The 72089-nt window shown below is 44.7% G+C and overlaps 1 protein-coding gene across 1 annotated transcript; it reads left to right on the plus strand.

Moving 5' to 3' along the window:
• Positions 1-3829: 3829 nt before the first annotated feature.
• Positions 3830-48281, plus strand: SAC3D1 (SAC3 domain containing 1). The gene is made up of 3 exons (XM_069207100.1): positions 3830-3909; positions 38344-38981; positions 47202-48281. The coding sequence occupies exons 2-3, from the start codon at positions 38396-38398 to the stop codon at positions 47669-47671; spliced, it is 1056 nt and encodes a 351-aa protein (XP_069063201.1). The 5' UTR covers positions 3830-3909; positions 38344-38395; the 3' UTR covers positions 47672-48281.
• Positions 48282-72089: the final 23808 nt, after the last annotated feature.

Raw genomic sequence — 72089 nt, forward strand, 5'->3', positions numbered from 1 at the left:
TGCAAGAGGGTGTCAATGGGTCTGTGAATGGGTGCGTGAGTGGGCATATGAGTGGGTGGGTGAGTGTCTTAGTGGGTCTGTGAGTGGGTGCGTAAGTGTCTGAGTGGTTGTGTGAGTGGGAGTAATTGATTGAGACACAGTAAGAGAGAAAGAAAGTGAGAGAGAAAGAAAGTGAGAGAGAATGAAAGAGACAGTTTTTTAGGATTTAATATCTCATATACTTAGAGTGAGATATTTGTGTTCAATTTAAAATAAAAAATGTTTTTATTATTATAAGAAAACTATAATTTAAAAAAAAAAAAAGAGGGAAAGTAGTCCAGCTGGACTCGAACCCCAAAAGCTCAGTGTGAAGGGCTCTATTTTTTTTTTTTTTTTTTTAAGTATTATCTTTTTTGCCCTTTATGTGCTTTCTGGGACCACAAGGGAGCCCTCAAGGGATCCCCTGCGGTCCTTATTTATTTATTTATCGCATTTTTTTCTTTTAAAATGTGCTTTAAAAAAAATAAAAAGCCCTTACAGGCAATGTAAAGAGTGCAAGAGCAATGGCATAGTAAAGGATTTTGAGGTGCCAGGAAAGCGAGAGAGGAAACCCATTACTAAATTGCAACTTGAGTCACGTAATGTATTGTCTGCTGTGTCCCTGCCAGAGGAACTATGTGGGCAGCACTATACATGCAGCAAAAAAGAGGATATTGGAGCACAAGGATACCATCAATAGGGCTGACGTGACACATCCAGTGGCTAGACACTTTCAAACAGACCATGACTGTAACAGCGGTCTACTGCAGTTCTTTTGTATTGATCAGGTCTCTATGGATGACAGAGTGGGGAACCTGAGATGATTAGAGTCACGATACATTATTGAACTACAGACCAAGGTGCCTGGAGGCTTGAATAGTTATGAGAAACTGTGGACACACATCGGTTAACAATGTCTGGTGGGGTGTTGTGTTAGGAAACTGGCTGTGTTAGAGGGCATTGGAATATGATGTATTGGATGATCCATGTTTTTTTGGGGGGGGGATCTGTTCATCCAGGGCGGGAGTAGAGTGGTTTCGCAGATGAGAGACTTTGCACTGTCGCCCATTCAAGGCATTATAATATGGTCCCAAATAGGTTTGATATACGTACTAAAACGCATGGGATTGTTTGCATTGGCAAACTGGATTAACGCAAACAATATTATTCACCAGAAAGTAGACTCCTCAGGAGGACCATGGGTAGCTTTGACACACATTATGGGGAACACAGCATTGTGTATAGCATGAAGCTGGAGCATAATGCACACGTTGTAAAGATGAGGAGATTTGAATGAAGGGATTGCTCATTGATTTATTTATTGTTGTTTTATGTGATTGGTTTGATCAATATTGGTTATGATAGTAACATTGTGTTTTCTAATGAATTGGTTAAATTGCGATTAGAGAGAGAAAGCTTGTATCACAGGCAAACAAGTGGTGCACTTTAAAGATGTCCACCACACTCCCAGGAGGAGCTGTTAAGGACTATGTACGAAGAGTGGTTTATTTATGATGATTATTTTTGCTGTTGCCCATTGAAATGTCATCATGTGGATTACAATGGTGAATTGCAGCCGATCTTAACATTGACGAAGGTGCTTTGCCGAAATGCTTGTCAAGACCTTGTTATTTGAGTTGGCTATTGAATAATAAAAAAATTAATTTCAGTCTCTGAGAGTGCACGAGTCTTTGGTGAGTCTGTAATATATATATATATATATATATATATACACATATATATATATATATATATATATCTCTCCAAAACAGAGCAAAATGGTGAAGCCCAGTTCCAAACAATATCGTGTTTATTTCGTTCATAGTAAGGTGGCAACCTATATGTCATGCGACATTAGTGTCTCAGTACTTGAGTTCCCATACTGCACCTATATTATCACCATTTTCTATGTTCTGTGGTTTAAATCAAATATTGCTCAAATGTCATCATTTCACCACAATAAAATCTACTGTTCATATAGAATTAAGGTGCATAGAATCTGGAATAAAGTGATCAGATGCAAAAATAATGAGTAATTTCAAAGTCTGGCAACCCTCATTTCATCACTGCTGCTGCCACCAGAATATATTTAACGTCTCTGACACTTGGAAATCCGGAAAAGTGAAGAAGAAAATCCCTCTATCTTCTCCTTTTTTCACCTTTGTGTACATAAATCACAGGTTAAATCCTTTATCTGGTACGAAGGCAAGTGGGTCATGCTCCCCCATTAATATCCATACTGCAACAACCTCCATCGATGGGGGCGCCCAACCCTGCAGGGCAGCTTCACAACAGGTACGGAGAATCCTGTTACTTAAATCCAAAACAGAGCCAAATTATCAAGCCCAGTTACAAACAACCTTGTGTTTATTTATTTCATAGAAGGTGGCACCAGAATTATGATTGTCCTGCCTGGCGTGTTTCGCCAACAAATGCCTTGTTCACAGAAGAGCAGTTGCAAACAGTCACAGGTGCTTTTATTCTCTATATGTCACGTGACTTAGTGTCTCAGTACTTCAGTTCCCATACTGCACCAATATCATCACTATTTTCTTCGTTCTGTTGTTTAAATCAAATATTGCTTAAATGGCATCATTTCACCACAATAAAATCTACTGTCGATATAGAATTAAGGTGCATAGAATCTGGAATAAAGTGATTCCGTGCAAAAATAATGAGTAATTTCAAAGTCGAGCAACCCTCACATCACGGCTGGCTGCGGTCCCGTCGGCATCCCCTTTCCCGTCGAAGCGGACGGTGTTTCTTGGTGGAGACGGCGGTTCGAATGCAGTCTTTCGTATGTGGGACTGCCAACATATAATTAAGGCAGATGGACTGTCACAGCAGCACATGGGTTTACAGTTAAAAAGTCGAAGGTGGGACTGTTACCGCCAACATCTAAATCAGGCCCTATGTTTTTTTCCCAGTCTTTTATTATCTATTTCTAATGTTGCTAAAATAAAGTTTGTTTGGGTAGCTATACATTCCTATTAGTTAAGCCAGCCTTTACCAGTGCTTTAAAACAAATTAAATGTTGTGGGAGAAGGGCTGTGGAGAGATGAGGGGCACTTTTGCCCGGTGGTAGTGAGGGAATCTGTGGAGGAGCTCAAGAAGGGGTGGGTGCCACAATGATTGTTGCATCGGGCGCTACACCAGCGATTAAGCCACCCCAGTCTGCATTTTAAAATTCTGAGAAGTAGAGTCCTTCCCCTTCCTTCAAGCTGGAAGCACAGCAGGGTAGCAAAATATACAGCTCATTGGCTAGTAGTTATTGTGGTAAAATGTCAAAAGTGGACTCAATTCAGCAGCTACAGTATCAGATGTCTGAATTACTTTGATGTTTGACCACTGCCCATTCATCTTCACAGTAGTGTAGCAGCCAAGGAAATGGATCCTTTGACTGCTGTTTTAGGTAATAAAATACAGTCATTACTAGGGTTCTAGAAGGCCTTTTAGCCTCTGGATCCTGGTGCCACTGCTGCATCAATGGCGGCCACGCTCCTGCATCTTCGTGGCCCAACCAGCCCTGTTTATGCAGCTCCCTTAGCACAAATCCTAGAGCGCACCTGTTGCCAATGCTTGTTCGTCTTTGTCTTTCCACTTGTTTCCCGTTTGTGAGTTTCTCCCTCTCCCTTTCTTAATCTCTGTCAATAGCCGATGCAGAAAAATAAGTGCCGGTGGTCCCCACCAGTAACCATCAGCTCAAATTAAGCATTGCTCCTGTGTTCATTGCAGTACCTCTGGCGCTGTAACACGGGCCACGTTGTGCACGATGGATTTGACTTAAAAACTACAGAAAAGTGCATTGTGGGATACGTAACAGGAAGTTCTTACCAGGAAGTTTCAATCTGTGCTGAGCAACCGGGTCGCGCAGAAGGTAGCAGGCTGCTGGTGAGTACAGCAGAGATGCTGGCCGTAAGGAAGGAGCGTGTGGACAACTGAAGTCGGGTGGGCGGTAACTAAAGGAAAGGAAGTTCATTTGTACGCTTGCTTAAGCGGAAAGGTTTTCTGTACTCCTTTCCATTCAAAACACGCTCTAGGTCAGCAGTCTGTTAACAGCAAAGTGTGAGCGGAAGCGTTTGGAGCATTCGTATCGCCTCATAATTGCCGTACCGACATCGTCACCAAAATAACAAAAAGAAAGCCCTGTTCCCATTGAGGTGATTTTGTTGAGGAAAACATTATTATGGCGCTTGGTAAGATAACACAATTCACCACAGAAGGATAGTAAAAGAAGTAATTAAAGCCTTGCGCTGGAAAGGGTACTGTAGTAGGTGTTCAGCTACTAAGCTATATCACCAGAAAACGTAGGTGAATCTGAAGGAAAACATTGTTCCCGTGTCCCTTTCTCCCTTCCCCATTGCACCTTCAGCAGACCCTCCCTCCCAGTCATACTTTTATTGCATCCTCGTTTGCACTTTCACGAAGTGGTAGTATAGAGTTCGTCTCTTACTAGAATATTATAAGGAGCTGCTAGATATGGGTAATGCTTATTTGTAGTGCAGTGAATGAAGGATTTTCTCAGTACTTGAACCAGCGTTTGTGCTTCTGGCAGCAATTGAGGCTGATAGCTTAGAGTCACAGGGCAGAAGGGTCGGACTTGCCTACAGGGCAATCGGTCAGAAACCGATGGGCTTGTCTGACAAGTCAGTATGTGGGTCGGTTTGGTTGTTTGACAGCCGATTTTATGGTCTGCTGGGCTGGTTTGGTACTCTTGATTTCTGTGATATTAGAACAAACATTGCCTCCTGCCAGCTGAAATCCATGCAGTCTTCCACACCTTGCAAAACACTAAAACAGCGTGTCTTTACAAGTTCAAAACTGCCCCAGTTTGAAAACCTGGGCCTCTGTTTTAGCGTTGGAGTTCACCAATGAGGGCTACTTTTATTTTTGTCTGGACCTGTTTTCTGTCCCAGTCCTACCCTACTTGACTGAAGCACATTTGTACAACTGTCTGTTACGTCATGGAATAGGGCTGTACGCTGCAGGGTAGGATTTATATGCGTTGTGTTTTGGTGCCGAGCCTGAATGCAACATGTATAACAGATCAACATTGAGGTGCACTGACAGAATTATGTGCATCTATTTCTTGTAATAAAATGGGAAATCAAGGTGTGCCATTGATTAGGACAGCTGTATAGTGCCAATACTGTGTGTATGACCATAAATAGCAATAAAGTAAGCGTGCGCCTGTGTGTGGGGTGGGGTGATGTGCTGAAAATAATGATCTAGGTGCATCGCCACATATGCTTTTGAGCCTCATTGCTGGAATATCCAAATATGCATCGTGCCAGAGACGTTTAAGGCATGGCCAAAATGGGCAATTTCCTCGGGCCCCATCTTTATAGGGATCTCGGAAACAGGATCTCTCTCTCTACACCACTTTAGTATATTTCTTCATCTTAATCTCTTCCCCTCTGTAGTGTAATCATAGGTATTTTTGGGACTCTGACAAAAAATAAGTTGTTTTTGTGCCATTCCTTTTCTGAAAGTTTAACATGCTTTAATATTGTTGGACATTACACTAACATCAGTTACCACAACAGTAGTAATACTGACAATTATTCAAAACAGGGGGCCTCAAAATATGACTTGCCCAGGGCCCCGAAAATACTTAAGATTGAGGTGCCCTTCAGAGCCTTTTAGGGCTCAATGGAAACAATGAATGGTGTAGGATGTGATCTAGGGGCACTGGCAGAGCTGGTGTATACTCCATTGCGGGGATAGCAAGTGGTGCCGCAGTCTAGGATTGTCTTCAACAATGCTGCAGTTATTCCTTTTTCGGAAACAGCTGTCTGTGGATTCAGTACTGCAATGGTGGCGCTACACATCTGTAACAAGGTGTACTGACATAACTGAATGTGTGCTGTTGCCGTTATAACGGCAGCAATGGGTTGCCGTGGGAGACCATAATGCAGGTATCAAGTATTGCAGGAGGTTCTGCAGTGTAGACTGAGGTTTCTTTACAGACTTGTGTAGGAGTCGTCAGGCTGTAATGCCAGTGAATGCAATAGTATTGGGCATGGTGTATCGTTGAAGAATTGGGACACGTTGTGAGTCAGGCTAGAGGAGCACTAACAGCTCTGTGTCTTGGGTTTGTGTGCTGAAATAACGGGGGATGTGGCAGTATAGGGCTTTGGAAGAGCTGTCACAGTGTCCCTGTACGCCAGCATTTTTTTTGACCTTCCTCATTAAAGTGTACTTATGGTGATGGGGTGCGTGTGTATGTGTCACTGCTAAATATCAGGTGTTCCTGAATAACAGGGTAAAAGTGCATTGGCAGAACTGTGTTTGTCTTAGTTAAACAATGGGGAAAGCTGCATGCAAGGCGTGAGATGCCCTAGCAGAGGTGTGTGTGCGCGTGCGCGCCTCAGTATTTTAATAGTCCTTTATTCTATAAGTTGGAATTGAGGTGCATTGGCTGAGGTACTGCAAGTCCAGTACTGGAATAGCAAGAAGTGTTGATAGGATCAAGGTTCATGTCCAGAGCTGGATTTGGGGCCCGGGCTAATGTAGCAGAGCATGTTGCACAGCAGTATTTAAGTGTATTGCATTTACAGAGCTAAGTCTGCAGCATCTTTCTGGGATATCTGGGGTGCTGCAGACCAAGAGGTAGAATGCAAATCAAGATTGCGATGCCTGGGCAGAGCTCTCATGGTTTTACTCCTAGCAGCCATCTGTGTTTTGTGGGTAAAGGTTCGAGTGAATTGACTGAGTTGTTTGTCGGTTCTGGAATTGCGGTGGTGTTGCAAATCAGAATTGAGAGGAATTGCCAGAGCGTGTCATCACCGGAGTTGCATGGGCATTGTCACAGAGGGGGAGATTATTCCAAATGCTGGCAAATTAACGCCACTGTCATATTGCTTTGCTGCGCTTTTCCACATGCCTTTGGTTTTCGCCTTGGAAAACAAGAGGTACAAGGCTTACCATTTGGTGGCACCTACCTTTTCAGCCCAGATGCACAATAGGTTTTAGAACAAGTAAAAAACAACTCACATTGCTAAATGTATGGGTGGTCCACAGTTACCCTGGTTATTCCCAGGCAGCTAACAACCTTAGTCAGGCACCCCTTCCAACAGGCAGGTTTAGCATCCAACACATCCCTTTCCCCAACAAGGTCAGCAACAGCACAGTACGCAACATCAGTCCTTTCAAAGAGGTAGGTTTAATGGACGCAATAAGGGGAGTGGCAGAGACTTCAACTCCAGATGAGATTTCACTCCTGCCAAAAAGAATGCTGTGTACCTTCTACCCAATCACGAAACGCATGTAATGGGAAGGCTGTGGGGTTTCCACTAGGTTTGGAGGAAAGTAAGAGTACACAAATGGCTGTCGTCAACAATGCTGAAGTTATTCCTTTGAGTTCACATTCTTTCCTTCAAATATACATCCACGTGGGGCGTGGCCAATGTTAGCGCTTCATAACTTAATAGGTAAACTTACAAGGGGGCGCAAATAGGTCGATGAACCTTTTGACTTATTTAGGAAGTTCTTACCATAGCTCCAGTACATACTCAATAATCAATTTACAATAATCAACAATCATTATTATTCAGTATAATGAATGGAGTCATTAAATGTCATGCACCATGACCTCTCAGTCATGAATAACCACATCTTAGTAAAGTTTAGTACTTTTTATTTCCCTTATATTAACAAATCTAAAGTCATGTAGATGAATCTCAATATCAAATGAAACGCATATATGAACAATACTGGTTGTCCGAAGTGGCGAAAGAAACACAATCAAATCAAAGCTTGAATCACAACACATTCTAGTGCCACAATGTAAATCAATAGCAGAATCAGTTGCAATAAAGAAATGACATACATAGAATTCAGCAAGATAACTCCTCAAACATTTGTCCCCGAAATTCGATTCACTTAATTGAATACCCTCAACTAACGTCAGATTAGCATCAGTATGTTGGGCTTCATGCAAAACAATTCAGAACACAAATTTAGAAAAACATCTAGCTATGGATCTAACAAAACAGCGCAGTTGGTACCTAGAAAGAAAAGGCATAAAATGCATAACAGTCACATTTCGTCATATCTACCTACCCACGGTATGGGTCAGCAAGCAGAATCAGTCTTCATCCTCAGGTCATCAATCGATCAGCAAAACATCAGGCTCTCAGACAGTATGAGCCCAATGACAGAATCTCGAATCACTTCTAAAGTCTTTTCTTTTCTCTCTATCACATCTCAAATTGGCATAAAGTCTGAGGTCTTTACCCTCTGTCGCGTTGTTATATCAAAGTCACCTTAACTATCCCCTAGCTCCCTATTGGTCAGTTAATCGTACGTTTATACTCTACCCAATAATATTTCTATACCAAATCTATGAATTCTAATATTTCACTCTTCTGATGAAGTTGATTGGTTCACTTTACGATGTCCTCATCATTCGGCTCTTCAGGTAACAATATCGTTGCATCTTCAGCTCCAGTCAGTGTCTTCATTGTTCTCATCCTGGGAAAGTACATCTCACACATCAATTGTTACACTGCTAGGAACATCATCTCCTGTTAGTCAGTTCTCATGAAAAGCTTCTGTTAAGCGCATTTAACAAGACAATGGGCATTTCACAGTTTAGTTCACTCTGTCAGCATTTTCTATTAACTGCTAAGGAATACAGCTTTTACATAAGGCCTGACAAAACTAGGCCAAGACGCTTGCTAAATTAAGGCCTACAATTAATAAGCTATAGCATACTACATAACCCTTAAAAAGACATACTGCTATATTAATCTAGTACAATTGCAATATTTCATAAGTATTAATCATCAACTGGTACAGTTCGTGAACACTGGTGGACATTCTTCGAGGTCACATTTTCAAACGCATGCATTCTTTTTCTCTACGTTATTGAATTTCTACATAATTCATTTATTCAAATTACATAAACACTCATTATTAATTTCTAATTAAAACACCTGCTCTAGAAATCCCTCCTCTGATGACTAAATGTGTCATCACACTAATTTCCACCCACAACGTTTATAATTCAATTTCTTCAAAATGTTGTCTTCTCCTTGAATCTTCCCTGTAAATTCTTTCCCTTTTCTTTTCTTCCCTTCTCTTATTATTCTTAGAACTTTTCAATTGTATTCTTTTGCATAATTTACATAATCCCCATATCCCAATTATATAAACCACAACAATTAATATTCCCTGTAATATTTTCAATAGCACCCCATTCCAAATGTTGCTGAGCCAATTTCCTACTGAAGCAAATCCTTTGCCAACTTTTTCCCAAACACCTGGTTCTTTCAGTTATTTCAAATCAGGACTTGCATTTGTCAGATTACTAGGTAAGGGCCAGATGTAGGAAGCCTTTTGCGCCTCACAAACTGTGAAAAACGCAGTTTGCGACAGGCAAAAGGCTTAACGCGATGCACAACCTCAAATTGTGAGTCGGTTCCGACTCGCAATTTGAGGTTGTGACTCGCAAATAAGAAGGGGTGTTCCTTTCCTATTTGCGACCGCATCGCCATGCTGAGTTGGTTTGTGACCGCGAATGCGGTCGCAAACCAACTCGCAGTTACCATCCACTTGAAGTGGATGGTAACACATTCGCAAAAGGGAAGGGGTCCCCATGGGACCCTTTCCCCTTTGTGAATGCCCCCAATTTTTTTTTTCAGAGCAGGCAGGGACCACTGCCTACTCTGAAAAAAACGAAACAAAATGGTTTCGGAATTTTTTTCGTTTTGCAGCTCGTTTTCCTTTAAGGAAAACGGGCTGCAAAAAGAAAAAAAAACTGCTTTATTTAAAAGCAGTCACAGACATGGTGGTCTGCTGTCTCCAGCAGGCCACCATCCCTGTGAATGCATGGGGTCGCAAACTGCGACCCACCTCATTAATATTCATGAGGTGGGTCTTTGCGACCCAATAGCGAGTCGCAGAAGGTGTCTGAGACACCTTTCTGCATAACATTTTGCGAGATGCAAATTGCGAGTCGCTATTATTTGCAATTTGCAACTCGCAAAATGTTTTTTTTGCTACATCTGGCCCTAAGTCTCTTATCTCTTAACTATTATCTGGAATATATGAACAACAATACCTAGAGTTAATCATTCTACATACTCCGCCATCCTTCACTAAAAGAATGTTTAAAGCAAGACGATTTTAAAGGGTCATAGCTCTATCCGCAGCTAATTCAGTATCTATCAGTATAGCCCCTGAAAAATTTGTCAGCATGTTATCCAAAATAGTAGACAACTTTCGAATCTTAATCAAATTCAGGATGACTCCTAATAAAGGAATCACCGCACCAAATATGTCTCCCACTATCGCTGAAGAGGACTCCCTCCTCTGTCTCTTATGATGTAATTCAGTCTATTTCGGAAGCCTTTTCAAATCCTCCATCTGGTAAATCTCTGGGAAAACTACCCCCAAATAACATGTCCCATACCATCCTCTTGGAAGACGGTAATAAGCATTAAGTCCACAAATATAATATATCCCTGGAATTGCAGGGTCTCGCCCATTCAACATAAATGTCCATTTACTCTGAAACAAAAAACACATGCCTGCGTTTACTCGTACCCACAAATAAAGTGTCAGTGCGCGACTTAGGCCTATATATACAAAGCTTCCCTACGTGTAGTGCATATAAAGCTAATTTCCCTTGCGTTTTAATCGCACTGTAAGAATAATCATTCTTGTACGTCCTTTTCTTTAAGGCTTTTTCTCATTTCTCTTTTAGCGCCTTTCTCCTGTCATCAGTATGATCTAAGAAGCTCTTCTCTAAAGGTGTAAGCAAGCATGTCAGGTTATTCTTATGCGCATAGGCTGTGCCAAAAGTCAATGTAGGTTCAAAGACTCCTCTAACTAATACTATGTCATTATCCTTAGCTTTTTTTACTCAAATATCTAATTATGGGAACAAACGAAAACACAAGATCATGATTAGAGTAAAAGTACTGAATATACTCCTGGTTATAAAACCTTGTTAGTAACAGACTACAACTTATCCCATATGTTAACGGCAAGCGTTAATATGTGGCTCCTTCCTCGACTGATAAAGGAATCTGCATACACACAAAACAATTCTTCACATCCATTGGATCAACATACTCACTCGATAAGCGATAGAAAACATTAGAAGAAATTTTTTCCTGTGCATTAGTATAATCATGCAAATATTTCTCATCTAACTTAAACTTCTCTAATGCCGTTTCAAAAGTGGAAGTTTGGTTGGCTCCTTTCGCATCAAGAACGGACTTACCCACAATCCATACTATAAACAATATCCCACACATAATTGCCAATCCAATGCTCATATATTTACAGCGCCTAGCATCTCTAACCTGCTTACCTGAGTCAGCCATGATCTGTAAAGAATCAGAAAGCAGAAGGAATTTAGAAAGCTTGCAGCAAAAATAAAAAAATAGACAATTCTTCTTTCAGCAGTTCAGTTTCACTTCCAGGAGCCCTTCTTCCTTGTCAAAATCAGTTAGCAGCTTTGTCAAAATCAGGTTATCAAATGTCTTTGCCGGTTACTTTCAACAGTTTCTTTCTAAAAAATATTTCTCTCAGATTGTTTCAATAGTTCAGTTCATCAACCTTCTTCATGTCACCTCAAAATATTGACTTGGAACTTCCCTGTCAAAACAAAAAGACATAAACTCTTGCTGCCATTCGTTTGTAGTTGCATAGCCCATTCAGGACCTGCGTACCTTCGACTTGCGATTCTCTGTCTCTTCAACTTTAGATCACCATTCAACTCTCCTTCACTTAATTCTTCTTTTCTCGTTGTATCTACTTCTTCCGCTATAGTTGGTTCGACAACCATCTCTTTCTTTTTCTTGACTTGCAATTTTGGCCACTTCTCTCCTTTCAGTGAGCATTCTGTCAGTAATCTCTTCAAGATTGAACTTTAAGCCTTTTCTTTCTCTGTGGTGTTTCCTCTTGACGGACCTGCAACCGGTTCAGGAGGAGTCAGATCACTTTGACTTTGATCCACCTCAACTCCTTCCCCTCCTAGGTCTAGCAATTGCTCTGCTTGTTTCTCAGAATCGTCTGATTCTGGGAAAGCCCTTCTCTGATCATGCTCTCCTGCTGCTCCAGTTGGGATAGGTCCTCCGATACTTTCCTTGAGGTTTTTACCCTTGTCTCTCACAGGAGTAACTGAACCGTCCTCAGTGAGCTCCGATCGGGTCTCAGTTCCTCTTCGTTCTCCTTCCTGCTCTGAGATTTGTCTCACTGTTGTTGGTACTCTCAACAACGCTTCTTCATGATCCAGTGGACATGCCACTTTCTTCGTGTGACTTGCGTGAATCCAGTTCGGGATCCCAGCACACTTCACAGCTGTCGTAGTTGTCAGGACCACTTGATACGGTCCCTTCCAACGAGGCTCCAAACACGTCTTTCTCACATGCTTTCGGACGACAAACCAATCTCCAGCTCTCATGTTGTGCCCTGGGTACTGGATCGGTGGCAGTGTGGTGGCCCCCACCTGCTGAGAAAAAGTGCAGACTACATCAGCCAGACCCTTGCAGTAATCCAACACCATATCATTTGTAAGGTTGACACATGCATTTGCTGGCACCGCTGGTAATCTCATTGCTCTGCCCATGAGACGACAGTCCTGTCAGGTGTGTTTCTCATTGACATCAACACTAAAGGCAATGCATCGGGCCATTTCAAATTCGTAGCTGCACACATCTTTGCAATTCTTGACCTCAAGGTACCATTCATCTGCTCCACTAGTCCTGATGCTTCAGGGCGGTAACTGCAATGCAACTTCTGCTCAATGTTCAATGCTGCACACAATAATTTAATCACCTCGTTATTGAAGTGACTTCCCCTATCTGATCCTAAAGAGATCGGAAACCCGAAACGCGGTATCAGTTCCCTAAGTAGCAGTTTCGCTAGATTGTAACTATCAATTGAGCATAAACATGATGCGCTCTAGTAAGAGCGACCAGTTCCGCTATCTGGGCAGTATACACTCCTTGAAGCCAGGAAGCTTCCAAGGTACCTGTAATCGTGCACACGGCATATCCTCCTCTCAGTGTCCCTGTATTATCTCTCAAACAAGAACCATCGACAAAGATAATTTGGTCATTTTCTTGGGTATCTCAAATGTCAGGTCTCAGTTTTGTGCATAACTCAGTTACTTCGAGACAATCATGTTCAACATCTTCCTTTTTCTTAATTTCAGTATTTTCACTTGGAAGTAAAGTTGCTGGGTTCAGCACTGTACATCTTTTCAGTGTCACGTTTGGTGATCCCAGAATACTCGTCTCATACCCAAGTCAACCTAGCACCAGTCAAGTATTGGGTTTTCATCCTTGTCAGTAAAATCTCAATTGAGTGAGGGACCATTACAGTCAGGGGATATTCCATCAACAGACCTTCACACTATAAAAGACTCTGACCAACTGTGGCAACTGCACGCAAACAACCTGGTAAGGCAGCTGCAACTGGGTCCAAAGTAGCTGAAAAATATGCTACTGGGGGATGAGCACCTCGATGGGCCTGGGTCAAGACGGACAATGAACATGCATCACACTCATGACAAAACAATGTGAAAGGCTTTGTGTAATCAGGCATACCCAATGCTGGAGATCTGCACAAACACTCTCTCAGCTCAGTGAACGCTCTCATCTCATCCTGATCTAACACTATGGGGTCTGTGACTTCCTTATGAGTCAGCTTCTGCAGTGGTCTTGAAATTTCTGGAAAAATTCGGGATCCATTGGTGACAATAACCCACCATCCCTAAAAACATCCTGACATCTCCCTGTGTAGTCGGGGGACTTATCTGCAGTATCATTGTAATCCTTTCTCTGGATATTTTCCTCTACCTTTTCTCAATCTGGTGACCCAAATATTTCGTTACCTTCTGACAGTACCGCAATTTCATCGGTGAGACTTCATGACCATATTTTCACAAATGGTTCAACAAGGCAATCGAGTCATACTTACACTCATCCCTTGTCTTGGATGCAATCAATAAGTCATCAATGTACTGCACCAAATTCGATTGAAATGGCAATTCTAATGACTCCAAGTTCTTTTTCAAGATCTGGTTGAACAAGGAAGGTGACTCTGTATACCCTTGAGGAAGTCTACACCAGTAATAGACCCGATCCAGAAATTTGAAACAAAAGAGAAATTGGCTATCCTCATGAAGAGGCACGGAAAAGAATGCTTGTGACAAATCAGTGACTGTAAACCACTCTGCATCACATGAATCTGAAACCTTATCACAGCTGGATTGGGCACTACGGGACAACACTTGACCACAATCTCATTTATTTTTCTCAAATCCTGAACAATCTGAACCTTCCCACATGGCTTCTTCAAACCCATTATTGGTGTATTACATGGACTTCTCAACACTTCTTTCAGAACTCCCTGCTTCACAAAATCAGCAATTATCTGCGCCACTTTCATCAAGACATCTTGTGTCATGTTGTACTGTGGATGTTGGGGAAACACTGCCTTTGGATTTAAGGTGACTTTGAACGGCTCCCCTCCTTTAATCAGACCTACTTCTTTTCCTGTCAAATCCCACACGTTCTCTTGTACTGTTCCCTGCAAATCGGAATGGAGCTCTTTCACTGTGAACATCCGGAAAAACTCAAACAAGGGGTACTAATCATTTGTAGTTTCACACTCTGTTTCTAGGGCTTGGTCTTCCTCATCATCATTGTTTGTCTGAATCTCAATTCCATCATTTGAGCAAGTAATCAAACACTTCGTCTTCCATAGAAAATGTCTTCTCAATAGGGATACCGGACTCGAATCACAGACTACACATTTATGCAGTCCCTGAAAATTGTTAATCTCAACTTGCACTGGATCTGTGATTGGATTTGTCAGATATTGGTTTGCTACCCCAACGACCTGAACTGTTCGACCTGAAAGGGGCAAATTCTGGATTTCTGTGCTTCTCACTGTAGAGCGTGTAGCTCCTGTGTCCACCAAGAATGAAACTCTGTTACCCATGACCTTTCGCCTCACATAGGGTCTTCTCTGATATAATTCTAAAGAAGTCGCAAGCACACATGGCTCCTCGTCTGAACTGTCGCTCTCCAGTCACCATTTATTTCATTCTCACTGTGTAACGGGAATTGGTGCACTGTGTTACTACTTCTGTCTTGTCTCTGACCTGTGACCTGAAGAGAAAGCATCATCTGTTGCTGCTCCATCGGGGCTTGAGTTATCTGCATTTGCTGTCTAGGGGCCAGATGTACCAAAGGATTTTACCCATTCTGTGTCTATGGGAAAAAGCTTTCGTACATATGTCCCTTGGTACCATGGGAACCTGTTGCTGCATCAGCTGCAATTGTGACATTTGTGCATGGGGCATTTGCACCTATTGCATAGGCTGAAAATTCTGCATTTGATTCACATTATTCAGAAAATTTGGATTGGGATCCCTTAGTCGTGGTCCTTTCACATTCTGAAATGAATTGATGTCATTACCTTGCTGAACAACACCTTCCTGCACCATCATCGGACATTCCTACTTCCAGTGTACCACGGCTCCGCAAATGTGACACGACAATAGCTTCTTCATTCCCTGCACCTCGTTCTGAACCACTACAGTATTCAAATCTGAACCACGATCCATATTACCTCCATGACCTCTAACTCCCATCTGAGGCTGGAACACAACATTTCCCTGCGGCTGTGGCATCTGCTGCACAAAACTTCCCTGCACTTGTGTCTGAGCTGCTTTAATCTGCATCACCATCACCTTCTCTCTCAACTTTTCTGCTTCAACTTAATCTCAATTCAATCTCATCACTAAAGTATTTTAGCATACTGCAGCATCTCATCGATCGGCTTCGCTTGCCAGCAAATCAAATGACTATTAATCATCTGACCAATCTCAGGTCTCAATCCTTCCACAAATCTGAACACAAAATGCAGCTTGTCTTTCGGCTCAATTGCTTCTCTATCACTATACTCCTTGAACGCCTTCAACAATCTCTCATAGTACGCATGTATTGACTCCTTCCTTCCTGCACTGTCCTATCAATCCTCTGCCACTCAATATTTTGGGGCGAAATCCTTGTTTTTAGAAATTCAATCACCTTATAGCGCGGTCTTCAAACTGGGTGGTGGGCCACCTTAGGGCGGCCTCAAGTGATCTCAGGCCAAAAGAAGCATTATGCAGATAACAGGCCTTTGTTTGAAGTAGAAGCATGTTATTGCATTTTTAAAAAGGTATCAGTACTTAACAGCAATGTTTAAATAGGACTAGACATATTTAAACATTGCCAGCTTTATAAAATAATTATGAAAAATTCTGTGGGGGGGGGAGCAATGATTTTTATTTTTTAACTGGGGGGGGGGGCGGCATTAAAAAGTTTGGAGACCATTGCCTTATAGTAATATTTCATTACCTCAGGAGACGATGCACCTGTATTCTTATCTCTCGCTGGTTCACTTGTTGGCCAGTCTGCAGTCCTCTTACACTCAACCCATACGTCAGCTGGAACCACTATCTCCAGTAATGTGTTCAAATCCTCCCACAAAACTTTGCAAGTTTCACAAACCTGTCTGTCTGCTGATACCACTCTACTGGCTTCTCTCTCAAGTTTGGATAATTATTCATAAATGACAAAATGTCACTCCTACTTCAAGGGACATGAACTAAATTTCCCCCTGGAATTTCTCTCATTGGCAAAATCTTCACTGGATCTTTGTCCTGCTGTACATTCTCCTTCAGCTCCAAGGAATCTCTTTTCCTTTTGTCTATTTTCTTTACCCATCTGCCTTCCCACTTGTCTAATGCTTCCCAGACCTGAGCACTCTGCAGTAGTTCTTTAAGGTGTGCCTTCGTTCCGGCTGACCTCATGTGTTCAAAATCTTTTGCCTCAAAATCAAATCTGTAACTCCTTCAAATGTTTCATCTTCTCAGTTTCTATGCCATGTTTGTCTGCCAAATCTGCTAATCTCTGATGTACCTTGCTCACCTCTCTCGTAATCCTTGGGCACAAGTATCTCAACTCTGCCTCTGTATAGGACTCTAATCTATTCACCCCCATTGTTCCCTCAACTAATTCACCCGCTTCCATGCTTAGTCTGACACAATTCAATTGCTCCTCGCCTTTAGAGGCATTCTGTGGGGGTATTGAGCTTGTCTAACCATTCAGTCAACTGCTAAGCTGTCAGTCCCTGTAACGAAATGTTACTTGCTTGGACTGGTGACATCTGCTGTACCACTGCATTCGGAGTATGCGGTGTCAATAATTTCATGCTCTGACCTGCATTTGGTTCAGTCGTGCCATCTGGAAGTACAACAAGTGGACCACAATCTAACAATGACCTAGATCCATCAAAAGTCTGGCTCACGGAAGAGACTACCTGAACTTGTTCATTATGTCCTCTCCTCATTAGATTCTGAGTCGTTTCTACCTGTTCACTCACAATCTGTTTCTTATGTGCAAATAATGGTACCGCTGGACCAACAGTAATCGGAAGCAATATTGCACCCGGGCTGCTCTAGCACCTACACTCTGTGGGAGAGTAGCTCCCATACTCTGATTCCTCACCAGACACCAGAGTCAAGTCTGACTGTGTCCCTGTCATTGGTGTAAATCTTGACAATCCCTGCAGTTGCACTTGGGGCAACAAAATCGGAGTCGGCTCAGTCTGGGCCAGCATTGGTCTCGAAACCACCTGCTCCGTGGGCACCACTAAATTCAAAGTTGTCTCTAAAATAGGCACATCAGGATATATTCTCTATATCTGTGGCAGCTGCATCTGTGTCTGCTCTACAGGAGTAGTCTGCACATTAGAACTACTTTGCACCACATTCGGTGTCAGGTTAGCATTAACCTGTACCGGAGTCGCTGCTTCCGCTACCTGTGCCGGAGCTGTCGGATATGACCACTCTCATGTACTGTATATGGTGGTGGTCGATCTCTCAATATCTGTGTAACAAGATCTTCAGCATCTGATTCCTCCTTTACTGTTGAAGACCTTCTAGCTTCCTTACTTTCAGATGGACTTTTATTATTCATCCTAGTCGCCTTCTTTCTTTCTTTCTTTCTCATCCTCCTGCGTAATAGCTGGAAACCACTTAACTTCCTGCAAAGTCACTGATCTCCATTTCTTCTGCCCCCAACCCCATCTCGCTTCCGCTAAAGACTTTTCTACTCTCCTCATTCTTTTCTCGAATTTCAACTGCTGTTGCTGTCTAGCTACCAGCTCCCAAATTGCTAATGCCTCAACCTGTTCTGGTCTCGGGAGGGGCTTCGATTCATACAGCGCAATCCACAATTACTCCAGAATTCTCAAATTAAAAATCCCATATTGAGGAAACGCTAAGCTCCCATTTTTCTCTGTCAACCTGCACCATTGCTTTAGCCAAAGACATAGCGCGACACCTCTCTCTTCCATTACAGTGTGAGCCAGTATATTCTCTGGCGGTGTAGGCTCTCCGACACTTGCTTTAATGTACGTATCTCCCCTTAGGGCACTTCTCAACACCTTGAAAGATTTAATCTTTTCTACTCTTTTTGTTTACTCAAATCAAATCAGGAAATTACTTTTAATCCCAAGATTCCTTTCACCCACATTCTCAACCAATTGCCTCTCACGGACGGCTGCCAATCCGTGCGCGACCCTTCTCACTAACCAACCTATCCCAGTGCGGCTCCAAAGACGTCACACTCACACGTACTGCGGCTGACAAAGTCTTGCAGCTCGTCCTCTTAAACTCCAAATCACACAAAACTAATGCAAAATATTGCGAGCACTAATCAAAAATCAAAACAAATCTGCTGGTTTACTACAGGAAAGGTAACACAATCGCTTCAGAAACCTTACGGATTTTCACTGATGGCTCTTTCATGCATGCAGCTATTCCTCTTTCTCGGTCTCCCAGATTCGCAAGCAAAATTCGACCCACAAATTTTACTCTCAACTGATCAATGGGTCTGTCCTGGTGCACCTAGGACTCGCCAAATCTCAGTCGAAATTTCCTCTCGCCCACTTTAACTCACAAACCAGACAAATTACAGCATATAACCAAGTGTCTCATACACTTCAATATACTCCGGAGTCTTAGACCACGCAAGGTCCGTACATCAACAACCACGTGGACAATCTTTTAGCACAAAGTGCCACACACATATGAAGTTCGACGACTTCTCTACTCTCATACTGTGGAGTACGCTCACTCCTACTAAAACTTCATTTGGAATACACAACTCCCTAAAACCTCGCAATTCACCTGTGATTTGCATAAGCAGTGCAACCTATTTCTCTCACTCTATCACTAGAACGCCAAGAACATACTCAAACACCTCTAGCAGGATCTGGGAAAGTCATGTCTAGGCTTAAGGGAACATCATTTTCTCTCCAATTATCATTTTGAAAAACAAAATTAAAATCTAAATAATAATACTGAATCTTCAAAAGGACCAACTTCAAACTATTATAACCGTAACACCTGTCACTCTGCACCGGACACCTATGGCAAGCTCCTAAAGAGACAAACCATCAGTCTGCTACCATAACAGTTAGCGCGTCCGACCTTAATAAGTAAACTTACAAGGGGACGCGAATAGGTTGATGAACCTTTTGCCTCGTTTAAGAAGTTCCTACCTTAGCTCCAGTACATAATCAATAATCAATTCACAATAATCAACAATCAGTGATCAATAAAATCAATAATCAATGGAGCCAGTAAATGTCACGCACCATGACCTCTGTCATGAATAACCACACCTTAGTAAAGTTTTGTACTTTTATTTCCCCTTATATTAACAATAATAAAGTAATGTACATTAATCTCAATATCAAATGAAACACATATATGAACAATACTGGTTGTCCGAAGCAGCAAAAGAAACGCAATCTAATCAAAGCTTGAATTCCGAAACAATCTTGTGCTACAATGCAAATCAATAGCAGAATCAGTTGCTATAAAGATATGACATACATAGAATTCAGCAAGATGGCTCGTCAAACATTTGTCCCCGAAATTCGTCAGTCAATTTGAATACCATCAACTAACGTCAGATTAGCATCAGCATGTTGGGCTTCACGCAAAACAATTCAGAACACAAATTTAGAAAAACATCTAGCTATTGATCTAACAAAACAGCGCAGTTGGTACCTAGAAAGTAAAGGCATAAAATGCATAATAGTCACATTTCGTCATATATACCTATCCACGGTATGGTTCAGCAAGCAGAATCAGTCTTCGTCATCCATCGATAAGCAAAACATCAGTCTCTCAGTCAGAGAGTATGAGCCCAATGACAGAATCTCGAATCACTTCTAAAGTCTTTTCTCTCTTTCGCATCTCAAATTGGAATAAAGTCTGAGGTCTTTACCCTCTGTCGTGTTGTTATATCAAAGTCACCTAAACTATCTCCTAATTCCCTATTGGTCAGTTAATCGTACGTTTATACTCTACCTAATAATATTTCTGTACCAAATCTATGAATTCTAATATTTCACTCTTCTGATGAAGTTGATTGGTTCACTTTACGATGTCCTCATCATTCGGCTCATCAGGTAACAATATTGTTGCATCTTCAGCTCCAGTCAGTGTCTTCATTGTTCTCATCCTGGTAAAATACAACTCACACACAAATTGTTACACTGCTAGGAACATCATCTCCTGTTAGTCGGTTCTCATGAAAAGCTTCTGTTAAGCGCTTTTAACAAGACAATGGACATTTCACAGTTTAGTTCACTCTGTCAGAATTTTCTGTTAACCGCTAAGGAATACAGCTTTTACATGAGGCCTGGCAAAACTAGGCCAAGACACTCTCAGTTAAGGCCTACAATTAATAAGCTAGAGCATACTACATAACCCTAAATATGACATACTACTTCATTATTCTAGTACATTTTCAATATTTCATAAGTATTAATCATCAATTAGTACATTTTGTGAACACTGGTGGCCATTCTTCGAGGTCACATTTTCAAACACATGCATTATTTTTATCTACGTTATTCATTTTCTACATAATTCATTATTCAAATTACATAAACATTCATTAATTTATTATGTTCTAATTAAAACACCTGCTCTAGCACCAAGATGGCAGACGAGTGAGACACACTTTTGGTTCGCTCCGTCCCTGCCACCGATCCGCCCTGTGCCCAGAGCTCAGTATTGTTTTTTTTTGCCCTGACTGTCTGACGCTGGCTGGGGGGGGCTTCTGAGGAGCTGAGACTTCAGTGAGGAGTTTGCTCCTGGGGATCGCCATTCGGCCCGGGCTGGAGGACTCAGCTGAAGCCCGCACCTCCGCAGTGGGTTCTGCGCTGTCCCTTGGGGCCTCATCGCCGCAACTGAGGTGGAGCTGCACCTCGAGGCATACCGCTGGAGGAGTGGAGGGTGCTGCACAGCCAGACTACGCTGGATCAGTGGCCTCCTTCGATGTGCGAGTGGCATGGCGGGCATGATCCAGCCCATACATGTGGAGGCGGCCTGCCAGCAGCTGTGAGGCCTGGTCCTGGGGTTGCTGCTGCAGGTGGCCCGGGCCTTAGGAGCTCCCAGCAGAGGACTTAGGCCTGGAGAAACCTGGAGTTGACTACCCTGGTGGTGGCTGAGCAGGGTTGACCCCTCCCTAGCTGCGCACCGCTGGGTATTCTGCTGTCTGGAGGCCCTTAGCTGGGTGTGCTCAGTGCTTGAGCCCCCGCCTGATTGCTGGATTGGCCACTTCAGACTGAGCATCATCAGAGAGGGCCCCCTGCTGCTCCCTGGTAAAGCTGCTCTGCTACTGCTGGGGCCTCCATTTTTCCAGTGTGTATGGAGTGTTGTGCCTGGACTTTGCAGCATCTTGCAGCCCCTTCTTCACCTTCTAACCCCTCTGGGGCCCACGGGACAGGCTCCAGGGGTGGGGGCTGCAGGGTCCGCTTCACCATGCGGTGTTACCCCAGTTCCTAATTGGGGGATGGGACAGAGACTAGCCTGCGGAGCCTCACAGGGCCTCGTCCGACGGGGCCTCTGCCATTGGTGCTGCTGCACAGGTGCGCCTGGCTTGCCCCAGGGGCAGCCCAATTTCACAGATCGGTGACAGCAGCCAAAACGAGATAGTAGCCTCTGACCCCCAAAGATGCAGGACCCACGACTTGCCCTTGGATAACTCTTTGCACTAGCAGGGTGCCTGACCCCAACTGGGCTCCTGCAGCCAGTTAGCCCATGGATTCCAGGGGTGGCCGATCCTGACTTGCATCTACTTCACTATTGGCTGCCTGCAGGCACTCTACATTCTCCTGCCAACTGATGTGGATTAATGCCCCTGTCATCCAGCCTTTCTTGGAGACTCTCGTTGCCTCACTCCGAGATGATCTACAGACCATTAAAAGAGACCTCTCCAATGACATCAGGGAAGTTTGTAGGGACTTGGATGGTTTGGGGACAGAGTCTCCACGATGGAAGAACAGAAAGTGAGCTGTGATGAGGAGATCAAGCAGGTGCAGCAGGAGGTCATCTGACTTAAAGATCAACAACTTGACCATCAGGCCCACGCTGAAGAGTTGGAAAATCACTCACGAAGGAACAACATACAAATCAAAGGGGTGCGCTCCGGAGCAGAGGGAGACGGCATTGCCCAATTCATCAAATAACTTTTCCGCTCTGTCCTGGAGTTCTCATCAGAGGGGGACATTGCTCTAGATAGAGCTCACAGATTGGGCCCAGACGTGGCACGACGCCTCCAGCAGACATATTAGTGTGTGTCCATGACTTCCAGTTGAAGGAACAAATCCTCCAAGTGTCCGTGACCAGCATCCAATACAGTTCCAGGGTTCTATGCCAGTACTTTCTCAAGACCTAGCCGCCTCTACCCTGCAGAGACGTAGAGTTCCACCAAGTTACAACCCACCAAAGGAAAGAGGGTGATATGTACTCCCTGGGGACACCCTTTCCTGCTGATTTTTCACTGGTGACACAAAATTCACCAATTTCAGTTCTACGTGGAGGCTTGCCGGTTGTTGGGAATTGAAGATGCTCCCATTGAACCACCCAAACCAGTCAAGGGAATGGGGGATGCACAGGAGTCTACGATGGAAGAACACTTCAGCACCATCTGTGATGTTCCCCGCTGACCTAGAGATTACGACTAAGGAACGACAGGTGATCATAGAGACACTCTCCGGGGACTCAGTGACCTCAGACAGTTTGACACTTTCCAAGCTGCACCGTGCTGACAATTTGGACGGGGTGGATTGGGGTCGGGGGACGGGGTGTTAGGGCCATTACACACTTCCAAATACTTTCAACCAGTTGGGTTTCGACCACAGACACTGACTTTCCTCATCAATGTTTTATTGGTTGTTTATCTTGTTCTTTTTTTTGTTATAGGTGGGGGGGGAAACCCTTCGATATTAGTGTTGGGTCATTATCCACACAGGTATGTCATTTCTCTCTATATGCACTCACTCACCGTAACTCCACAATGAGCTCCCTTCTGGAACACTGTGGTGCTACAGGAAGCCTAACACTCTACTACTATGACCCACAACTTATGAATTCTTACTCTTAACGTGAAGGGTCTCAACAACCCAGTTAAACGCAGGGCTGTTCTTTCCTATCTCGAATACTCTGGGGCACATATATGTCTACTTCAAGAAACTCACCTCCTGATGGGCGACTGGTATAGAATGCACTCCAGGGCCTTCCACTTCAGTTTTTTTTTTCCTCCAACTCCATAAAAATAGGGGGATACAACAATCCACGTGTCCAGCTTCTTTCGTGCACAGGATGGCTTGAAATGGGCAGAAATTAAGGGTAGACTGTTTCCCCATTCAATTTCCCCAGGCGGGTCACACCTTTAGACTTAGGACTATTTACACATTCAAAGAGGGACAGGAACCCTTTTTATGATGCGCATTGGTGGATGTCACAGCTACACAGGACCGTATGGTGCTCCTGGGGGGTGGACCTCAATCTGATATTTAACAATGACCTAGACAGGTGTGCTCAGTGACATGGCCATACCGGGGCTTTCTCTTGGGAGGGGGAGATTTGGCTGGAAGAAATAGATTTAACGGATATTTGGCGTACCCTCCATCCGCAAGCACCCGACTACATTTTTCTTTCATGTTCATAAAACGTATGCCCACATAGACTATTTCTTGGGCACCTCAAGCCTTCATTCCCCAGTGGCAGCCTCTGAGATTGAACCACGTTCATTATCAGACCACGTGGCGGTCTCCCTTAACCTGGCCTTTCCACCACTGCGGTCTCCCCTCAGCACTGGAGACTGTCTGACACCCTTCTACATAGATCTTCAATCGCCCAGCAACATAACAAAGCCCTTGTAGACTTTCTAGCACTAAACAACAATCCTGATGTCTCCATATCAACCTTATGGGACACCCTAAAAGCAGTTATTAGGGGTGAATTAATCGCCATCTCAGCAGCAGATAATAAAAAACATCGGCACAAAAGAGACACATTGTCATGCCAGGTTCTGAAACTAGAACTGATTCATAAAGGGACCAGAGCACCCAGGATTTGGTGCCATCTGGAAGCTACTCTGAGACAAATGGCTGGCATTGACCTCGAAGGGGCCGAATATGCAGTTCAATTTCACCACTCATTCTATATTGGAGGTTACCAATGTGGTAGTCTCCTGGTGAATTAAGTACGCATGCAACGACAAGCCATAGTGGTCAAGGCTATACTAACGGAAGATGGTTCTGCCTACTGTGATTTCTATATGGCACTATATACAGCACAGGACTTAACCTCAAGATGCAGCAGCACTCTATCTTCGGGACAGCCTGCACTGCGAAGCTGACACCCACATAGGCATCTGACTTAGATCGGCCTATTGGGTGGAGGAGGTGATTTTGGTCATCACTAAGCTAAAGTTACTAAAATTGCCAGGCCCAGACAGCTTTTCTGCACTTTTTTATAAAACTGTTTGTCCGATTTTGCCTCCCCTCCTTACCAGACTGTTCAATTCATTTAAGGACCTAGCCTTAGTTCGCCTTCTATGCTAGATGCTTCCATCGTGGTCATCCCGAAACCAGGTGAAGATGGGGGCCAATGTGCCGGGTATAGACCAATTTGTCTCCTGAATGTCGACAATTAACTTTTATTGATGGCTCAATTGAACCCTTTTTGACCTACTCTTATAGCCCCAGATCAGGCATGCTTTGTTCCCCACCGCCAATCTAGCGATAATATGAAATAAATTCTTCATCTAATCACAAAGCCTAGCGCTCCACCAGGGAGTAGATGCTCCTAGTGGTGGATGCCAAAAAGGCCTTTGACTTCGTTCACTGGTCATATCTGAAGTCCACATATTTCAACACTTTGGGCTCGGCGAATGCTTCTACTTAATGGGTATTCAGCAATTATGATATCCCATCCACGACTGTCAAGGTGAATGAAAAACATCAGCTCCTTTTCCTATCTGCAGACCCACTCGTCAAGGGTGCCCAATTACACCCTTGCTTTTTTGCATTATATATGGAGCCCTTAGCCCAGAGGATTCAGGACAACCTGATGAATGAAGGGATCTCTTTTGGCAGGGACTGGCATACCATTAGCATGTATGCCAATGACATCCTGATGGCAGTGGAGGAGCCCTCTGCTTCACTCCTTGTCTTTTTGGGAGAGCTTGACATCTTTGGGCTGGCGGCGGGATTCAAGGTCAATGTGCATAAATCTCAGGCACTTAACCTCTCGCCAAACATTCAAAAGGCCCTTTCCTGCAAGTATTCAATACAATGGGTATCTCTCTCTATCCCCTATCTGGGAGTTCAATTTGCCTCCATACCCAAAGAGACTGCCTGTATTAACTATAAGGCGCTGCACCAACAGATCAAAATGGACCTTCACAGATGGCAACCAAATCGCCTCTCTTGGCTCAGTAGGTTAGCAGCTTGAAGATGTCTGTATATCCCAAAGATGATAATCCTTTTTCAAGCTTTGCCAATTACATCTCCGATGGGCGTGGTTCAAGCGCTACAGAATGACCTGAATTGTTTTGTGTGGGCTGATGGCGCCCCTGTATGAGGATAGATTAGAGCTACAGACCCCCAAGCGAGGGCAACCTTGGCATCCCAAACCGCTTACACTATTACCGGGCAGCGTAGCTTCGGTATCTGCTCGAATGGTCCAAAGAGAGTGAAAAGCACTGGCTTTTTGTGGATAGGGCGATAGCGGGACACCACCTTGGAAGATCCCATTTTCATGTATGAGTGCCCGCCCGAGAAGTCTTCACCTCTCTCCTATTATGAAAGCATATTTGGAGACGTCGGACACAGTTAGGGTGTGAGGGTGCCAGACCTTGTTTCCCTCCCTACTGATGCCAATAGTTGGCAATGAGAATTTCGCACTGGGGTTACACCCAACGGCTTTCCAACACTGGCAAAGGGGAGGCTGCCGGTCTATTGGCCATCTTTTTGATGAAGAAGGCCAACTTCTTTCACACAACTCCGATCTGATTTTGTGCTCCCTGAATCTGAAAGACTGCACTATCTCCAAATCAGACATTAGGTAATGCAGCTGGCGATCCGTTCAGGGGCTCAGCGCACTCTCACAGCATTTGACAAGTGGCTGCTTACCAAAATGTCTGCTAGACAACTCAGCACTGAAATATGACCGTTTATGCCCTCCCCAAGTCAAATCGACTAGCCAGAAGCATTGGGAACTGGAGCTGGGCCTCCCACTGACCCTACAGGAAAGGGGGACATTTATTATCGCACAAGGCACACAGCTAGTATAGAAACTGCCACCAAGATCACCACATACTGGTATCTCACACAGGCTCGCCTGCACCGAGGCAACTCCCTGCGCACCCCGGAATGCTGGCGTGGCTGTGATTCCCAGGGAACATTATTACACATATTGGGGGAGTGCCCGAAACTGTCCTCGTACTGGACACAAGTGCTAGATGACATTGCTAACCACCTAGACACTCAGCTCCCAGTTTCCTGCTTACAACCGTCTTAGGGCTACCCAACGCTCTTACTGTTCTGTTAAAATCCTGGATTGGGCGTCGCATTGGATTGGCTTTGGGGGCAGCTCTGCAAAGGTCAGCTTCCTACGAACCAGGGCTGGCTACGTTGACTCTGGTAGATATTGGGAATTAGACTGTCGGCACAGGGTGCTGAATTCTTTGATCTCTGAAGCCCATTTATTGCTTTACTCTCCTCTGTATTCCACGAACTCTCCTGCCCCAGATACCTTTGACTACTCTGAATAACGGAGTCAGAGACTTAAATCAACCATGAGAGTGCAACGTAGAATGACATACTAGAGCTAGAAAGACTACATAACCTATATCTTCATAAACATTGTGGTTCTCAGGGAGTGCAAGAGGGCGTTGGGGGTTTGTTTTGCTTATTTAACTGATGCCATGGGAGGGAAGTGCTAGAAGCTTCTAGACACGCAGTAATGTGCTGGCCATTAATTGAGAGAATTGAACTATATCTGCCATTCATTTCACCTCACCGGCCTCAGGCTGTAGGTGGGCATATATGCACTCCACTTAAAACTATAATCAACAGAGTTAAACCACAAATAAACGTCCATGTAAGCACTAAATCAGAAAAGGCCACATACCTTTACAGCTGGAAGAGATTTTCTTTCTTATTAAGCAAGGGAGGGACAAGGAGGGACCAGTACATAAAGGACACGAAGGCTAGTCTGACCTTCCTCATACCGTAAAAGGAAGTCTCCCTGCGTACCATCTGAGCTCTGCAAGTCGGAAATATTTGTCTGCAGACCATCCTTTTTAAAATGAAAACCTTGCAGAAAGTGATCTTCTACAGGAAGGTGATTTGTAACGCCCTTGGCATGCATATCCTGACGCTACCGAGTCACTGCAATTCTCCATTTAACATAAGTGCAAACGATTATCACTTCACAGATTTACATTTTGGCGTAAAGTCTTCACAGAGTATTTACCAGATGCCTGGTAGAGGTGGAAGTTTACCTCTACAATCAAGGGAATTATTTGTACTCTTATCTAGATGACTTGCTGATTAAAAAGAAAAACCGATAAGTAAAGTCTGTCCACACGTGGTATCCCATCATTATCAAGTTGTGTCCAACATTTGTGCTAAAACACTCATTTGCATGGTTTGCAGATCGAAAACTATATGGCTGAACACTCACACATGCTTTTCTAACAGTGGAAGTTCAGGCATTTTAGAAACTGTTTCCAACTTTGCAAATGCTATTCCACCTCTTTCACTAATGCCTTCAGTGGTGTTCAAAATGTATCCAGTATTAATCACAATGATCTTAGGTGCTCCAACATAGGCCACAAAGGTGTTCTATCCCATGTTTCTAGAAAGGTCAATAGAGCAAGCTCTGGGTATGTACAGATTTGTAGACAGAACTTAGTGGTCCAATTTACTTTCTCATTCCAGTGCTCAGTCTAGCAATTTTGATCCTGATGTCATAAAATTTGATTACCTTTGAGCAGCCACCCAGTGAATGATGTCACAAAACACCAGACCTGATCAAACAAAGCAACATTCTAGAATGCTTATTGTTGGTGGTGGTTAGGGATGTGGGCTTGGCTGAAAAAACTTCTGTTTTTCTTCTTCGCTGGATAGCACTGTTAAATTACCATCAATTAACCCGTTTAGTGCGGGCTGCGGGTCATGACCAGTGGCCGACACCAGGGAGGGGGTTAATAAATCCTCAGTGCATCGCACCGGAGTTTTTTTATTTATTATTATTATTATTATTATTATTATTATTATTTTTTCTTTTTTTAAAGCCCCCGGGAGACATGGAAGATCTTCTGTGACTCCCCCTGCCCCCCACCCACCCCTTTGTGACATCAGGGAGCCTTGCACAGTTTTGTTTTCCCCACTGGAGCAGGAAGTGGCCGCAAGGACACTTCCTGCTCTGATAGGGAAAATGGCCCCAAACGGCCTTCCCAATATTCGGGAAGGACTTGTTTGAAAAGGGAGACTCTCCCCTTTCAAACGAGGCCTTCCTGAATGGGTTTCCTGGCCCTCGATTGCAGTTCACACCAGGGATTTCACTTTTGGGGGGGAGGGGGTTTGACCCCCTCGCAAAAAATAAAGAAATTGACAGGGGTTCGTCTGTGGGCAGGGCGAACACCTGTGGGGGTAATCATTTTTTTAGTAGTTGGAAACCATACAACTACTAAAAAAATAAATAAAAAAATAGATAGATATATCTACATAGATAGAGATAGATCTATATATAGATATATAATAATATATATCACTTTTGTCAGTACATGTGTGGTTTCCCTGGGGGCTGCGATCGGCCACCAGGAAAACCAGACCCACATATAAAAGTGATATATATATTTGCCACTAGTTGTGTTGCAGTTGCAGCTTGCATCTTCAAAGCAATGCACATACTTCGACTGACACGTTTCAACTGTAGCTTTTAGGCAGCAATAAAAAAGTCAAGTAAGTCTTGTGATTATGTTTCTGCTACAAAAGGTTCAGACTTTTGTCTAGTGGCAGTTTGGTGCCATAAAGAAGCGCAGAAGGTTTATATGCCTACTGCAAAGAGCACACCTGTGTTTTATGTAAATAGCTGAGTACATTAGTAAAGCCAGCCATTACCTGCGCTATAATACAAATGAAATGTATGTGCGGGGACGGCTATGGAGAGATGAAGGGCACTTTTGCTGCTTGGTGCTAGTGAGGGAATCCGAGGAGGAGGACATGGGAGTGGGAGCACCAATAATGATTGTTGAACTGGGCGCTAGCGGTGCTAAAGACTGTGACAATTGGTATGTGACAAGGTGTTTTTTGAGTGTCTTGAAAGAACGTGCTGATTGAGGGAAGAAGCAGAGTTAAGGTGACCCCTACTGTTGTACTTTATCACACACACACCATCAATTTTGTGACTCTCTACGTAGGCTAGTGTTTTAGAGCAACAGTTTAGCCAGTAGCAGAGATTTTGTTGGATGACTTGTGTGGATTCCCCAAAGTTTTCTTACCCAGAATACCCTGCAAAGCTGAAATGTTGAATAAAAACTCTATTTTTTCTTGCATTTCTGTCACACAAACTACAGGAATATGCTGGGATCCACAAAATTCCTACCACCCAGTGATTCCTCACCTGTCCTGATAAAAAACACTACCCCACTTGAGTGCCTGTACCTAGTGCCTGCGTCAGGAATGGATCACCCCAGGGTCAACAGTTGCCTCATGTAAGGACCAACATTGACTGTTGTGTGATCTATTCCTGTCGCAGGCACTAGGCCTACCCACACAAGTGAGGTACCATTTTTGTCGGGAGACTTGGGGGAATGCTGGGTGGAAGGAAATTTGTGGCTCCTCTCAGATTCCAGAACTTCCTATCACCGAAATGTGAGGAAAAGGTTTTTTTTGTTTTTGTTTTTGCCCAATATTGAGGTTTGCAAAGGATTCTGAGTAACAGACCCTGGTGAGAGCCCCACAGGCCACCCCATCTTGGATTCCCCTAGGTGTCTACTTTTAAAAAATGCACAGGTTTGGTAGGTTTCCCTACATGCCGGCAGAGCTAGAGGCCAAAATCCACAGCTAGGCACTTTGCAAAAAAGAGTTCTGGTTTCTTTGGGAAAATGTGATGTGTTCACGTTGTGTTTTGTGGAGTTTCCTGTCGCGGGCGCTAAGCCTACCCACACAAGTGAGGTACCATTTTTATTGGGAGACTTGTGGGAATGCTGGGTGGAAGGAAATTTGTGGCTCTTCTCAGATTCCAGAACTTTCTGTTACCGAAATGTGAGGGAAAAAGTTTTTTTTTTTTTTTTTTTTTGCCACATGTTGAGGTTTGCAAAGGATTCTGGGTAACAGAACCTGGCGAGAGCTCCACAAGTCACCCTAGCTTGGATTCCCCTTGGTGTCTAGTTTTAAAAAATGCACAGGTTTGGTAGGTTTCCCTAGGTGCCGGCTGAGCTAGATGCCAAAACCTCAGCTAGGCACTTTGCAAAAAACATGTCAGATTTCAATGTAAAAATGTGATGTGTCCATGTTGCGTTTCCTATTGCGAGCATTAGGCCTACCCACGCAAGTGAGGTACCATTTTTATTGGGAGACTCGGGGGAACACAGAATAGCAAAATAAGTGTTATTGCCTCTTGTCTTTCTCTACATTTTTTCTTTCAAAATGTAAGACAGTGTGTAAAAAAGACGTCTATTTGAGAAATGGCCTGTAATTCACATGCTAGTATGGGCACCCCGGCATTCAGAGATGTGCAAATAACCACTGCTTCTCAACACCTTATCTTATGCCCATTTTGGAAATAGTTTTCTTGATACCTATGTTTTACTCTTTATATTTCAGTAAATGAATTGCTGTATACCCGGTATAGAATGAAAACCTATTGCAAGGTGCAGCTCATTTATGGGCTCTGGGAACCTAGGGATCTTGATGAACCTACATGCCCTATAAATCTCTGCAACCAGAAGAGTTCAGCAGATGTAACGGTATATTGCTTTAAAAAATCTGACATTGCAGGAAAATGTTACAGAGTAAAACGTGGAGAAAAATTGTTTTTTTTTTTTTTTTTTCAGCTCAGTTTCAATATTTCTTTATTTCAGCTGTTATTTTCTGTAGGGAAACCTTGTAGGATCTACACAAATGACCCCTTGCTGAATTCAGAATTTTGTCTACTTTTCAGAAATGTTTAGCTTTCCAGGATCAAGCATTGGTTTCATACCCATTTCTGTCACTAACTGGAAGGAGGCTTAAATCACCAAAACTAGTAAAAATGGGGTATGTCCCAGTAAAATGCCAAAATTGTGTTGAAAAATTTGGTTTTCTGATTCAAGTCTGCCTGTTCCTGAAAGCTGGGAAGATGGTGATTTTTAGCACTGCAAACCCTTTGTTGATACCATTTTCAGGGGAAAAAAACACAAGCCTTCTTCAGCAGCCCTTTTTTTCCCCTTTTTTAAAAAAAAAAAAAAATGAAATTTTAGCTGTATTTTGGCTACTTTCTTGGTCTCCTCCAGGGGAACCCACAAACTCTTGGTACCTTTAGAATCCCTAGGATGTTGGAAAAAAAGGACACAAACTTGATGTGGATAGCTTATGTGGACAAAAAGTTATGAAAGGCCTAAGCGCAAACTATCCCAAATAGCCAAAAAGGGGCTCAGCACTGGGGGGTGGGGGAGAAGGCCCAGCAGCTAAGAGGTTAAAGAGCCACAACATAGGTGTGCTGTGTAGCAAAGTAGAAATATTTTGTTTAATACTCTGATTGAACCTCCATACCTCCACCCACACCAAGTTCATCTCACACTTACATTTTAAAATACCTTTATTGCCTTAAAGAATCTGAATAATCTGTTTTAGCCACACTTCCATTTGTGTGCAGTTTGTCAGCAGTAGCTGCCAATTTACAAAACTGACAATGAATTTCACTTTGGAAGATTGTTGGTGTCAAAGTACCCAGAGAGACACTGAGGAGGGTTATCCCACCTAGGGCATCCCATGCACCAAATCGGTATTCTAATATTAAGACATTCATTGTCTTAAGAGAAATAATGGGACATCCCTTTGAGCCACTCCATTCATGCTCACTGCAGGTTGTAACTTGGAAAGATGTTCTCTGGTAGCATCTCTTTCTTGCATAGAGTAAACAAACTTGAGTTGCCCTCTGTGAATGAATTGTGCTATATATTCAGGTTTAGTGTGCATCTGCAAATATATAGAACACAGACACACATAAGATGATGGAGAAATGATTGGCACAAGTCTAACCAGCTGCAGGTGTTCTGGGTACCATTCCAACACACTGTTCTTTAGCACACTAAGTCCTGTCAGTTTGGACCCAGCGATATCCCAATAAATAGGAAGAGTTCAGTTCAAACTGACAGTTCTGATGGGTTGGAATACTACCCCGAGCGATTACTAGAGGTTCGACTTCTGGCAAGCATTCCTCGCATCATCTTTTGTGTGTTTGATGCATTACCCTGAGTGGCAAGGATATGCCGAGATATCGGTCCAGTACTCACTGTGCCACTGGAACCAAGCTTCACCTGAATGATGTGCCCTAATCAGGTTGAAACCAGCCTTGGTTTACTTGTGTTCTGGTTCAGGGACGACCTGGCTTGGCAATTTGGGCTGGGCTATTTTTATAGGAGCAGGGTCAGGACTGATTTGCTTATGGCTGGTTTCAAACTGAGGTGCAGTGGATGCGGGGGAGTCGGGTGTCAATGACTTTGGTGACACGGCACTCAGGACTCACACTGTGGTGGGACTTCTGAGGCATTGGGCCTGTGGCACTGGTCGCGGTCGTTGTACTCTGTGGAGACCACGACTCTGCTGCAGGCAGCAGCCTGGAGTCAGACAGCAGCGCCGGTTCTGAAGTCGCTGTGGAGCTGATGTGCTGGTTTTCTTCTTGGTTACACCAGAACTCACTTCCACTGGCCCAGGAACTGGATTTGGCACCACTGGCACTGGTAGGTGAAGTTTTTGACGGCCCTGAGACTTCACAACAGGAAGCAATCTCAGTTCAAACCCGTGGAGAACCTTGGACAGGAGGATGTAGAAAGCAAAGTTCAGTCTTTTTTCTCCTAGGACAGAAGCAGCAGGCCAGCACAACAAAGCAACAGGCAGAGTGGCAGTCCCTCCTACAGCATCTAGCTCTTCTTTCTGGCAGAATGTCCTCAGTCCAGAAGTGTTCTAAGTGTGGGGTCAGAGGTCCAGTACTTACACCTATTTCTGCCTTTGAAGTAGGTAAACTTCAAAGAAAAGTCTTTGAGGTGCATAAGACCCTGCCTTTCTTGCCCGGGTCGCAGACACACACCAGAGGGTTAGGGACTGCTTTGTATAAGGACAGACACAGCCCTATTCAGGTGCAGGTGTCAGCTCCTCCCACTACTGTAGCCCAGGAAGACCCATCAGGATATGCAGAGCACACCTTAGCTCCCTCTGTGTGACTGTCTAGAGTGAATTCACAAACAGCCCAACTGTTGTCCTGACCTAGACGTGTAATCCTGAGCCAGGCAGAGGCAAAAAACGATTAAGCAAGGAAATGCTCACTTTCTAAAAGTGGCATTTTCAAACTTGCGATTTAAAAACCAACTTCATCAAAAGATGTATTTTTAAATTGTGAGTTAAGAGACCCCAAACTCCAGACCTCTATCTGCTCCCAATGGGAAATTACACTTAAAAGATATGTCAAGGCAATCCCTGTGTTACCCTATCGGAGATATAGTCCTTGCAATACTCTGCTAATGCGTCTGCCTTGGGCCTACCTTAGGGGTGACCTACATGTAGCAGAAGGGAAGGTTTGAGCCTGGCAAGTGGCTTTATAAAACTGCTCACACAGACACTGCAGTGGCAGATGAGAGGCATGTTGACATGGCTACTGATGTGAGTGGCACAATCAGTGCTGCAATCCCACTAGTAGCGTTCGATTTACAGGCACTGGGAACACTTTACCAGGGACTTACTAGTAAATCAGATATGCCAATCATGGATGAACCAATTACCAATAATATCATTTAGACAGAAGCAGTTTCACTTTAGCACTGGTCAGCAGTGGTAAAGTGTCCAGAGTCCTAAAGCCAGCAAAAACGAAATTCAGCACAGGATCAAAAACAGGTTGTCGGAAGCAAAAAAACAGGGGAAACCTTGCCAAGAGCTGACAGGTCTAACATTTTCCTACACAACATACCACTAATGGAGATTTGTACTCCAGCAACATGGTTATGTACACGCTCATTCATGCAAGAGAAGAAGCCCAAGTGGGCCAAAAAGTTCTAAAAATATTATTCTCTGTAACTACCTCTGCTTTCCACCCACATCAGCTGTAAGGGAATGGGACACTGCTTTTAAGTTGACGCACAACATGCAATCTACAACATTACATGCTGCAAAAGGAAAATGTTACTTACCTGTAACCATCTGTTTCCATCTTGCCAAGTAGATTCACATCTGCCACCCTCGTCACCTGTGGCTGGAAAGTAGGAGCGCTGCTACATAACTTTAATGAGTAGTTTGTATTTTTTAACTTTACATGCTTGAACAGACGCGCCTATTTACCTATTTCGATGGAGAGAAAACACAGTAATCTAAGGTAGCGCCTGCGATCACAAGTCTTCTTGATAATAAAACTGCCTTCTAAAAAAAAAAAAACTTGTAATATGTAGAATTCAACACTAGATGGCAGGATAGTACATAGCACATGATCTACAACATGACAAGCTGCAAAAAAAGTTCTAGACGGGTATGTGACATTTTTTCTTGTTCGGTGACAAGATGCGCAGATGGAGAGTGAGTGACTTACAAATGTGTTGTGTCATATTCTGTAAAGTTGAAGTGGCATAACTAGGTAGGATAAGGCAAACCACATCCCCAAATGAAGCTGGGAGGAGACCATCATACTGGTAACATGTCAGGGAAATGCAAAGCAAGGAAAAGGTGTCACACTTGCCTGAGTTTTTTTAAGACATACGAATACGAGTGTTGGACTCACCATATTACTAATTTATTAATATTGATGTGTTTGGCACAATATGTATGTTTGTAAGTTAATTTTTGTAATAAGCACTTAAAAAAAAAAATAGCAATGTATGGTATTGCTCACAAGGTGAAAAACAGAGCCGTAGGTTAACAGGGTATAAAATGACCCTGGTGGCATTATTGATAATATAGGTACTTTTATAAGAATAAGTATTATACTTGATATAAATGTTTTAAATAGGTACCACTTTCTTTGTCCTGATGAGGCACATAGACAAGGGGCCGAAACACGTCTACCAACAATCTGAGGAGTGCTACGAGTTTAAGAACTAAAAAGAATTAGATAAAATATACTGCACCTACTTAGTATGAACAGTTTGTTACCAGTGACGGAATAAAACGATAATTACCTCGTATAGGAGGAGTGCATCTCAAAAAAGTGTTGGGCAGCCCATGTCTCTGAATTACATTGGAAGTGTTGAGTGCTTATGCACTCGGTGCCTTTTGTCTTGTATTTGTTTGGAATTTGTGTTGTGTGTATATATGTATACATATTTTTTATTGGATTGGTAGATGTATGTATATGTTCTAGTGATGTTTTTGTGTCAACACTTTATATGTCTTTATGTAGGAAGAGGAGCGAGACAAAGTGAGCCTAAAATTTGAATTTATAATCACCAAGTGTGATTTAAAAAAAAAAAAAAAAAAAAATAAATCCCAGTGATCAACTAATTTTTCACTGATAAGGTGAATTTGTTGTCGTATTTTTCCCTACTCTATACCACAGATATATCAATTGAGTTGGGAGCACAAGCTTTAACCACGCAAGGGTGAAGAATTATACAAACTGCCTACTCGTCCAAAGAGACAAGATGCTTCGGAAATCTAATTGTCCTACAAATAGATCTACTTGTCCCATTTGGTGGAGTGCAGTGTAGTGCTGTCTTCATAACAGAGCTTGAAGAAGTCCGAGTCAGGCTATGGTATTGCTTGGACTCCATCTAGCAAGGCTGCGATTATGCCACCTCTCAGATTATTTCTGACCCTGACTGTACCATGGCTCTGTTATGTAAACGATTTGGATATTTGCACTCTGTTTATATTCAGGCCTGTTAAGGCCAGCTTTCTGGTCAGATTAGGGCTCTAAATATGCCAGAACATTCATTAAGCAAGAGCTTTGAATATAGACTGAGACACAAAGAATGCCTCCCTCGCTTAGCTGGATAGTCAGTTGACACACAAGAGAACACAACACATCTGTCCATTAGAGTTAGAAATAGTGTAGCTCATCAAATATTTGTAAGCTGGACAACGCCTTTATGTAGTGAAATTGAGTATTTACACTTATTTAAAGCAAGTAGTTCATGACATCTTGATGTAAAAATGAAAATAATCACCATTACAATTTCAAAGACTTTGATCCACATAAACTAGCAGATACAACACATGATATTCTTTTTAAAAACGTTGGCAGACCAAGATAAGTAGAAACAGTCTTCCGTATAAGGAAAATGTGCAAATAAAAAATATTTTTGCTTTTTTCTGTGTAGAAAATTGTTAGGGGATTACTGTGATCTTCACAAACACTTTAGCTATACATATATGTGAAGGGGCAATTTGGAAATACTGGTTAGACCCAAAAAATGTTAGTTTTCAAATTTGAACCTATTTTGTTTTCGGAAACGTTGTCGGCAGTGCAGGTTACTGCTTTTGTGTTTTAGAACTCGCCTTTGCAACAAATGCTTTGCATTAAAGAACCATTCATACAGCTTAGAACATCTTCTGTGTTTGGATGCATGTCTTGCTGTAGCCGCAGAGAACTGCTCTTTCTTTGAACTATTTTACACTGTAAACGGAGCCTCTGGCCTTGTATAGTAGGAAGGTGGAGCCTACTTGTCCAGTGGACCCAAATAATATATCATGGACTTCAGGCTAGCAGAGTTACTGACTACAGCATGATTCTGTGGGCTGAGTGAAAGATCAGTATCAAATATGATGTAATGGTTTCAAAGCATGTTGGTGGGTGTGACGTGTAGATGTGCATCGGCCCCTCAGGGATGTCACTGATTCTTCAGGAATGAGCAGGCCAGGCGTCAGGTGAAGGTCTGCAGCTTGGTTGGGGTCAGTTTAAGAAACTTCACTGACCTAACCATCGGATGGCAGTGAGAGGAGAGCAAATGTTAGCCTAATAGCTCCCTTCCTTTTTCTTTAAACTGGGTGTCACAAATATGTACGCAGGTGACAATTGGGTGTCTCTAAAATACGTAAAGAATGTTACCCGTAGATTTGAAGCACAGTTGGAAGAGGCCTTTGATCTTATTTACAGATGCAATTCCACTCAACAAGTTAGTGTTGCCCTGATTGGTCCCCAACACAAATTCTTAGAAACATCCAGTCATTTAATTTGTTCCCCTATAGCCCCAGTTCCAGCTTTAACGGCTGAAAGTTATTATCTTTCGCCAATCATTCTATTCTGAAACATTTCAAGTAGAAGATAGGCACGTTAGTTACTTCATATGCAGCACCCATGCCAGTACTTATACATGAAAACATCGAGTTGGCCAAGCAATACTGCCTGAACCGCATTTCCCAACACAATCTGTAGGGTTATAAACACTCGTCCTTTGAAGTGAATGGGACAACAATGTTTTTACAGCTCATGCATGCTGATACAAACTCGCTTCAAAATCTTGAAAGAGAAGTTTAAACTCCACTCAACACATCACTGAACAAATCCACATTTAACACGTAAGCCTTAATTGATAACCAACTACAATAACTATTATCAACGAGATACCCCAGAACCATGTGGAAGGGAACTTATCCACACTACCAATAGTAATGAGGTCATACCAAAGCTAGAAATGCACTTTTGGAAAGTTAAATAAAGTTTCTGTACTGGGTGGTATTGGAGACTTGGTGAACAGTGAATAGGCCCACTCCAATCTAACTTTGACTGCCTTATGTTGGTTCCAGGTACTCCTTCGAGGTTCCTGTGGCTTCTACAACTCCATCCTTCCCGCACCACATGGACAAGGCTGATGCTCCTTCAGCTGCCAGCTTTCCAAATGGCACATGCACCTACATGTGTCCAGAGCGAGAGAGGCGTGAGAGAGAGGCACAGAAGAGACTCCACCCCTTTGAGGTTCTGGATGGCACTGAGCAGCACCGCATACCCAGAGCTGACCCTCTTAAGATTGTGAAGGAGTATGCAAGGCCTGCAGCTGGAAAAGATTCCACCAAGCCAAGCGACCTGCGTCCACCATTTGTGCTGCTGCAAACTGTCCAATATCTGGTGGATGATGTGCTGCCACGGTCTGATGTACCCTGGTCCCAGGTGTACAGTTTTGTGTTTGACCGACTGAGGGCTGTGCGTCAGGACATGACCATCCAGCGGGTGGGTGGGGAGACATGTGTCGCCATCTTGGAGAAATGCTTGGGTTTCCTACTTAGTGCAGCATACCGACTATGTGAGGCCCCACTGTGCCACTTTGACCCGCGCATCAACGACACTCATGTGCAGGAATGTTTTGGGTGGCTCCGGCGCTGCTACCGCAGTGGGATGTGCGAGCAGGAAGCAGAGTACCAGGCAGTGTTCTTGCTGTATAATCTTGGTGAGAAGGAAACTTGCACAATGCCTGCCTGTATCTGTCTAAGCAAGCCATTTGTACTTCTTATGTGCTCTGGTTCTAAGATGTCATGAGAAATGCTCCTACCCTGGCTGCTCTCTGGATTCAACTGTTAAATCCAAGATCTTTATAAAGTTGGTAGAGACAAAGCATCGAACACCCAATTAGTCATACCTAGCACCCTTTATCAAGGTCCACATGATCAGAATACTACTGGCAACAAAAATCCTGAACACCTCCCTTGAACAGGGGTCAGCCTCAAGGATCCTCAAACAGTCTCTCAGTGCCATACTTAGCTGATTGCTCTATATAACTCATGAGTTCCTAAGGGGGATGTTCACGGAATCGCTGCAAGAATTTGTATCATCACAACATCTATTGCATGATAAGCTTATAAAATAATCCTGTTACTACGAGGGAGGCTCTTATGCCATAGTTAGATGATCACTCTGGCAGCCTGGTGCTACTGGATCTATGAGTGGTCCCTTATGCAGTTGACCACCATAGACCCCAGAAAACAGGGCAAGCCTTGCAAATGATTTGCTTATTCCCCTGAGGCTTGAACCAGTAAATCAGAATTGGCTTAATCATTTCCTTAACAAAAAAAAGTTCCAGTAGCCTAAGGCTCTTTACTGCCATCAACAGACACACACCTGGAAGCAATTGAAGTATACTTTGTAAGGGAAAGATCTTTGTGTCTAGTTAGACTGTTATTATGCTGGCCAAGTTACAAATCCTGCCACATTTGCAGCACTTCAAAATAACCGTAAGTTGACAGTAGACTAATGTGCAAAAAAAAAAAAACTAACTCAATAAACTGTCTCTGTTAGCTACCCCAAAAACTAACTTGAAAAGTACAGAGAATTCAAAATCACTATGCCAGGCTCTCCTTAATCCCAGACGTAAATCAACCATTAATGCTTCCTCTAAAATGACTCAATTCGTTTTTAGGTTGAGCGTGCAAGTGCTTTGACCTGTTGTAAGCACTGTGGGCTTTTAACCATGCCCATGTCACGCCTATCACTTTCACTCATTCGTGGGCTTACCTTTCAAAAATTCCTTGATGTCATTAGTAAATGATTTGTTTGTCCCACCTTGGGGCGGCTTTGTTACCGCCTTGGAAACCAACCCTGTTACGTGGATTATTGCACGACTGCTGATATACTTCAACGTGGGTAAACTATTTCTTTTGTCTCTCTCCTTCGTGCTGCAAGGTGGCCATGGCGTTCACAGCGCAAACAGGCACAACAGCATGACCTTGATCAGTGGTATCGAAGCGCTGGTCACATTGTTCACAGTTACCCAATCAGAGTAATTTGTTGTGGCTCTCCCCTTAAAACACTTAGAATTGGTAAATGCTTTACAGATAAACAGAAATCCTCAAAACGAAAGCATCTCTCCTGGCACAGCAATAGACACTGCACTCGGGAAACTCGACCCATAATGCTTTGCTTTTACAAAACATTTTTGCTCATAACTCAGCCTGTGGTGGTCCTAAGACAATGGGACCACCATAAAAACATTCAAAACAACATGTTCTTTCCATCTTCATCATCTTTGACCCCCCGCCATTTAGTGTCTCTCATGGCTGGAAATTTTGTTTTATAGCTGGGAGAAGTTTTGTTTTAAAGGCCTTCTTTGTAATATCATTGCAGTAGATCTGCTAGCCCTAAAAACGCCCTGTAGGGGCTATGCATATGGTTACACTGCAATATTTTTGCCTGGTTTTTTTTTTCATGGGGTTATGTCCTTTTAAGGGCTAACGATATAGTTACATGACCATGTTTCTTACAAGTTATAATTTTGTATTATGGTGCTCTTTAGGAGCTGTTTTGAGCATTACAGTCTAATGTCGAAGTTGATTTCTGAAAAAAGGTTTATATGATAAGTGTATGTTTTAATAATCTCTCCTTATTACAAATATGACCATAATTCAGGCCAATTTAACATCTTTATTACACTATGACTGTTTGAACACTCTTGATATGTTTGGGTGACCCTTCTAGTTTATTTTTCCTCTGTGGCTGTCTTGTGTCTTTTTTTGGGAATTGTGTTAGCCAGCCAGCAATTCTGATGGTGGGGTGGTGAAAGTGGTATTCTATTGGAATTAGCATGGCAGATTTAAATTAGGATGCTAAATGTCAACATTTTCAGTTTTTGCTGCAGATGGAAGAAGGTAAATGGAAGTGCTTTACTTATATGCAGGGCCACTGGAATTATATGGCAGGAAAAGATTAAATTATGAAGCAGGGTTGACCAATTTATGTGGTAAGAAAAGTACAGTTATGAATTTACAATGCCAATAGCTCTAACTCAAGCAAATGCGAGACCTATAGCATTGCAAATGCTTGTTATTTGAGTGGGTAACATTCATAAGTAACATCTGTCCCTAATAAACATCCTGCACTGGCTTTTAGTTGCAGTGCCTCATCGTGTAACTGCCCTGCCCACTTCCTTCTGTATCCTACCTCAGTGCTGCAAAATTATATATGTTCACATCCCTCTCCATGGCTGCTCGTCACCTATGCTTCAAGAAAAGTCTGAGCTCAGTAACCTCCCCAGAGCAGCAATTCTCCCTTGCAACAAGAAAATCAGATTCTCCTTATTGAAACACCAGGCATACTGCTTCATTTCAGAGGTCTCTCAATGCACTCTTCAACTCCTCTCCCATGAACGAATATGGTACCAATGTTATTGAAACTCTGGCAAATTCCCCTGATGTATCCATTAAAGGCAAGTCAGATACAGTAGTGATGCCAATTCCACCACTCAGATCTGTGATCTTCTGAATACATCCTAAGAACCTTTGTGGTTCTTACCCAACTGTAGGTCATTTTGCATCCTGAATCTCACCCTCCACCTCTTTTGTGAAGTACTTTTCATGAAGTATCAATCACGGGCCCTACTTTCACCATTCTGCTGCCTCTACTTCTCAGTGCTTCCAGTGCCCCACCCGCAGTAAAACAACTTTCGTGTTCCCTCACACATCACCCACATTAAAAATAAATTACACGAAAATGGTACTATAAACAATCTAAGAAATCTTCAAGGTCATCAGGGCAAGACTCTACAGTAAATGGAAGTGCTTTAGTTATATGCAGGACCACTGGAATTATGTGGCAGAGAGGACTAAATTATGTGGCAGGGTTGACCAATTTATGTGGCACAAAAAGTCCAGTTATGCATTTACAACGCCAATAACTCTAACTCAAGCAAATGCGACGCCTACTGCACTGCAAATGCTTGTTTAAATTACTCCTCTTTCATCAGATATGCAGCTGTTAGAAGGTAACGTTAACTGTCAACAGAACCAAAGCATTATGAGTGCTGTTAATGGTGGAACAGTTCTGAGAAGAACAAGTGTCTGGTACATAAGGAGAGCTAGTAACAATGTCTGGCATACACAGATCCACAAGAGGGACGGTCGCACTTCAATAGAAAATATACCCAGTAGACAAAGAGACTAACTTACTCGTACACTGGTATCTTGTAAGCTGGATGTCTCCGTATTTATACAGTATAAGATGTGTTATTTGGCAACCACGTCCTTTGAACTGTGTCCCAATAAATATGTCAATAATGGTGGAATTTCAGTGACATCCTGGGATGGATTGGTCAACATTCTGTTTCAGTCCTGATTACACATGTATCTGTACACAGTAGGCACCAAATGCTGAACAGTGCCTTAAATTTGGGATATAACACTATGGCACCTTGAACACTTACAATTTATTGATAATCTTGTATAAGAAATGTGCAAGTGACCTGGTGCTTGCTATATTATGCCTTCAGATGCAGATGCTTATGTTTCACCTTTCTTGTGCTTTGCATTTTGCTCTGTGGTATCCCGGTACTTTTGAATTGGGAGTCTTTTGCCACTGGAACAGAATATATAGATAACATTAACCCTCTAAAATATCTCTATTTGGTTAGATGTTGGTGAACTAAGGCGGCTTTCTTTACTGTATTGGGTTGTGATTGTGGTGGATTTATATTACATCCTCTAAAATTGGCTGGAGTATTGGATCGGAAAGTTCTGTAAAGGGGATACTTTTGCCGTCTCTGGTTCTGTTTTTCTTAGAAATTTACTTCTTTTTCAGATCCCTTGACTGTAAATGGGATCCATTGAATACATTGATTAAATATTTTTTCAAAATAGTGCTTCTAAGTGACGTGTGCATTTAATTTCAGTATGTTCCAGTTTAATCCAGCATTTGTTGTATTATTTATAATTGGGTTCTTAAACTAGGCACCCTGCCTTCCATATGTCATTTCCAGTTCATTGGTCGTTGGCTTTATTAATGCTTTCAGTGTATTTCAGTTTGGCCTTGGCTCAGATGTATCGACAATTAATGTTAATTTTGAAACTTGGTATACTAAATAATATAGTTCCTCATTGGGATGACAAAGCATCCATGCACAAGGTTTGTTAGTGTTTGGACTTCTTTAGATTAGACTGAGGGCCATTCTAGACACATTATTTTACACTGTCCATCCTGATGCACTCAGGGTTCCTGCTTTTAGAGAATCCTAGAAAAGATGTATTTCAGTTCAAATTTAGTTTGGACTAAAGGGAGGGGGGGCTTGATTTTTCTGCATCCAGCTCTTCAAGCCATTATGTGGATTTATACCTGGATATTTCATGCCTTTAGGGAATCTGTTGAAAATTATGTGGTCCTATGTGTGCGTGATATGTTAGTTTGTAATAGGTAATGGCTCGCATTTCCCACAATTAGTTTTGCATATGGACGCTTTGCCTATAGGAAAGAACCCCGAGTGAAAGCCTACACGTCACTCATTACTTAAAATAGTGGCATAAAGATTTCCCTTTATATATACACTTCTATCCCAGTTCAAATTCATATATGGTGTTCCCTAGATAATCTCTTTCTTTCTTATCAAATGTCTTTATGGCATCTAAAAATAGGGACACTTTGGGTTGAAGAGCGTTTTCTTTGCTGCAGTGGATGTATAAAGGACCTCGTTGTCCCCGACTGCTCTACCTAGGATGAACCATACTTCAGGGTCATGGATGAGCTGGAGATACATGTTACCAGTTTGTTTTTTTTTGGCTTGAATTTTAGTCAGTATTTTAATATAAGAACTGACTATGGGTATTTGTCGAAAGGTCTCAAGTTTGGTGTCATCTCTACCCGGTTTGAAAATCAATATTTTTACTGCCCTTTTGAACTTGGTAAAAAAGTTACCATTTTTCTCAGCCTCCCGAAGTACCCCTGAATAATGGAGTGCTGTATTTTTCAAATATAATGTAAAGATTGAACTTTCTTTCATAGTATGTTTTATTTCTTATGTACAGACCATTGCCCCTTGACCATCTTTTAATCTCTACAAGAGAATTGTTCTTGGAGAGGCGTTCCTTCTTTTTACCCTTGTACATTTATACAGAACTGATTAAAGTTTCTGTAGAATTTAGCAAATGTGTTAGTAATGGACATTGGGTTAGAACTAGTGTATTCACTGCTACCATCAATGAATGCAACATTTTCATTGTCAACCTTTCTTTGCAACACGCGTAGTCTGCAGCCTCACCCTTTACGTATATTTATACAATCAGCAGAATGCTCCCTATTCCACCTAAAACAGAAACACTATTATTCAGGACACATTTAGCTCTCATTACTTATCTGGGAACCTATATAGATGGACTCTGAATGTATTTCAGTTATTTGTTTAGTGTTCTTCTCAAGCCTGGGTGGTACCTCCTTAATCTGTCTGTTTTTGAAGAGTGTGTTCTGTGCTAGCTTTGTCTTGATATATATTCTGATAAGGTCCCTGAGAAGGCATTGAGTCCTTATTGATATCTATGATCTGCATGGTGGAAATCCTTACTTTTGAAGGGGGGGGGGAGGGGGAAGAAGTGTACAGCGAAGAGTTTCCCATTTAAATCTCCAAAGTGAATATGGTCTTTACAGTATTTCATACAGTCCCTTTCCAGACTATTGGTGTGTCTGCAGTTGGCAATATAAGTGATCTTGATTTTGCTTGCTATGTTCAGATTTGAACAGAGCAGCAACTAAGTTCTGGTCTTGTAATAAACAGTGACATGGTCTTGTTTGTTTATATCAGAATTCATCACATTTGCCTTTTTCTGAGTCAAGTCCTGCTGGGGGTTTTAATTGTTTGGAACCTTAGAAACATAGATTCTGCTTTGCGAAATTTAAGGACATCTGCGAGGACTTTATGTTCAGTAAAGTCAATGTTGTTGTTATCCTCTGTGACCTCCTGGCTGAACCTAGTAGTCCAGCATTTATGTCTCGTTTGCTAAAGCTATAGTGCACGTCCAGAAATCTCTTCAAATCTGATATGGTTTCTTTGGGCTAAATTTCATTAGCAACTTTTTTGTCATCATTAACTAGATATGGAGCATTCTTGACTGTAGCTTGTAGTTGGCGTGCATGCTTATAAATTTGTGGGGACAATCCACTCGGCCTGAGTGATGTGGTCTTACTTTTTGCACTCTTTGGATTTCCTGGGTCAGTAGGATCTAGTAGCAGGGCAATAGTTGTTCCATGAAAAGAAATGGTTTGTCACCCATCGGGCCTTCTGATATACTGGAGAAGCATTTTTTTCTCTCCACCCACAATCTACCAAATCATTATTTGTGGCAATTCGATCTAACGCTTATCTGTAGTGTGTTTAACTCCTTTCTGTCATCCACCTCAATCCTGAGTTTGTCATTACAAGTCATTAAAATTTTTCTTTATTTTCTCAGTCCACGTGTTCCTTCGTGAGTATTTACAAGGTTATTGATTTGGTGCTCTCACATGGTGATGGTGGCAGAGGTGTGGGCAGATGGCTTGCAAGTAGATTTCCTATGCTGAATAATACACTGAAAACTCCAGTAATCATGCTAGATTTTCTGTTCATTCCCTTATGGTCTTGAAATCCCACTTTCAAATGAGTGTGCCGGGCACTGCAATATTCAGTTGCTGGAATGTTGCTGCAGGTGTGCACTGTAATTGTTCTGGGCCACGCAAATACTTCTGCATATTAAAAGGGTCACTGAGTCCCTCAGTATTATAATTATTTTAGAGTTGCACCAATAAATGAGAGGCAGTTTTTGTTTAGTTTAGAAATACGTTTAAAGGCAGCTGTCCTTTTTCACAGTCAGAGTGGCACTCCGCAGGACCATACCTGCCGGGCTAAGGAAACCCAAATTAACCGGAGAACACAACCATATGAAAGTATTATACATATAACTTAGAAAGGCACAAGAGGTTTTTATTTTAGTACTAGATTAAAAATCACATTACCACAACCAATTGATGTCCGCACATTCCGTGTACAGAGAACACAATGCAACAAAAATAGCTTCTCTTAAAGTTTTCCAGTAATATACTGCTTGCGTGTCACATGTAGAGCTTGATAATGTTTCATGATCACAATGAGCGCCGCCGTTACAGCCAAGTAGTATTGGAATACTTTAAGACATGGTATTTTTGTTACATTGTGTTTTCTGTGTCAAACTTTACTGTCTGAGCTTATTGTGACGGTGAATTTACTTTGTATTTGGGTTTATTCTATTCACACTGAATGTGCGGACATCAATTTGTGGTGGTAATGTGATTTTTATTTTACTCTAGTGTTAAAATAAAAACCTATTTTACTTTTCTAAAGTATAAAACTTTGACATGGTTGTGTGCTTCGGACAATTTGGGTTTCATTTGTCTGGGATTACTTTCAGTAATCACCTTAGGTACACCTCCTGCTAGCAGGGGTATAGGCAGTTGTAGCACCAGTTCAAGTTCACATTTTGTTCTGAATTACAGTGACCACTTTTGTTGAGGAGCGTGTGGGTAATTCTTTCTGTTGCTACCTTTGATGGTATACCTGCCAGGTTACTCTCGCTCTCATTGCCCATTTTCTAAATGTAGTGTAGTAGTCCTATAGAAAGATAATTTTTAGTAATGGAGAGTTGTAGTTATCCTTGATGACAAAAGAGTACTCCAAGACGCTCAGTAAACAATGTTTGAGTTAGAAAAACTGCTTCAAGCTCTGATGATAACACTCAAATGTTTCCTGTGTGCAGGAGCTTTCCGTTACAAAATCTTGCAAATGTATATACCATGTCAGGTTCCTTTGTGAATAATAGCTGTTGTCCTCCTCATAACAGATAGTTTGTTGATTGCTTGTTCTGATTGGTTAGGGCACGATTTGCTTAACCCCATTCTCGTTTCTCCACAGGATCACTCGAGGCATTGCGTCAGGCCTTGTTGCTTCCAACCCACATCCGAAAAACACCAGAGGTGCGCATGGCGATGTCAGTCAACCGAGCCTACCTGGAGGGCAACTTTGTGCGCTTTTTCCGTCTCTTGAGCCAGCTCTCTCCTCTCCAGGCCTGTTCCATCCACCGCCATGTGGCGCCCTGCCAGCACCAAGGCTTGCGCATCTTCAGCCATGGCTTCAGCAGCAAGAATTGCCGTTATCCATTGGACCGGCTAGCCCTGTTGCTAGGCTTTGACAGTCGGCTGCAGGCCACTCAATTCTGTCAACAACACGGACTGACCATTGTCGGAAACTCAGTAATTTTCCTGCGATCTGCCTTCAAAGACCCTGGAGCAGTGCTACACGTCCACTCATATGAACTAGTAGACAAGAAGCTTGGCTTGAGGACATGGTCTGAGATCATAAATGAGCCTTCGCTGCAGTTGTAGCTACCACTGTCCTTCCAATGTCTGATATACTTTTGAGATCCCTAGTTTCCTGTAGATGTTCACATTAACTGTGGATGGAAGGAGAGGACTGTAAGAGCCGAAATATGTGGTAGAAAGCGTCCATGATGCCTCACAATTAAATTGTTCCAATAGAAGGCAGGTGCCTGCACTAGCTTTAAACACAGACACAGGGGCTTATTAACATATTAACTTTTTCCTCTGACCAAAGGACGTGCTCCCCGTTTAGAAAGGGCTACAGCAGACCATTATAAATGTGATGAGGAAGGAAGTGGAAGTTGAAAATAATATCAGTTGTATCAGAGGGTGGAACAATTTTTAACCATCAGAAAAGCCTAACTGTTATCCTGTAAGTCAGCAGGTAAGCAAATGTAATCCTGATTCCCCATACAACACTGTGATATCTCCTGAAAGTATTATGTCTCTTTTGAAGCAGAGGGAGTAAAGTACTGCCCTCACAAGTTTACTTTTTATTTTAGTTCACATTTCTTTAATCTACGGCTGTGTATGAGATGTTGTTTTTTTAATTCTAATTTAAAGAAGAGTAACAAATGATCCCCTGCATTGGGAAATTAAAACCAGGTGAGCTTCAGTTTCCGCATATTCTTCTTCATGAATCTGAAACAAACTTTTTATGCTTGCACTGTGATAACTGAATGGGTTTTGGCGCAAATATCTTTAATGATTAGCTTCTCAGTTACTCCTTTCAGCACCTCCAAAATAAAAGGTCCAAGAAGATTGTGTTTGGGCATAAAGAGGCTTGCTTGTTTCCAAGAGTAATTCCATTTAGAAAAATCAGTCAAACATATATAGTAAAAACAGCATGCGTGATTTCCCCCCCACCCCCCTCAGAATCTGTTTATTAGGTTTTCAACAAACAATACAGAACAGTACAAGAACGGGACAGTAGAAGGTGTGACTCGGTGTCAGTACATAAGCAAGCTCAGGACATACATTTACAGTATATTAGCATTAATAGCATCAGTCTCCACTCAGGGCATAGCTATAACAGACCAAACAATACGCAGCTGGTGTAGTTGAGGTTTGACCTGGGGGGGTGGGGTGTAGGGGGGTCGAGGGGGCGAAGAGTCGTAGGACATCTGGCAGTAAGCATTTCCAGAACTAAAGGGAGGCTCCGTTTCTGCTTTAAGTATGGTGTAGGTATATGGGTAGGGCTGTTAGAGTATGCTAACTCCCCTTGAGAGGTCCGTGTGTAGTGTCTAATGGAGAGCCACCAAGGGGGGAGGGATTTGAATAGTTGGAGGGCTCGGAGTCTACGGGGCCAAAAGCATAAATATTCCACGCGTGCTATATAGTCTATCAGGGGCTGCCAGAGGCAGGTGAATTTCTTTTAAGCAAACACTAGCTTGTGTGACATATGCTCCATAGCAATGATATGCCATACCCTAGTGAACCAGGCCGCTGGTGAGGTAGCGGACTTTGTTTTTCAGGCCAGTGCTTTGAGTTGCTTCACTGACCGAGTCATTTTTTGTATAAATCTTTTTCATTTGATTTTTGTTACAGTTTTAACTTCTGTCACAGTAGAACAATTAATCATGAGCAGGAACAATCAGACATATCATCTCCGGTGGATGCATGCTACAGTGTGTGTGTGTGTGTGTGTGTGTGTGTATATATATATATATATATATATATATATATATATATATATATATATATTCATTACACACACTGATCTAGAGCAACAACATCTTACATTGTGTACGATTTATAGGGAAGTCCCATCCTAACAGTCTTATCTAATTATCTGAGTTCAAAACATGCTCCATTGGAGACGGCCATCCAGTACCGGTAGTCCTATAACAAAAAATCAGGCCTGTCAGGCAGGTACATTATATTATATGTAAAGAATGCGTCTGTTTGATAATATGTGTGCTTCGGCATATCTTGAGATAACAAGTGATAACAATAGTGAGTTTAACAAACATAACCAGAGCCTTCTAACAACATCCCACCCATATTCAACCCCCGCCGCCCACCCTTCGCATTCACTCAGTCCCCTCCGCTTTCTAGAGGCAGGGATATGCAGCAATTCAGACTGCTGATGCTGTATAGTTCCATGCAACAGGATCACGAACCGCTCCCTCCATCCCATTTACAATGCACAATGTACACCACACCTCTAGGTCTCCAGATTGCCATCAGGTACATCCTGTAGTGTCTCAAGCTCAGTGAGCATGTTTTCCCAGCTAGCAGATAGTGGATACTTGCCCCGCCCCAGAGTGTCCTCCCTACGCAATGCTGTCCCCTCAGCTCGTGCCCATACCAAGAAAGAGTGCAGCCACACCCCTAAAGGTGGAGGTTCAGACGCCCTCCATCTCTTTGTAAGAAGGCGCTTCGTCATCAACAGTTCGAGGTCCCTGAAATGGGAGGTTGTCTTGTGTTTCCTAGGTCTGGGGAATAATCCCAATAGGCAGGCTCCCCAACTGGTTATTGCTGGGCGGGCCATGCTGCTAGAAAGGTGGAAGGTCACATCTCGCCAGTAGGCCCACAATGAGAGGCACGACCACATCATGTGCAAGAAGTCAGCTGTGACCAACACACATCTGGGACAGGACACATCAGTCCGGTGAAAATACCTGTTGATCTTCTCAGGAGTGAGGTACGCTCTGTGTAGTGTGTAAAATTGGTCAGGCTGAAGCGTGCATTCCGCGGAACATGTGTAGGGCTTGCGTGTGCCATCTCCCAATCCCTATCCGTGAAGGTCCAGGTGAGATCGCCTTTCCATCGGGTGTGCAGAACAGCATGTGTAGGCGTGGTATGTATTTGTAATGAGCGAACTAGCCAGTGAACCAGCTGTGTGCCCGACCCGTAACCTGCAAGTATTGGATCGTCAGGTGGGTTGGTAGTTCTGCCGATATGTCTCCCCAGCGAAGGGACAAAGATGCTCTCAATGAACTATAAAGCAGAAACTGTCCCAGCGGCAGAACAGTCTCCGCTGCCAGAGTGTCAAAGGGAATCAGCGTGCCCTCCCTGTAGAGGCCTCTTAATGAGTGTATTCTGGCTACATGCCATGATTTTGGCTCCGCTGCTGACGTAAAAGTAGTCTTCCTGGGGGTGCCCAATAAAGTCATTCCTGGCACATAGGGAGTCATTGAGTGTGTAATATTGATACTCCTACGGTAACATTGGTGTGCCACCCGTAAAAGAAGGGAGTTTGGTACCCTGGTGCGTGTATTTGGATGGAATAAATGAAATATGCTGGCCAGAGTCCACTGCGGCCTCACTGTGGCTGTGTCCGATAAGTGTAGGCCCGATAGCCAGCTGGTCACCCACTGTAGTTCGGTGGCCAAATAATAGTGTTCTAGGTTAGGCACCGCCAAACCGCTTCTGTCCAATGGCATATATAGTTTCGCCAATGCCACCCTGCAGCGGCCAGTATTCCATATGAACTCCCTCATCCTGGGCTTTAGCTCCCATTAAACTTCGCTGATATATAAATGGGCACGCTGGAAAAGTGGTACAAAAGGCAGGGAAGTACAACAGTCTTCAGGAGGGCCGCTAGCCCTGCCACAATCAATGGTAGTGTCTGCCAGAAGGTCATTTGGGTGCGGATGGAAGTATCCGCACTCTTAATGTTGCTGTCATGGAAATCAGTGTCTGAGTGATATACTCGGATCCCAAGATATCTGAAGGTTGTGGGTTGCCAGAGAACTGGGGTGCCAGAAAGCTGCAAGGCCGGGTCCCTTGACTCTGGATGAAATGGGAACAAACAGGATTTGCCCCAGTTAACACGCAGACCTGACAGGTAGGCAAAATGTTGCAGCACTTCTGCAACCTCAGCGGGAACCTCTGAGATGGACCTAAGATTGAGAAGCAGGTCATCCGCATATAGGGACACCACATGCAGACCATCCCCTAGCAGGATGCCCCAGTTAGCCCCTCAGCGGCAGAGCTCTGCTGCCAGAGGCTCCACAGCTAGTGAAAATAGTAATGGGGAAAGGAGGCAGCCCTGCCCATTAAGATCGGGTCAGAGATAGCAGTACCAGTTCTTGCTCTAAATAGCAGCTATGTATACAATAGCCGCACCAGCCTCAAGAAGCCAGGGCCAAAACCGTTGCGACTCAGGACTTGAAATAAGAATGGCCATTCCAGTGAATCGGAGGCCTTTTGAAGGTCCAATACCAGACATCCTGCAGCCAGCCCTGCGTGGAATACCGCAATACACAAAAAAAGCGCTGGATATTCAGTGAAGTGCTTCGGGCTGGCACAAATCCGTTCTGTTCCGGATGGACTAACTTGGGGACCAGGGGTGCCACGCACGCAGCCAGCTCCTTAGCCAATATCTTATAGTCTGTGTTGAGCATGGCCAGCGGTCTATAAGAGCCCAGCAGAGTTTGATCGTGGCCAGGTTTTGGAAGAGAAATTAGCTGCGCAAAGAAGCGGAGACCACAAACGCAGACAGCGCCTCCTCATATACTTTCAGGAGGTCAGGGGCGAGCAAGTGTGCATAGGCTTTGTAAAATTCAGTTGGGCGTCCATCGGGGCCAGGGCTCTTACCAGTGGCTATGGCACTGTAAGAGGCTGGACTGGCTTGTAGTGAGTACCAAGGGGTACTTGCACCTTGCACCAGGCCCAGTTATCCCTTATTAGTGTATAGGGTGTCTAGCAGCTTAGGCTGATAGATAATGGTAGCTTAGCAGAGCAGCTTAGGCTGAACTAGGAGACGTGTGAAGCTACTACAGTACCACTTAGTGTCATATGCACAATATCATAAGAAAACACAATACACAGTTATACTAAAAATAAAGGTACTTTATTTTTATGACAATATGCCAAAGTATCTTAGAGTGTACCCTCAGTGAGAGGATAGGAAATATACACAAGATATATATACACAATAGCAAAAATATGCAGTATAGTCTTAGAAAACAGTGCAAACAATGTATAGTTACAATAGGATGCAATGGGGAAACATAGGGATAGGGGCAACACAAACCATATACTCCAAAAGTGGAATGCGAACCACGAATGGACCCCAAACCTATGTGACCTTGTAGAGGGTCGCTGGGACTATTAGAAAATAGTGAGAGTTAGAAAAATAACCCTCCCCAAGACCCTGAAAAGTGAGTGCAAAGTGCACCAAAGTTCCCCTAAGGACAAAAGAGTCGTGTTAGAGGAATAATGCAGGAAAGACACAAACCAGCAATGCAACAACTGTGGATTTCCAATCTAGGGTACCTGTGGAACAAGGGGACCAAGTCCAAAAGTCACAAGCAAGTCGGAGATGGGCAGATGCCCAGGAAATGCCAGCTGCGGGTGCAAAGAAGCTTCGACTGGACAGAAGAAGCTGAGGTTTCTGCAGGAACGAAAAGGGCTAGAGACTTCCCCTTTGGTGGACGGATCCCTCTCGCCTTGGAGAGTCGTGCAGAAGTGTTTTCCCGCCGGAAGGACGCCAACAAGCCTTGCTACACGCAAATCGTGCGTTTGGCGTTTTTGGACGCTGCTGGGGCCCAGGAGGGACCAGGAGGTCGCAAATTGGACCTGCAGAGAGAGGGGACGTCGAGCAAGACAAAGAGCCCTCACTGAAGCAGGTAGCACCCGGAGAAGTGCCAGAAACCGGCACTACGAGGATGCGTGAAACGGTGCTCGCCGAAGTTGCACAAAGGAGTCCCACGTCGCCGGAGACCAACTTAGAAAGTCGTGCAATGCAGGTTAGAGTGCCGTGGACCCAGGCTTGGCTGTGCACGAAGGATTTCCGCCGGAAGTGCACAGGGGCCGGAGTAGCTGCAAAGTCGCGGTTCCCAGCAATGCAGCCCAGCGAGGTGAGGCAAGGACTTACCTCCACCAAACTTGGGCTGAAGAGTCACTGGACTGTGGGGGTCACTTGGACAGCGTCGCTGGATTTGAGGGACCTCGCTCGTCGTGCTGAGAGGAGACCCAAGGGACCGGTAATGCAGCTTTTTGGTGCCTGCGGTTGCAGGGGGAAGATTCCGTCGACCCACGGGAGATTTCTTCGGAGCTTCTGGTGCAGAGAGGAGGCAGGCTACCCCCACAGCATGCACAAGCAGGAAAACAGTCGAGAAGGCGGCAGGATCAGCGTTACAGAGTTGCAGTAGTCGTCTTTGCTACTATGTTGCAGGTTTGCAGGCTTCCAGCGCGGTCAGCGGTCGTTTCCTTATCAGAAGGTGAAGAGAGAGATGCAGAGGAACTCGGCTGAGCTCATGCATTTGTTATCTAAAGTTTCCCCAGAGACAGAGACCCTAAATAGCCAGAAAAGAGGGTTTGGCTACCTAGGAGAGAGGAAAGGCTACTAACACCTGAAGGAGCCTATCAGCAGGAGTCTCTGACGTCACCTGGTGGCACTGGCCACTCAGAGCAGTCCAGTGTGCCAGCAGCACCTCTGTTTCCAAGATGGCAGAGGTGTGGAGCACACTGGAGGAGCTCTGGACACCTCCCAGGGGAGGTGCAGGTCAGGGGAGTGGTCACTCCCCTTTCCTTTGTCCAGTTTCGCGCCAGAGCAGGGGCTAAGGGGTCCCTGAACCGGTGTAGACTGGCTTATGCAGAATTGGGCACATCTGTGCCCAACAAAGCATTTCCAGAGGCTGGGGGAGGCTACTCCTCCCCTGCCTTCACACCATTTTCCAAAGGGAGAGGGTGTCACACCCTCTCTCAGAGGAAGTTCTTTGTTCTGCCATCCTGGGCCAGGCCTGGCTGGACCCCAGGAGGGCAGCTGCCTGTCTGAGGGGTTGGCAGCAGCAGCAGCTGCAGTGAAACCCCAGGAAGGGCAGTCTGGCAGTACCAGGGTCTGTGCTACAGACCACTGGGATCATGGAATTGTACCAAAAATGCCAGGATGGCATAGAGGGGGCAATTCCATGATCATAGACATGTTACATGGCCACATTCGGAGTTACCATGGTGAAGCTACATATAGGTAGTGACCTATATGTAGTGCACGCATGTAATGGTGTCCCCGCACTCACAAAGTTCAGTGAATTGGCTCTGAACAATGTGGGGGCACCTTGGCTAGTGCCAGGGTGCCCTCACACTAAGTAACTTTGCACCTAACCTTTACCAGGTAAAGGTTAGACATATAGGTGACTTATAAGTTACTTAAGTGCAGTGTAAAATGGCTGTGAAATAACGTGGACGTTATTTCACTCAGGCTGCAGTGGCAGGCCTGTGTAAGAATTGTCAGAGCTCCCTATGGGTGGCAAAAGAAATGCTGCAGCCCATAGGGATCTCCTGGAACCCTAATACCCTGAGTACCTCAGTACCATATACTAGGGAATTATAAGGGTGTTCCAGTAAGCCAATGTAAATTGGAAAAAATGGTCACTAGCCTGTCAGTGACAATTTGGAAAGAAATGAGAGAGCATAACCACTGAGGTTCTGATTAGCAGAGCCTCAGTGAGACAGTTAGTCACTACACAGGTAACACATTCAGGCACACTTATGAGCACTGGGGCCCTGGGTTACCAGGGTCCCAGTGACACATACAACTAAAACAACATATATACAGTGAAAAATGGGGGTAACATGCCAGGCAAGATGGTACTTTCCTACAGGCACGTATGCTCTCCTGCAATTCAGTCAGTGTTCAGGGTTCCTCTAATTCCATCTGCTGGTCATCCGTGAGGCAGGGCAAATGAAGAGGAGTAAGAAATGCATCATATTCCCCGAGGGTTGCCGATACCGTAGACTGGTACAGGTGTGTGTAGTAATGCGTAAGCTCTTCATGTATTTCTTGTTGGGTATGAAGCAAGTTACCCGCCACAGAGCGTAACGCCACTAATGGGCGGCGGCGCCCTCTTGTTGTATCAGCCACACCCGTAATCATCCTGACCGGTCTGTCGCAGCATGTGTACGGGCTGAGTGTGCAGCGTAATTAAGGCATCACAGATGCTCTAACAGGGATACATGTTCCCTGTGACTATCCATTTGGGCACGTTGCCCCTCCAGTTGGCGCAACGCATGTGCTTCATGACCCCGTAGAGTTTCCTCTATTCGCGTCAGACTGGCCTCAGTCGTCCTACGCATGTTCCATTGCACACTCAGACAGTGGCCTCGCAGCGTCACCTTAAGTGCGTCCCATTCCAGGCGCCTCGATGAGGCCGTCTGGGCATTGTTGTCGAAATATGTCACAATTTCCTTGCCAAGCGACTCACGAAAGGGAGGGTCCTCCGGCCGCAAATGCCAAGTGGGAATGTCTGGGACTAGAACATCCCCCACCATCTGCATGTATTGTGGATTATGGTCTGAGTGTGTTCGACCCAAATAATCCATGTGCGATATAATGGATATTAGGTTTTCAGTGCAGAGGATTCTGTCTAGTCGCACATAGAGATCATGTGGGGCGGAAAAATAGGAGTATACACGTTTCTAGCTGTGACTATGATGCCATAAATCTGGCAAGCGCCAATGCTGAAGCCAGTTATGCAGCGATGTTGCAGCGTATACTGCAGGTGCCATGGGAAGGGCTGGGAAAGAGCAGTCCAAGCCCGGGGCGATGACGCTATTAAAGTCTTCCCCCAAGACCCAAGGGATGTCACTCCACCAGGATAGGACACCAGATAGTTTGTGCAAAAAGGACACCTGTTCTGTGTTTGGAGCAAATAGTGATCCTAAAATTAGGACCTCTGCCATTTAAGCGGCCACGTACGAATACATAGCAGCCGTCAGCGTCTATTATCTGCTCCTCCTCTAGGAAGGGGGTACCTGGATTAATCCATATGAGGGCTCCTCTAGCAAAAGAGGAGTAATGTGTTGCAATTAGCTGTCTGTGCCAACACCTCTGTAGCCTAGTGGCCTCCGACATAATAAGGTGTGTTTCCTGTAGAAGTCCATTGTGTACGGAGTGCCTTTTGAGGTATGAATAAATAGCTTATCAGCTTGCTGGTGTGTATACTGCTCACATTCTAGGTGAGTATATTAATCGGCGCCATTTGTGTATTGCTAGAGAACAGATGCAAGATCAGGGAAGGGGCAGTTACTGGGGTACTTCGTGGGCGACGGGCAAGCCGCAGGGTGAGGGTTATGACAATGGCTCCATTCAACAATAAACCAATACAACAAGGGGTAAACAGTAAGTGCCAAAACAACTAGTGCAAATACCATAAGGGCAGAAAGACAAATGACTCCTGCCCAAACTTCCAAACTTGTCACCACAGTTGGACTAACACAGTGGGAAGAAAGTGCCTGTAGGGGGAGTTCGCGCATGGAATGCCTACCCAAAGAACCCAGTCTACAATCACTGCGCGATCAGCGCTGCAATGAGAAAGCGCACAGGGCCCCCTACAGCATTTCTGAGGAGGGACTGTGCACCATCTATGCAAGCGCAATGAAAGAAGCATAAACTGAAGGAAGGAAGCAGCGCGGCAGGAGGGGGCGGGGGGGACGGATCTTCCATAAGGGAGCACTAGTCGGGAGAAGCAAAAGTTAGAGTGGAATTCCCAAGTCTCCCTCCAGACACCCGGACGTGTAGCTGGCCATCAGATATACGTTTGCCCATAGCGGCCCTGTTATACAGCAGTGTACATATGTAGCATGAGGCTGCGCAATGTCAAAAGGGTTTGCCACTCAAACAGTGTCATCTGCTGTCTGTGATGTCACATCCGGGGGGGGGGGAGGGGTTACAGTCTCAGTCTCTGAATGGCTACCACTCAAAGATTCATCGTCGCTGCCAGCTGCGTCAGACCCCTCCTCGTGGTCCGAAAAACGAGCAGGCTCCCTGATGGCTGCTGCTGACTGTAATGCACTTCGCCGGTCCCGTATAATCTGTTCAAGATCAGCGGCATACAATAAACGTTGCATAGATGTTCCTCAATGTTTACTGACTCAATGGCGGCCGGGTCGTGTCCTCTGCCCTTTGGCTCGTGTTTCCGTTGTTGTAGGTCATCGGGTCTGATCTGTTGCCTCCAGCCACTCCCAGTCCGCCTCGAGGTAGCAAAAAATGTTGACCATCCCTAAGCCACCACCCGAAGTCTTGCCGGGTAAAGAAGAGAGTACTTCAATTTGAGGGAGGGGGGGGAGTTGCCGTTTCACAGCCAGAAAGGAGTTACTTTGCTTTTGTACAGCCATAGTGTAATCAGGGGACAGCATGACCTTGGCACTGTCTACCTGGATGCTTTGTAGTGTCTTTGCCTCATGTCATATGGCATGTCTGTCAGCATAGTGTTGTAGACGAAACAAAAAAGGGCACGGGCCCGATCCCAGCGGCAGGGTCCTTGCTGGCACCCGATGCACCCATTCGACAGTGAAAAACGGCACAAGTGCCTCAGCGGAGACCAGCTCCTTTATCCATTTTTCTACATAAGCCACAGGGTCACTCCTCTCAACCACCTCCGGCAAACCCACCACTTGAATGTTATTTCTCTGGGAGCGCCCTTCTGGGTCTTCCACTCTGCACTCCAAGGTAGTCACCCTGTCCAGCAATGACTGCACCGAAGCTTCTTTGAGTTTTGGGAGTAAGTTTGTGTAAGGTGTGTTCCATGATGCAGGATTTATCCGCCAATTTCCGGTGGTCCACATGTTGCAGATTAGGATCAGTCGCCACAGTGTCTATCTTCTGCTCCAGGGACGATCTGGTTTGATCCAGGGACGCGCCGATGTGTTCCACCGCCTCCAGTACCGCATCCAGTTTGCTATCCAATGAAGATGGAAAGCCTGCGCCCTGGGCCTAGGAGCCACCACCCGTCCTGGTGCACAACCGCCCCATATTGCGGGTGCCAGGGACAAACCTTTCTTATCTCCTCTGTTGGACAAAGAACAGTGTGCAGTGTAGCAGCCGCAATCGGCGCACTCTGCTGCTGGCACCCTCCAAAATGATGCAACTCAGGTAATTTCTGTTGTATTGTCCAGGCACAGCCTATATTCACAGCATGACCGGGTTATATGGTGGGTGTCCCCCAGTAGCTGTTCCCCCAGCAGTACAGCAATGGCAGCCGGTCGACACTGCTCCAGACAGGCAGGAGTCTGCCATCCTCTCTTGCTTCCCCTCGGTGGCCGCCCGTGTGGTAATCTCAACGGGTGGAGGGGGAGAGTTCACCTAGTGCTTCCTTCATGAAGCGCCTCTCCACTTAAAGTCGGCTCTCAGCTTGGGAGCCCGCCCGCCCGCTCCTGCCCTCCGCGTACTGCTTGTCTGTTCATTGCGGGCCGAAGCTCTCATTGATAATCCCGTTCCTCTCCCCCCTCCGCACCACAGCAATTCAAACTGGGCCGGCTCACCTCAGGCTCTAGTCTCATTCTAGGTCTCCGGTGGTACCATAACACCTTCTGCGCCGGATATTCGGTCGCCGGAGGCCGCGCTATATCAGGATCTCCGCCTCCCTGCCCCGAACTCAGGCATCCCTAGTCTCCTCTGCTTTCCTGCTTGCCAGGGAGGGGTGGCCACCACTTCTGTGTCGTGGGTCCCCGGGGTGCCCCCCCCCCCTGTGAGCAGTGGAGCCTACTTCGGCCAGCCACTACCTCCTCCGGGCCGTGGCTCCAGGCCTCTCTGCCACCAGCCTCCTTGGCTCACTGGCCGGGCGGTCCTCGTAGCGAAGGGCCGCATGCGGTTGATCGGTAAATCCTGGACAGAGTCGTCGGTCCCAAATTGCCTCTTCAGTCTTGTGTGCCTCAGCTGCTGCAGGGCGCTGTTTCTCTCCATGTGTGGCGCCTATGCACAGGGAATCCACAGGATAAACTGGGTCTAGTGGTGGAGCCCGGTTAGAGTGCATCTACCATGTTGTCTCAGGCCACGCCCCCTTCACTGACCCAGTCATATGGCAGACCAGATACTACGTGTGTTGTTGCCACAAATGTAACCGGTATGACTCCCAGGATAATTGTGCAGAAATCTGTTGGTGTGGGGAAACTTAGTTTGTTCTTGATGTGTCCCATGATTTCTTTCTAGAATATAGTGAGAAAGGGGCATGAGCACCAGATGTGCTGGAAGTCTCCGCCCTGCCCACCACATTACCAACAGGTAGTGGAGGTGGCAGGGAATACGCCTTGCAAGCGTTCAGGGGTATAGTAGTATCACAGCATTAGTCTATGTGCCGATTCTTGCTGGGAGATGCTGCTGTGGGTCTTGGGGATCTCGCGCCAGATGAGCTCCCATTTTAGCCTTCGTGATTTTTAATACCTGTGATGTATTAAATTGAATGATCATTATTTCCAACAGTGGTAGGAAAGCAGACAAGTTATGAACAATGCTTACGCTGTGATCAAACGAGTTTTGATTCAGTCCTGTTAACATAGCAGGGTTTCAAAGAGTGTGTGGTCCTGAGTGGTTAATTTAAATATTAGGATTTGTCTACAATCAATGTGCCAGGGTGCGATCTCCTGTCTTTTTAACTACTCTCTGTATTTCTGGAATGAACAAAAGTTTTTTTCCTATGAAGCAAGCCTTTTCAGGATACTTTTTTGGCTAGTGTTCATTTAAATCCAGTATCATGATCTTTTAGTTTGAGTGGATGACACTCTGGTGTACATAGTTAAATAATCCAAGGATTGGCTGTACCTTGGAGGAACCAATCGGAGGCAAGAATTCACAGGGTTAGGCTTTGATTTAGTGTTCTGCTATCTATATTAGTAACTGGTATCTTGCTGCATTCAGGACTTCTTGATGTAGGGGATCTTCCACCTTCCATGGCTCCTTTCTTTACACACAGCAATGCAGGCTCAAAGTGCCCTGTGTGGAATAAGTATAGGAAATCACTGGCAGTACAATCTGTATATTCTCTCCTTGCTTTACTCACAAACAACGTCATGGGATTAGGGCATTAACTCCTAGATATAGCTATCCAACAACCCCCAATAAATGTGGGCAGCCACTATTGGTTACAGCTCTCATTAAACCCTGAGGAGTTGGGATAGTCCCTTTTGAGAACAGCCATTATACAAACCCTGAAGAGCTGAGAAAGGCGCTCCTGGGAACATTCCTCTAATACTGAAGGGTTGGGATAGTTGGCCATCATGCAAACCCCAAGTGATTGGGATAGTAGCTCCTGAGAGCGGTCCTCATACAAATCCCAAAGGGCTGGCATAGTCTCTCCTGGGCATAGTTCTTTTAATAATTCGTCAGAGCTGTGACATTTTTTTCCTGGTCCCAGTCAACAATCTCTTAAGGATTGATATAGGGGCCACAAATACATTTATAAGGGTTAGAACTAATCACTGCAAGTAACAATCCCACTCTCAAACTCTGCCAAGCTGGGTTAGTTGTTTCTTCAAACACAGTACACTCACACACCCAGATTTGGATAATTACATCAATCTACAAACCACTTCCACATTCAGTTAAAAAAAAAAAAAACAGCCAACTGAATAACATAGCCTCATAGGTAAGGTCTCTTGGTTGACAGAACCATCCCTCACAGTTCCTTGGGTGATTTTGAGTGAGCTACAAGGTTGTATAAGCTGGCAGCATGCTTCCATCACATCTTGAAAGGCTTGTAATTCTACAGTTGGCAAACCACACTTAATAGAAAAAGGATAATCATATGCAAGACCTTAGAGGCTCCTCATCAGAGCAGGGGAAAATACTGATTCTGAAACCAACAAAAAACATTCAATGGAAAAAAAATGCAACTCTCTTTATGGTATGATATTCGAATCCAACAAAACAAACGCGAATGGACATAAAAAAGACGACATTCCCTTTTCAGGACTCCCACATCCTCTCAATACACCGTAACAATGTCGCTCACCAGAAAAAAAATGTAAGGATTCTATCCCAATGTGACTTCATGCTTGCCAGATTTACAGGACTCTCTCCCACACCTGACCCCCTCCTTTCCATTATGGGCCTCCACAAATCACCCCAAGCCCTCAGCAATATTGCACCCAAATACCACCATCTATCACCCTTCCAGAAAGCACCTCCTAACTTATTATTATACTTGACCACCCATCAACCCACTCAAGCTTTTGGCCCACCCTAACTTCTGCCCTACCCTTACTCCCAGCCTTATTCCCTCAGTGGCTACCCTATTCTCATCCTCCTTTCCGATTGTTTCAATACCCCACATAAAGAGGAAAGACATGGAAAGGAACTAATCTTCCTCCTCATCGATGCATGATCCATAAACAAAAATTGTTTAAATACCTATCTAATGTCAGAATCGCTACCCAACCTCTTCATAACTGAAACGTGGCTCAGTGATGATAATACATCTATTTGTCTTGAGGTGATTTTTCAGAATATGGCATCATCTGTTAAAAACGCTACAGAAAGGAAGGAGGAGGACTTGCGGTTTTCTTCAAGAAAGCAATGAAGGTCTCAAAAGCTGAAGATGTCACTGACTGACTGAAAATTATTGAATGCCCCTCCAAGCCACAGAAAATGTGTAGATGCCTTAATTCACACTGTGACAAAAACCACATCCGTCTTTCCAATGTATATAGCCTTTGGTACTTTAACATTTGGGTCAACCTCACACAAACCAAATCAATCATATTAAACCTGAAGCTTCATGACTTCCATCAAATTGTAACCTGGCCAATTTACTCAGCTGGACACTTGAATGTACTGGTCACTCCAGGGACGCTCCCCAATAATCTTAACTGACCAAAATGTCCTGTCCTTTAAGACCAACTTACGAGATAGAAAAACAGCAATAAAGGCAACCAACAACATCAGTAGGTGTAAACAATGGAAAAAACGTCCTAACACTAGATACTCATTCCAAGAACAACCCAACAAACAAGCAGCTGCTAGAACTGTCAACCTTCAGCAAATGACTATTGATGTCCTAGGCATTCAGATAACACTAAAAACACTCACCAACACAAAGAAAGGGCCACATGTGGCAATCATAAAATAAAAAAAGCTGAAGACGGAACCCTACAGTACAATGCAAATGGATATGTTGCATGAAGGGAACGATAACATCCTTCTACACTGCCATAACAGAGCATACAAATATGCAACCAGACTTGTAAAAAGACTTAAAAACTCCAAAAGTGCAATGAATGGGGACTTATCAAAGGAACCACTCAAGATTCTAAAATAATTCCTCAGCCCACAGTGCTTCATCTCAGAGACCCCAGAGCTAAAGTATTCTGTGACTCTATCTCTAAAGAATGTACTTAAAAAATAAACCTAACCTTACAATTCGTCAGATACAAAAGGCAGGGTTTTTGTATTTGAAGATCTAAACAATCATTTACCTCTATTAAGACACTTTCTAACAAGTACTTTAATAATGTAATCAAGACAAGCAACTGTGCTGGATTCCCTACGGACCCCTGCAAATTTTTTCAGGGGTTATCCTCCTAAATACCTGTGCTGGATCAATAGCCAGGAGCATCTTGAACAAATACAAAGAACAAGGAACATTGTGATCCATGCCAGAGGCCTGCTACGTTAGACTACACCTCAGAATAAAAATCCTGACCCAAAGAACTGTCAAACAAAAGACTAGAGGCCAAAGACTCATTTATTGGTGAGCTGTTTGAAAGAGCCGTCTTTGCTAACTTTCTATGTTTGTTGAGGAGTACAGTTTACTGTCAGATCGTCAGTCTGCATTCTACTTTTATATGCATCCAGAACGACCTAAACCTTACTATGGACAACTGCAGTTGACAGCACTGCTCCTTCAGGACCGATCTGCTCCATCTAGCATTGTCTTAAACTCGACATGCACAGAAATTCACTAATGAGGATCTCTTCCTATGTTAAAAACTGCCAGACAAAGTCTTGTAACTACACCATCATTTGCCTTTGCTCCTCACAACCTGCTCTGTGGTATCCCACAAATATCAGTATCTTTAAACGGCCTGACCCCTTCCTGAAACTGCCCAGATCCTTCCACCCATGACAGGCAAACCATCCTTAAACTGAACCACCCCAAGAACCTAAACACATTGGGTCTTGTTGATTGTCTCCATGCAGTAGATGAATGTATACTGTAAAAACAGAGATCATGACCTTTGGACAATAGCACAACCACTAACCCACAACCGTTCGGCCTAGAAAACTTGAGACGCCCCCATAAAAATCAAGGGAAGTAAGGAATCCTGGCGTGATCATAGACTCAAAATTATCATCAATGCCACATGCCAAAGTCACTAAGAATACCTTGTATACTATGAGAACAATGAGGACTCAATTACAAGTGCCTCGATATTTGTACCATATTTATTGTTCCTTGCTAAATGAAGTTATAAAGGGGAAGTTATTTATCAGATGTGATAAAATGAACAATTTCGACGTTCTCCATTAAAGTGGGAGGAAGGGATTAGATGGATTTGGGTACTTCTGCCCCAAAATGTGCATGTTCCTGTATTCACTGGACATTTTTCACCTAGTAAATATTGGCGAGTTTAATGTGTCAACATTTTTAGGGGGAAATCACCTTTGGATTCCATTGACAAAGTCCTAATTCTCACACTCATGCAAACTGCAGTTTGTAAAGGCACTGGAATTTAATATGACACTTGTAATTGAGGTGTAAGACACATCTTGCTTTAACTAAGGTACCAATAGAACTACAAGCAATTATCATCCTCAGAAACGTAATGCTAATAGTCTCTACCTTGGTTCCCCTGCTTCTTAAGATACACATTTCAAGGATTCTGTACACCTCAGCAAGACTGCTACTTAACCAGCACCCAATGGTACACATTACATTCTCCATTACTGTGACAATCTGTAGCTAGATGATTCCCATTTAAGCATCTGTACATCCAAGGAGAAGACTGGCTTTATACTTACAACTGGACAAGGAGAACGTCCTGAGGCTAACCCAAGGACACTCCCTTGGTGTGCCAGAAAACCACATTTGTCCTACCTTGAGCATTTTGCCATGTTGAAAACTGGTTCCGGGGTATCCTGCAGGAAAGTTATCTAGCCTTGTGGAATTCCTTTCGCTAGTGTGCTTTGAGAACCAAAAAGTAAAGATAAAACCTTGGACCGGGAAAAGTCAGCAGATCCATTCCAGAGGTGAAGAGACAGCTGCAGCTACAAGGCTCAGAATTGTTCCACTCAGCAGCTAGTGCAAAACACACCTGCTTCAGTGGGAGCTTAATGACGAGGTTTCTGACTTTGAAAGACTCCTGGTGGCATCAGATTTTGAACTTACCCTGCTTAAAGACTTTGAGCTGCAAATATTAGACTAAGTCTCAAGGTAAAAAACTGACTTGTGTGACTCGCTTGGCTTATCAACCTCCACAACAATGTGGTCAACCTGAAATTGTTCATAGGTTCCGATCACCTATGAACTGAACATTGACATTGGCGTTTTACTTTTTTGTAAGTGCTTTTTGGCTTAAAACATTTGGGAATTTCAGTGCCTTTTTGCTTAATATTTTTTCTCTTTTCTTAAATTGCTTTGGCAATATAATGTTGTTTTCTTGACTTTAATATTATTGGCCCTGCTTGAATCATTTGTTGGGGGAATTGCCTGTTATTTATTTCACAGCTACCAGGTGCTAAGTAGAGTTTCAAAGACCACTAGGTTGAGACATAGGGGGTGTGGCCCGGTGAGCCAACATGGCAGACGCATAATTTGGTGCTCTGCATCGGCCCTCAGTATCCTGACTAATCGCAGTGGTTGCATGACTGCTGCGTGCCCCGAGGACTGTTTGGAGCCATTTTGTGGTGCTTGAGGTGGCATGACGGTGGAGCAGAGTACCGGCTTGGGCTGAGTCCTGAGGTGTGGGCTGGAGCCTGCGTGGCCCGAGAAGATGTCGAACAGGTGAAGACCAGGGGAGGCCGGCACAGACTGAGGAGATGCCCTTGGTTCGGCATTGTCTGGCCCGGCTCGGCTGACTAGGAGCAGAGGGCCCAGACAGGTGAAAGAGGAGCTTAGTACTCAGAGACAGGGTCAAGGGCTGTTGGAGCGAGGAGGCGCCTGATGAGGGATGGCAGAGGCCTGGCTGGACACCCAGGCTGGCGCACGGCACATTGCTGACCGCCCTTGGAACCGGGGGTTCCCAAACCATCTGAGCACTGTGTGAAGGACCCGGGAGGCGGTGGTGAAGGTGAAGGTGAGGCTGAATGCCGCACAGCAGAGTGGCCTCACCGTGCGCAAAGCAGGCGACGAAGGTAACTGCTGCGCAGCCTAGTCTAGCGGAGCGGTCGTGGGAGCATAGATCGTGCCCCATTGCCCCTTTGAAGAGGTGGGGGGCGAAGGGGAAAAGCACCCCCCCCCCCCAGGTGAGCACTGGATACTGCCCTGTGGGGCCCCTGCCCTGCTGTGACTCTGACACCCTTTTGCTTCTATATTACTGTGGATGGCTACACAGGGAGACTGACTGCAACTAAACACCAGGGACCATCGTTTCCTCACTGGGTGCCAACCAGTTAGAGGTGCGAATTGCGCAGCAGCATTGTGTCGCTTGTTGATGAAAACTAACTCACTGCATGCCCTCGACCCTAATAGGGTAGAGTGCCTGGGGGAGTCTTCACTGTGTTCTAGCAGTACCGCCAAGCAGGGGCGCACGCGGACTCTTGGCGAACTCATGCGCACGGGACATGGGGACGCTCGCAAGTCCACCACTGTGCTGTGACTCTTGTGCTTTACGTGGAAGCTGATACTCCACAGCATTTCTGGATGGGGGCCTGACCTGCCGTGGCTACATTCCCTAGGTCACCGTGCCTCATAATAGGGGACTTTAACAGTGTCCTTGACACAGACCTAGACCGTTCCCTCCCACCTGTACAAGGGGCCGTGGCGTTATCAGCATGGATGTCCAATTGGGCCAAGGATGATGTGTGGCGCACTCACCACCTACTGGTTCGGGACTACTCCTATTACTCACACCTCTATCACGTCCATACTAGGGTAGATAGATTTGTTTGCACCGGGTTGGTCAGTGGGCAGGAACGGCACTCGGAGTATCTGGGCAGCACATTCTCAGATCACAGCCTGCTCCTGATCCAATTTCAACCTGCTGAACCACGCCCCCCATACTGACTTGGCCCTGCAATCCGTGGCGCTAGAAGATTCAGTTTTCAGAGACAGGTTGACCTTGACATAGACGGAATACTGTTCCCTTAGCTCAAGGACAGCTACTCAGAAGGGAGTGGAATGGGAGGCCCTCAAAGTAGTGGTGCAGGGACATTGTGTGGGTCAAGCAGTGGGAATCAAGTGAGACCTGGAGCAAGATCTCCATTGCCTTGAAAATGTGTTGCACGACCTCAATAACGACAGGGGACGGATCCCACAGCCCTAGCACGGTTGTCGGAGACCTGCGAACAGTATAGCGTGGCTCTTGAAGGGCTGCGGTGCCACGACTACGCAGGATACATGAATAGGGTGCATGAGGAAGAGGGCAGGGCACGAAGACTGCTGGCATGGCTGGTTTGTCCACACTCCAGATGGACACCCATTCCCCGGATCAAAATGCCTGATGGCTTTTTGGTACACACGCCCTTGCAGTGTTCTGGGACTACTACCTAACACTGTATAGCCTTCCAGAGGCTCCCCTGCCAAACATGCTGGGTGACATCTGGAAGAATCACAACTGCAGGTCCTGCTGGAAGCTGACCAAGCTCCACTAGGGGCGGCGGTGACTGAAGGCGAGATAAAGGCCGCAATTAAAATCCTGGTGGCAGGCAAATCTCTGGGAACGGACAGTCTCCCCCCGGAATTCTATAAATTGTTTGTAGGCACCCTAGCCCCAAAGTTGGCATAAATGTATGCGGAGGCATACGAGACAGGCCTTCTGCCTGTATCAACCAGAGAGGCCCTAGTGATACCTCTACCCAAGACCACTGATCGGAATGCAGCAGTTATAGATTTCTGACCCCTTTCTATGCTCAACACGTATTATAAGATCCTTAGTAAGGTATTAGCTAACAGACTACTGCCACGCATGCAGGATTTGATCCATAGTGACCAATGCGGGTTCATACCTACGCAAAACACCTCTCATAATCTCCGTAGACTGTACACTGTGTTATGCGATAATTTCCAACCACCTGACCCGAAGGCAGTGATAGTGTCAGTCGACCTCGAGAAGGTCTCCGATACAGTGAGATTGGATTATTTAGAAGCTACCTTGCATTGCATAGGGCTGGGTGAGGCCTGGATCAGAAGGGTTGGCTTGCTTTACGCCTCCCCAACAGCAAGAGTTAAGACAGGGTGACAGATCTCTGACAGGTATGGCATCCACCGTGGCACCACTCTCCCCTTTGCTGTTTGCCATGGTGATGGAACCTTTGGCGGAGTGTTTCTGGAGAGAGGGGCAAGACAAAGGGATAAGTAAAGGAGGCCTGACACATATTATATCGCTGTACGCAGACTTGCTTAATTATCTGCAGGATGGGGAGCTGGCTCTTCCTTGCACTCTACATACGTTGGAGGAGTTTGGACGCTGTTAGGGACTACGCCTTAATAGGAGGAAGACGTGCGTGTTCCCAGTAGTTGCGGATCTGCCCCGCCCTCCACCTGCCCGGCAGACGTTACATGGGCACCAGGTACATTTAAGTACCTCGGTATCCAAATCTATCATGGCTTTGTGGTGGAGGGCAACCTAGGAAAACCCTACCGATCACTCCGTTCCTGTGTCAACTTTTGGCACACCCTTATGCTGCCCCTTATGGTACGAGTCCTACTGTCTAAAATGATTATGCTTTCAAGGCTCCTGTACTTTTTTTGCCAAATTGCTGGTGAGGATCCTGGTATCATGGTTCAGGACGCTAGATATGCTCCTTCAGGAACTGGTATGGGATGGTGGGCATCAAAGAGTCGTTCTAACTGCTCTTCACCTCACCCCAGACATGGGTGGACTGGCGGTCCCAGACTTTGAACTTTATCATGTAGTGATGCAGCTCCAATGGCTGGTGCGATGGCTTAATGATGTTGGTCTGGTGGAACTGAAGTAGGGTCGCGGCGGACAGGGCAGAGAAATGTTGTTGGCCAGAGTGCTTAGGCCCAAGCCCAAAGTTCCCCGGATGGGGGTTCTCCTGACTATGGCCCTAGTGGCCTGGCGAAGGGCACTTAGGTGAACACATATCCTGCCCTTATACGCACTTGTGATCCCTTTGGTGGGGTTTCCACTCGGAGAACCTCCTCACTGTTTTTTACGCAGAGACACATGGAGCACTAGGCTAATGCGGGTTTCCAGACAGTGGGGACTGTTATTCACTTGGCCGGCTGGAATCATTTGACGACCTCGTGGAGCGGGTGAGTCTCATTTCTGAGCTACAAGGCTTTAATTCAATCCCTGAGGGATCTGTGGGGAGGAGGGTGCGATGAAACCCCCACACCCATGAATTGTTACAAGCAATGTTTATGATGGGTAGAGGTTCCCATTTGGTGACATGGCTGTATAAGTTGCTAAATGGTATGGCAAGTGGGCCATTGGACTCCTTTAGAGCTCGCAGGGATGCCGATCTGGGCAGGGAGTTGTCCAATGCTGAGTGGGGTCAGATACTTGCGTATGCATCCAGGGTATCCAGAAACGCGCCTTAAGTTAATGCAATTAAATTTCACACATAGGACATACATCACCCCCCAAAGACTTCAAGCCATATATGGATGTGAACCCCAGGGTTGCCCTAGATTTTGACCCTACATGCCGATTTTGGCCACATGACATGGGGATGCCCTACTTTGATGGCCTACTGGGACACGGTCATCACATGACTCAACAGGACATTAGATTGGACACTGCCTGTTACTATGGAGGTCTGCCTATTGGGCTTTCTGGACAGTCCGGCCCCAAAAAAAGTGGGGAACAGATTTGTGGACCTGGCCTTGGCACTTGCACAGCAAAGGGTGGCGCTGACCTGGAAGGCCCCTGGGGGGACTCCGACTGCCCACATGGATACGTGATGTTACATGTTGGGCTTGAGCTGAGGAGCAGGCACTACTCCGGGAGTAGTCCAGGGGACTTAGACGCCACCCCATAGCCCACCTCTGGTCTCAGGAAGGGGATGAGTGGGAGTCCCTAGATATAGTAGATGATGCTTCATCGGAGGTAAGTACCCGTACAGGGAATGATGAGCTACACCCCAATGATAGGGACAGGGGGACACACAGGGCAGAGGTTGATCGCTGCGATAGGGTTGGTGGATGTGACTGGAGTTTCTGGGGAGCCATGTATGTCCATATTCCCGAACACTTAAGATGACCAAGCGAATACAGTAATGTGATATGCTCAAATAATTGGTTTACCTTTTGAAAATGCCAATACAAATATCTACCAAAAAATAAAAAAACTAGGTTGAGACCTAACGAGGGAATATGTATTGTGTTGGTAAGGGTACCCTCTTCCTAAATTAATAACCTATTGTGAGGAAGTTAATTATTAGTTGGTGTGTATGGAGGTCTACCACAAGTAACAATGTCACTATCTTGTTGGGTCCAGAAAAAGTTTCTGTAATTTAAAGCTGAGCTTAACCCCTGGTGGGTACAGTGCAGAACAAATAGGCTTAATTTAAGAAAATGGGTAAAGCATTTACTAGCACCAAAAGAGTTAAAAAATTGAAAACACAACACAATAAAAACCCCACTACAGTTTATAAAATAGAGAATAATTTAACAAACAAAATGACAAACATCTAATATGGAGAACCAGAGATATGATTTTTTAAAGTTTTAAATAAAAAATAGTGCTATATAGCATTAACCGCAGAGGCGGATGAACTGGTCACAGTAGATTGGGACCTTGGTGTGATTTGAGGCCATCCTTGAGGGAGAATGGGTCGATTAACCAGTCAGGCTTGAATTGGTTGGAGGATTTTCTTTTGGATGTGGTGTTTTTCCTGGAAGTCAAAATCCTTCAGCGGGGCAAGGCAGCAGGCTATATGCAAGAAGGTCTCCACGATGTTAGATAAGCATTGGATGAGAAGCTGGTGAAGCTGATATTTCAGGCAGGAAAATCTCAGAGTAGGTACGTTCAAAATTCGATCCCAGGGATATCCTCTCATCAGCTGATTACTTTTGGCTCCTTTGCCTGGCCAAGTTTCCTGTGTTCAGACTAAGGCCCTCATTACGACCCTGGCGGTGGGTGGTAAAGTGGCAGTAATACCGCCAATAGGCTGGTGGTAATTACTGCCAAATTATGTCCATGGCGGTGATATCTCGGATAGACAGCCAATGTACCACACAGACTGCCAGGACAGAAGCAACAGTCACCACGGCGGGAGCCGCCTACAGCCAGGTGAAAGACAAGAAACCGCCACCTTTTCCGGGGCGGTACCAACACCATCAAAAGCCTGGTGGAAACAGAGCATAAAAGTCAAAGGACTCACCATTGGAGGCACAGGGAAGAACCATGCCGCCATGGAACCCGAACTGCAAGTCTTCCCGATGATCTTCTACGTTATGTTCCACCTGGAACTCCAACGCCTGAGAAGACGACGGTGCGTGCAGCCGTCTAGCACACAAGAGAGGAAAATGACTGTGACACACACACGCAAAACACACACCTGACACACACACACGCAATACACACAACCAGCTGCATTACAAAAACAATTAGACCCTGAAAATTTGCAGACTAATGTAAGGACAACAGGAATTGACTCAAGTGATTGTCATCAGTCCAACAATAAAATCAACAATCCGATTTGGCCATGAAACAGATATGTACACTTGTATAAAAAAGGGACACTGCCCAGTCCATAGTTCAAAGGGCCCACATGGCCAGAGGGCACAGTCCAAGGCCCTACTCGAATCCTGCACCAATCCGGATAGAACACTGCAGGGGCATCAGTTGTCAAATAGGCAGGTACCCCAGGGGGTGGAGGGGGGGCCTCAACCAGATGCGGAAACAAGCCCACTGGTTCTGGAGGGGGCAACATGCCCATTGCTTTGTCCTGGAGAGTGCAAGGCCACAGTCTCTGGAGTGGGTGTCTTCCCCACTGGTTCTGGAGGGGGCAACATGCCCATTGCTTTGTCCTGGGGAGTGCAAGGCCACAGTCTCTGGAGTGGGTGTCTTCCACACAGGTTCTGGAGGGGGCAACATGCCCATTGCTTTGTCCTGGGGAGTGCAAGGCCACATTCTCTGGAGTGGGTGTCTTCCCCAATGGTTCTATAGGAGGCAACATGCCCTGTTCTTTGTCCTGGGGAGTGCAAGGACACAGTCTCTCAAGTGGGTGTCTTGCCCACTGGTGCTGGAGGGGGCAACATGCCCATTGCTTTGTCCAGGGGAGTGCAAGGCCACAGTCTCTCAAGTGGGTGTCTTGCCCACTGGTTCTGGAGGGGGCAACATGCCCATTGCTTTGTCCTGGGGAGTGCAAGGCCAAAGTCTCTCAAGTGGGTGTCTTGCCCACTGGTTCTGGAGGTGACAACATGCACTGTGTTTTGTCCTAGGGAGTGCAAGGCCACAGTCTCTCAAGTGGGTGTCTTCCCCACTGGTTCTGGAGGGGGCAGACTGCACAGTAGCCCCTGGAGGCTAGACTAAATGGCGTCCGCCGGTGGTGATTGCTACACTGTGGTGGTGGTTGGGGGAGGCTCCTGGTCAGCCCCTGCACTCTCGGATGGCTGCACTGTGGTGG

Source organism: Pleurodeles waltl, chromosome 9 (assembly GCF_031143425.1).
Source record: "Pleurodeles waltl isolate 20211129_DDA chromosome 9, aPleWal1.hap1.20221129, whole genome shotgun sequence".
Lineage (NCBI taxonomy): Eukaryota > Metazoa > Chordata > Amphibia > Caudata > Salamandridae > Pleurodeles > Pleurodeles waltl.

Coding starts and splice junctions, on each gene's coding strand:
- SAC3D1 (XM_069207100.1), top strand. CDS start 38,396: ATGGACAAGGCTGATGCTCCTTCAGCTGCCAGCTTTCCAAATGGCACA. Junction 38,982..47,201: donor GTTCTTGCTGTATAATCTTG/GTGAGAAGGAAA, acceptor GTTTCTCCACAG/GATCACTCGAGGCATTGCGT.